At 36.8% G+C, this 72089-nt stretch overlaps 1 protein-coding gene across 3 annotated transcripts; it reads right to left on the reverse strand.

The window, feature by feature from the left end:
- Positions 1–5566: 5566 nt before the first annotated feature.
- MS3_00002986 (uncharacterized protein) lies at positions 5567–55746 on the reverse strand (the record flags this gene model as incomplete). Of its 3 annotated transcripts, XM_012943432.3 has the most annotated exons (16): positions 55702–55746; positions 46936–47199; positions 39198–39244; positions 37430–37639; positions 35589–36012; positions 31698–31813; positions 29455–29565; positions 26876–26977; positions 25535–25640; positions 16711–16915; positions 12791–12874; positions 11389–11482; positions 10557–10710; positions 10010–10103; positions 8955–9059; positions 6852–7242 (listed from the first exon to the last, which is right to left on the reverse strand). In XM_012943432.3, the coding sequence occupies exons 2-16, from the start codon at positions 46973–46975 to the stop codon at positions 6852–6854; spliced, it is 2283 nt and encodes a 760-aa protein (XP_012798886.3). In that variant the 5' UTR covers positions 46976–47199; positions 55702–55746. The 3 variants fall into 3 exon arrangements, with proteins under 3 accessions (XP_051070682.1, XP_012798886.3, XP_051070683.1); XM_051210666.1 differs by adding an exon at positions 55526–55661 and having other exon boundaries at positions 5567–7242; positions 10557–16915; positions 35589–36072; XM_051210667.1 differs by lacking the exons at positions 6852–7242; positions 8955–9059; positions 10010–10103; ... (4 more) ...; positions 46936–47199; positions 55702–55746 and having other exon boundaries at positions 21436–29565; positions 39198–40438.
- Between the last annotated feature and the right edge of the window lie 16343 nt (positions 55747–72089).

Genomic DNA, 72089 nt, shown 5'->3' on the forward strand with positions numbered 1-72089 from the left:
TCCAAGCCCGACAGCAAAGGCTAGATACAGGAGAGATTCTGTTGTACCTCATTTATGAAGAGGAAAATGCTCCACAAACTCAGGGAGCTGCTCTGATGCTGTCCTAAGAAGTACGTAATGCAGTTATAGGATGGGAATCTTACGGATCCATGGTCATCAAAGTATCCTTCAAAACGAAGATGAAGGGAATAACGGTAAATGTTATGCACTCACCAATGATAGAATAACGACGATAAAGATCAGTTTTACGAGAGGCTGTAATCAATTATGGTGAAGTGCCCAAGAAAGGATCTCAACATCCTGATGGGAGAACTAAACGTCAAAGTCGGAATGGACTACACCGGATTTGGAGATATCATGGGACGACATTATCTGACTGGGAGAGAGAAACGAAAATGGTGAGAGATTCGCGAATCTATGTCTATTCAACAAATTGGCTATAGGTGGCACAATATTCTACACAAAGCTACATGTATCTCACCGGACCCGATAGATCATATTTGTATCATTAAGAAATTCAAAAGGATAATAGAAGAAGTGAGAACCAGGAGAGAAGCTGACATAGCCTCAGATCACCACCTGCTTGTTGCCAAGATGAAACTGAAGCTAAAGAAACATTGGGCAGCTGGGGAAGCGGCAGTACAAAGGTTCAATATAGCCTTCCTACGATATACTAACAAACTCAACCAATTCAAGATATTTCTCAACAACAGATTCTAAGTCTTACAGGATCTACTAAACGAAGAAACTACGATGGAGGACCACTGGGAAGGGACTAAACAATCATTAACGTCAACGTACCAGGAGGTGCTGGGCCGCAAGAAGCATCATCATATGGAATAGATTTCTATAGAAACCCTGAACAAGATTCAAGAAAGGAAGAACAAGACAGCAATTAATAACAGACGATCGAGAGCAGAGAAAATCTGGACACAAACTGAATACACGGAAGGAAACAAGCAAGTGAAGAAGAGCATTAGAGCTGACAGGCAGAAATACGTGGAAGAGCTAGCAACGTCAGCGGAAAAATCTGCAAGAGAAGGAAATATGAGACAACTGTGTGACGCAATGAAGAAACTAGCAGGGAAATGTAGTAAACCAGAGAGACCGGTCAATGAAAAACAAGGCAAGAAAATAATCGAGACTCAAGAACAGAGGAACAGATGGCTAGAATAATTCGAGAAACTCTTGAATAGACCAGCTCTATTGAATCCATTTGATATCGAGGCATTATCTACAGACCTTCTTATAGATGTCACTCCACCAACGACCGAAGAAACCAGGATGGTCATCAGACAAATCAAGAGCGGGAAAGCAGGAGAACCTGACAATCAACCAGATACAGAAGCGGCTGCAAACATGCTGCACGTTCTATTCAGGAAGATTTGCGAGAAAGAACAAGTGCTGTTGGACTGGAAAGAAGGACATCTCATCAAGATACTAAAGAATGGAGATTTGAACAAATGTGAGAACTATAGAGGCATAACACTGCTGTCAGTACCAGGAAACGTTCTCAACAGAGTGTTACTGAACCAGATGACAGACCTAGTAGACGCTCAACTTCAATATCAGCAGGCTGGATTCCGTAAGGATCGGTCGTGCACAGACCAAATCACGACACTAAGGATAATCGTTGAACAATCAGTTGGGTGGAACTCATCACTATACATCAACTTCACTGATATGCGAAAGCATTTGACAATGTGGAAACTTCTTTGACACTATGGAGTATCTAAGATGATCGTCAAGATCATCCGGAATTCATACGACGTGCTACACTGCAAAGTGGTTCGTGGAGGACTGTTGACAGATGCATTCCATGTAAGGACCGGAGTCAGACAAGGCTGCCTACTCAACCATTTCCCCTATCTTCTGGTGGTCGACTGGATCATGAATACCTAGACACCTGAGGGAAAGAATAAAATACAATGGACATCTCGGAATCAATTAGAAGATTTGGACTTCGCAGATGATCTGGCCCGTCTATCCCATACACACGAACAAATGCAAATGAAGACAACTGGAGTAGCAGCAGCATCTGCATCATTGGGTCTTAACATACACAAAAAAGAGCAAAATCCTCAAATATAACATGGAGAACACCAACCCAATCACACTTGATGGAGAAGCTGTAGAAGATGGGGAATCTTTCACGTACCTGGGAAGCATCATCGATGCACAAAGGATCGGATGCAGACGTAAAGGCAAATATTGGCAATGAAAGTACCGCATTCCTACAATTGAAAAACATATGGAGCTCAAAACAATTGTCAACCAATATCAAAATCAGGATCTTTAATACGAGCGTCCAGACAATCCTGTTGTACGGAGTTGGAACTTGGAGAACCACTACAACCATCAATAAGAATGTACAAGTATTTATAAATAGTTGTCTACGTAAGATACTCAATATCCGCTGGCCGGACACCATTAGGAACAAGGTACTGTGGTAGAGAACAAACCAGCTTCCAGCTGAAATCAGGGAAAGGCGTTGGAAGTGAATAGGACATATATTACGGAAACCATCAAACTGCATCACGAGGCATGCGCTAACTTTGAATCCTAAAGGGAAACGGAAAAGAGGAAGACCGAAGAACATACTGCGTCGGAAATTGGAAGCAGACATGAAAAGGATTGCCCAGGACAGGGTTGGATGGAGAATGCTGGTGGGCAGCCTATACTATTCCACAAGGAGTAACAGACGTAAGTAAATACTGTTGGCTGGAATAAAACTATCCACTAGAATATTAAATAAGGTGGATAACGTTGTTTTGATTGGAGCTATGAGAGTAGAGTTTATTCTTTAGTAAATCCACCAATGCACTTGGTATCAAATCCTTAATAGAGATGAACCTACCCTTTTAACTTTACTGTTAGACAAAACTGAATGGGATTTTATATTTTACATTCGTTGTATATAACTGGACAAGGATAAAAGGCAAATAAAAAGGAACAAATTTTGGCTGGAAATGAAAAATTAGTATTTGGCTTAAAATGTTCCATTTTTACGAAAAGTTGCACAAAATTTGAAGTCGATTTCTTACCGGTTACTAAAGATCAGACTGGATACAAACGAGATAATTATCCTTTCTAAAAGGTAAAATCTCTAGTCTTTCCAGTATTATCCATCCAACTGATGTATGAACCTATCCAGTGATAAAGTTGTCAAATAGCCCAGTTTATTGAACTAAGATTAATTTGTATTGTCCAACCTCACTTATTTTCCAAGTGAACACTTAACAGATCCTTCCAATCCATATTATTTTATAATATATTTCTCAGTTATAGTGAACTGGAGAAGTAAAACTTGTCAAACTTCTGCGTACAAATAAAATGTATCGTTGAGCTTGTCTAAAAGAATATTGTGTGGTTAAACGTTAAAAAATTGTTAAGAAAATAACTCGCAAGAATTACGATACTACATTAAACAAAGTCTAATTGCCAATGGTAATCGATAATCTTGAAATATCGGAAATTAATTCAAGTTACGAATGTGAACTATTGCATGCCAACCCAGTGGTTAGAAGTTATGCTTTCCTGACTTTAGGTCCAATCCTTGGAGAGGTAATGAATGACACTACCTAACAGTTTTATATAAACTTGAACAATTGTTCTACGCTTAGTGGTTTTCAGTGACTGTATAACCAAATTCATAAAAATTTAAATTCAAATCATAATGACGAGCACCTTTATATGCCATTTCTTGATCTTATTTAGTTGTGATTTCCTCAGTGGTATGGAATAAATCCCTACCGTTTTTCCACTCTACGACAATTAACTGTTGAATGTCATAAGTTTTACAGTGGTCTTGAGCGCTGTTAAAGGTATGAGGGCGGTTATCACTTCCCGGTTGCCCTCACCGTGGAAAAGTTCTTCTGAAGGTACCTGGATTCCTTCTTCTTGTACTATATCCTTATAAGCAATCTTTCTTTTATATATTACCACCTCTGAATTAACTACTTTTATGAATCCGGTGTTCATCTTGCTGTGCTAATGCGGTATGGCAACTTGGACCGGTGCATATATGTGCCTGGTCCTACGTTGTAGCTGACTGATAAGTTCTACAGTATATGCTTAAATCGAATAATATCTCGAAAAGTATCACAAAAGGTACTATAGTTTACAGACATGATCGAGTTGATAAAATAAGGGACGTAACATGTAGAATAAATATAAATACAAATTATTCAAAATGTGTTTTATAAATTGCTTCGATAAAAAGTTGATCACGGAGATTTCAATAATGCCAAACAGTAGTTGGTAGCAAGTGTTTTCTTAGCAGGAGTACTGGGATGTTATGCTGAATTACTAAGACGGTGGTAAAAGGTCGTTACAGGTATCTTAAAGTAGAGAAAATAAAGAAAACTGAAAACACTAGAAAACTACTGTGATAGGTCTACTGTCACATATATGCTTTATCACTTTGTGAGGTTATTGAAGACATTTTATTTAAACCAATCAACTACTGAATAGGAAAAATGAATGCAACATCGAGAGCAAAAATAGCGTAAAGTTAAAAATATTAACACAAAAGGATTTTCAGTAAGCAAACTAAGTTATGAAAGTATTCAAAAATTAAATGTCCCTGTTATTTTACTATGAATACGGTATATGTACAAAGGTGGTGCCCGGAGGGTTAGTCATTAATGCAGCGTAGAAACGAGAGCATTGGTTATGTTCCACTAGCAGATATGGCAAAATATACCGGGGTCAGGAAAGTTAAGTCATACAAATGGCAGATTTAAAATGTGAGTTCACTTTGTGACCTTGAAACACTCATCTCTCATATTCGTTATCATAACGCATTTACTAGTGACTAGCTTCAATATGTAATTTCTGAGCCTCTAATGTGAAGCCGTGACTGATGGAGTTTCGGCTGCATCGAGTGTGGGGAAAGTAACAACTGATGATAAAACAAGATAGTGTGTAATATCGCAGACTGGTAGGAGCTAAACATGTACACCATTGGGTTAGTGGTTTAGAGGTTAGGTATTCGTGCGGGAGAGCGAAGATCCTGGATTTAGTACCAGGTGGCAAGGTCTTGGATACAACTGCTCAAGAGTCCTGTACTAGGACGAAGCAACTGTCCAGTACTACCAAGTTTCCAATGGTTAGCCAAGTTAGGTGGATCCGTGATCTCAAAAGAATTCAAGTTTTCACAACCGGAAAATTGGTTACGAGAAATTTTAGAAATTGTGTCATCCAGGATAGTCTACTTGTTTTAAGCGAGTATGTTTATGGATTTGTTTGTCAACTGTATGGAATTTTATAGTTGAATGAACTTTCTCGACGATTTGGTACTGCATTTTATCGGTGATTTTATTAATAACAAACCGTAGACACTACCTAATTATTCAGTGTAAGAGTTCTACAAGATTGGCTCATTTCTATTAATGTAGTGATTTTGAATGTAAAATAAGTATTTGTCTTCAACTTGGTATATAGAATATACGGAATTATAATGGTCATCAATGTACATAAAACCATACTTCTAATCTTTTTGTTAGGTCCCGATAAACATAATGAATGGTAATTTTGGGAGCACTTTATGGACCAATACTAAACGTATATTTTTATCGTCTAACTGTTAAGTAACTAAACTATTCATATTGCAGAGGCTAAGACTAGTGTTCTGGACTTAACTGGCTGAGCTAGGCGGAAAGCAGGACCAATCAGGACTCTAGGCTGCTTGCACATGTTTTACGCGTCCTTGGTCCGATCGATAATTCGCCGATTCTGATTGGCGGCTTTGGGCTATAACACTTTCCATGTAAACACAATCCCAATGATATGCTTAATAAACATCCCTTGGTCATAAAAATTATATTCCATTTGACTACTATGTTAAAATCAGTCAATTCGAAAAATCTACGTATATTTTACTTCACATATATGTAGAAATCATTTTTTCGGTTTAAAAAAAACAGACTGAAAGTTTCCTTTCAATGAACAACCATCCATTGAAAATTTAATATCAATCATATTTGGAAAATTTAAGAAATGAAGCATAAATAGTCTAAAACATGAAGAACGCTGAGCACATACAAGTTAAAGAAGGTCAACAAACGAATGAATAAATAAGTATGCATTTATGAATATAACAGAGCACCATTTGTTAGTGTAATACACAAGGACAAATTGTTTTGTTCCTTGTTTAAGAAGAAACAAACTGACATAAAAAAGCATGCAAGGTAAAAAACGTAAGCAATAATACTAACAAGACAATACAATAACAACTTTAATAGGAATAAAATAATATAAGAATAGTATATTACTGACTGCACTGTGAATTAGTTTTTCTGCTTCTTCTTCAGTCACTGAGATTTATGTGTAATATGTAATAGGAAAGACAAAGACAAAGAGATTCATGTCTTCTCATGATTATTAAAGACAGTACAAGTTTCTTCTTACGTAAGATACAACAGTAATGAATAGGATGAATTAAAGTAATGTGGTATAAGACAAGGAGGAAAGAATAAATGAAATACATACATACACAAATAAAACATGATTACAGACAACTACATAATTATTTGGATAGACAGGTAGACATACGTCTTGGGAAGCGTCTTAAACACTCAACGCTTAGCAAAAGTAAATAGGTATTCCGTAAACAGAGACAAAGAGTACGAAAGAGAACATTAGAATCATGAAGTCAAATTGCAACAACACAACATATATATACACTAAATAGGATAAGAGTATAAAAAGTGCAGAGTGAAATAACTAATTTTTCAATACTAATTGCTAATAAGCAATGAAAATGAAAAATATAATGGGGGTTCCACGAAAATTATGCGATAATGTATGTTAGTAGTAGTAGAGACAAACTAATGATTTCCACTTAAATTCTATACAAATACAGAATACATATGATTAAAGAAAATTATTAATATTACAAAAATCAAAATACATAAACATACTGTACGTATAACAGATAAATTACACTTAGCCTTTCGAAATGGTAAAAAATTACGATGGCGAAATAATGATGTAATTAAAATGCCGATGAAAATACCAATGAACAAATCTTTATCACTCCATAAATTAAAAGGTCTATAATCATTATTTTTATTTTGATAAATGTCATGATTATTATTATTATTTGGTTCCATTCGCTTCATGATATTTTTAATATTTTTATATTCATCTAATATAATTTCATCGATATTCCATGTTGTCATTTGTTTAGTACTATCACAATATCCTGGACCAAGAAGAACACCAGCTGGTATACCACGACTGAGAAGAGAGAAGAAAGAGAATAGTAATCATTCAAATCGTTCCTAATTATCATAAACAATTAAATTAATATTATTATTACTCACGATGTTATAATGTTATATTTAAACAAAAAAGGTTCTCAGTTTGAATTTTATTTTTATTACATGATGTCATACATTTAACAATTATTGTATTTCGAGTTAAATAATAACCAACTATAATTGTTGCAATTGTTTATTACAGCCTATTTGAAATGTGTAACAGTTCCGCTTAAACGAACTACTATATATATATATATATATATATATATATATATATATATATATATATATATATATATATATATATAGGGTAACATGTAATCTGGACGGTGTTCCAATTAAAATACCAACTATTCTACGCTTCATTAGCAATTATATAGTAATTCTGATGGAATAGTAAATTTTAAAATCAAAAAAGCGGTAACTAAGGTTGATGATTACAGATCCATAGGCGAGTTATATAATAAAGACAGTACCTGTTTGTAAAAAATTATAGAGGGAGATTGATTTATTCTGTGTAAACAGTGGCGTAAAAAACATATTTTTACACACCGAACGTTTGCGTAAAATAGGTGCCCCGAGGGTGGGAGGTTTTCCTATCCCTCTCGAAATGCTGTCACATGACCACGTGTACATAGCCACTGCCTGGGTAGTCCTAATCTCTGCCTTCTCGTGGTGGGAGTGTTGTTTACGAAGTTAAAAGAACGAAAAGCGAATGTCCGGCGCAGTGAGGCTATAATTTATGAACGGCTTTTGAGCGACGCTGAAGTGACCTTGAGGGTGTCCACCTAGTAACAAGGACCAAACGAGAGTTATGAAACATTGTGGGGGATTAGAATTATGATTTCCAGTTGATGGTTAAGGTTAGGAATTAGATTTAGGGTTTTCATCACGAACTGACATCAGCTATAATGCCAAGTGGATAAGTGAATTTCGCGCAAAAATCCGAGACCTGTTATCTTATACCTGATTGGTTCGTCCATAAATTATAGAGGAGATGTAAAACCTTGATTCCAAACCAATGGTGCATATGGCCTCCACTATCCTGTAGGAACAAATGGTATATGAACTAATCGTTGGTCACCGGCTACCATGGGACTGCATCTCCTGGCGTTGCTCCACTGCCTTGTAGATCAGGCCTTCAGGTCAAAGGCTCGGGGTGTGGCAACCTAAGAAAACCACCTGCTTCGATTTGGGCACCTAGGCAGTAACACAGGCCTCACACAAATCAATGATAGCTACTACTGGCCTCATTATTATTGTGTGGCGCGTATGTATGTAAAATAGTTAAACGGAAATAAAATTTGATGAAGACAATCTTGACAGGAAAATGTGATTATATTTACTTTTAAATTATAGGCATCTGATTATTAATATTTCCGAATCACTAGTTAAATATGCAGTTAGACTAACCAATTTCGTTAACCTGTGGTCGATTTTTTCTTTAGTTCATTCACACAATCTATTGGTATTTATGTGACAGTCGAATGTACTTGCTGGATGAATTGTTTACAAACCAGTCAAAATAGTAATTACAGCATCTTATATTCGGGAAGCATATATTTAATGTGTCTGTTTAATCACTTGGTTAAGCATTAATTTCATAAGATTTAATCATACATAAAAAGTAAATACAAATAACATGAAAATAATAATAAGCAGATTGAGAATTGTAAAATAAAATCCTACTTGATTAAACGACATCGTTGTTCTTCAATGCGCGGACCGGCAAATTCTAAGTCATTTATTTCTTTAGCACTCCAAAGACGTTCTGCAACAGCACTTGTAACCGGCCTGTCAAGAATAAATATTCAAAACTAGCAATTATCAAAGAATCTCAACAAATTTATCAGTATCTATTGTCCAAAAAAATATCTTAATTATGCGCAAACTCAACGAAAAGCAGGAGGGTCATTTCTTTCTTTCTTTCCAAACAGTGTGGAACCAGTGGATTTTACGTTAATGGACGCTCCCTTTTTTAAAAATCTAAATTGTTTCTACATATTTGAAATATTTCTTGACAGACACATGTTATTTGGCATGCTTATATATATATCACATCAACAAGATGTTCTTGTCCTATCGAGAATTAATGGTTCCCAACTATCCTCTCATATTATCATAATGCTTGTGTCGAACGTTCTCTTAAAGCAATTTATGAAACGTATATTTTCAAACAATTTGACCTAATCTATTTATTTTTTATATATAAAGGGAATATACCCTTTGAGACATAAAATTGAAAAAAAAAAACTGGTTCAGCGAAGAGTATTATTTGCAGCTTTGAAAATGAATTCGCCGAAAAGAGAACTCTTCGCCTAACCAATTTTTATTTTTACTTTAGGCTTAACAATGATTTCTGTATTAATCAGATAATGCCTTTAGATTGACATGCATTCTGTGGTAATTTAAGAATAAAATTTACTTATGACGTATTCATGCATGTATTTTGAAGGATAGACGTGTTTCGGAAAATAAAAAATATACACTACTATAGAATTGTTACGACGAGAAAATATATATGTGGTCATTCGTTAAGGATAGATTCGATAACAAACAGCTGGAATTATCGAACAACGGATAAGTAGAAAGCTACTTATTCAATAAGTAAATAATTCATTAAATTCTAGGAATTACTAGCAAAAAAAGAAAATGGAGGTAATGAGTACGTTATAGTTAATTAAACAAAGAAAAAAAACTTTGAAAAAGTATTTCAATATGATTAACGTAATAAGTTTAGTTACCAAATTTTTGTTAGAACTGTATCATCCGATTGGTATTCACTCCACATGCAAGCTTCACCACCTAGAATTTGTTGTTCAGTTTCCAGTGGAGCTTCTTTACGAAAAAATACAACCGCCACAACAACAACAAAAATGTAAGTGGATATTCGATATTAATAATAATGATAATAGCAGCAAATCATTCCTAATTCCTTTTACATGCAGTGATAAGCGAAACCAAAAAATAAAGACTTAACACCCTGTTAAATTACAACCAGTAACCTATGGGAATTATATTTTCAATGATGTTTTTCATGATCACTATAACTAAATTATTTCGACTCCATTGCTACTTATCTAATTAATGTCATTTCGTTGTCCTGATGTAGTATGATAGCATGAGTAAACACAAATTCCTACTGGGCTTTGTGTTAGCCATAACTGATTGATTCTAACTTCGCACTCGTGAGACTTACTAGGCAATAATTTCCTATTATTGAAAACTCCATGTCAACTGGTTATATATCATCGTTTAAGGTATGCATTAATTAGAAAATGATCGACTTACCGTTGGATGGATCGCACAGATAAAAATCTGTCCAACGCTTAATATCATTAAGTAAATCCAAATACCAACAACTTGAATAGATAATATTAAAACCTTTAGATAAATGAGATAATGGATGACTTTTCCAGACTTGAACAAGCAGCGATTTTTTAAGCTGTGAAAAAATTCAGCGCACATAATAAAAAAATAATGAATACATAGGAATTCTGCAGTAAAATGGGAAAAATATTTCAGTGACTCAAGGTTATGCTTTAAATGATGGTGAAATACCGAATACATAGAACTAGTTGAAACAGCTGTCTTATTGCATTTGTAAGTTATTTGCTGTCGTGAAGCATCAAGTCGTTGTGTGAAGTACAGGAAATGGCTATCACGGTGAACATAAAGGTGCTAATTCATGATGAAGCCGTATGCAAAATAAATACGATTATTTCATTACATAATCTCTGTCCACTTAAGTAGTCCCTATTGAAATATAAACAAACCACATGGGAGTGTAAGATGATGATAATCATAAGAAATTGTGTGGAAGTCATTGTTGAAGAGTTTATGAATATATATATAGGAATTAAAATTCAACTCCATTGCACAAGCCACTGATTATTTGGAAGCAGTAGCTAAGTAAATAACACGATGGCGTTTGGGGTGAACAGCACTGATTTCAAGTCTTCATCAGAGCATCAACACTGTGATGCAGTTATAACCTCAGCTGACGAGTCCCACATTGGACAATATAAGCATCCTGAATCCCACTGCGAGCAGTCACCAATCTCTTCTTAAAAAGTGGAATTTTGAAAGTAATTTATTGAATTACAAAGTACTTTTTCCTTACATCGGTTACATGTTCTACGACATCTTCCCACAGAATTAAATTTCGTTTCGACTGAGGATTCTTCTTGCCTATTTGGGTAACTAGATTTTGTACACTATAGAAAGACAAAAATTAAGGGAATTAAATACACAAACATAAAAATCCCGATTAAATTTATGTATTCTCACATGAAAAGCATCGATAAATTGGTGAATAAACAAATATTTATTGGTGAATGAAATAATATTTTACCAACAAAAATTAAATAAATAAGAGGTTTTATGATCAGTATAGCTCATATTTAAATTTAAATTAACATGAAATGCACTAAATATGAATTAAATTCTTTCCGGAATATAGATAGATAACGACAACCAAATCTGTTAATTCCCCAATCCGTTCATAAGAAAATCAAACAAATTTAACAATGAAGATGGTTTTTAATAAATTCACCAAGTCATATTAAATTGATCTCTATTATCGTTGTCGAGATTAAACGTTGAATATTCTTGTTAGTTCCAGTACACCGAACGTAAGGTTGTAAGCTAAACAAATTATTATTTAATAAAACGGCAAATAGAGCTAAAAACTTACTCCATTAGTTTCCATCATGGCACTACCTCATTCTTTCGAAAAATATTCAAACAATTTTCTTAGTTCTTTGACATTTATGATCCTATATATTTACAATATTCGTCTTTTAATTTTAACATAGTTACTAAAATATTGACTTTTTATCGAAATATTTTGCTAATGCTCTTTCTAAATATTATGTAACCTGGTAATCATAATTGAAGTCCTGTCATTTCCTACAATCAATTACTTTGGTTATTATGATCCTCTTTCTTCCAATTACTCAATCATTTGATATTAATTTGAAATTACTGTGAAATCGGGTAACTATTATGTTACACTAGTGTTTGATTAGTATTATTTTATTGTTATATATGTATCGCTTTACCAAATGTCCAAGTGCAAATTGTCATTACAATTACTATTTACTGTAGAAATATACATATTCTGAAAAAATAAAACTTTGATCGACCTCGGGTGCTTTAATACGATAAATGTAGAAGAATATATACTGACCAATTTTGGGGAGAGTGACTACTCATTCAAGTCCACGAAACAAAAAATTATCATTTTAATAAAAATACATAAAATTATGCACACCGAATGAAGAGCACAATGTTACATCGGGAAGTAATCCCATGGATAAAAACCAAATAATCGAGATATTTCGAAATAGGATACACAAAAACTCAAGAGATTTCTCCAGTTTATTTTACGAAAACTAGAGAACACAAAGACAGATGGAAATCACGGTAAATATCATCTAAAAACTGATAATCCGCCACCTTACTATGTTTTTAAATAACTTAAGAAAAAAGCGTTATCATTGGAAATAATGTCAGCAAATTACCATCTCCAAAAGTAGTTAATCCAAAATATTGAATTGGATTGATCATGATTTTCAACGCCCTGTAGAATTTCAGGATCACGCTCCCTTTTAAGAAAGATATAAATATGTATAGCAAAAAATCTATGAAATTGAGAAACCAAATTAATGTGATCTAAAACACTTATATATGAACGAAGAATATTCGTTTCAACGGATTCTCTTCAGATTCTAATGTTGTATATTCAAATCATTAGTCTAAAAAGTGACCAGGTTTAAGACAAATACATTGTTTAAAATTATAACACGTGGATTTAAGACTGTTTGTTGTAGAATAAAATAAAACTATTAATGTTGAAATGACTACCAAGCAGCGTTAAAAAGTTAAGTGAGTTCGCTAGGAAATAATAGAGTAGAGTGAGGAGTAACCAAATTATTCATGTGTTCAGAAGATTAGTGGTGGTGTTGAAATAATAATAATAATACAGAGATGTGTGGATAAAAATACTAAGACAATAATATGTGAAAATTATATTTGAAATTTAACTAATTCCGACGAATCCAGAGTCGAATCAATCTATAAGATCCACACATATATATAAATGGGAAAGCTAGTGATACATCACGAGACATTCAAGCAACTAACATTTAAGGTAGACTGAGGGATGTCCGCGTACGCTGTCACATGTGACCAAGCATAAATATTCATACAGACATGATAGTAATAATAATAAGATAAACGAATTGTTACCACTCAAATAACACTATCTGACAAATAAGATAACTGAAGGGCTTGACAAAAGCAACCGTAAACAAACTTAATTGTAGAAGAAGTGCTATATATATGATCTTTAAAAATCAAAATCCGCCGCAGAATCATTTAGTTGTAAAACTGGTTTTTGTTGTTGTGCAAAGTAATTGTTTTCTGCTGAGTTCTTGTATCATTTGTTCCTATGTAATTATATATTATACTTATATTGCTGAGTGGACACGTCCATTCTGTCAGGGTGTAAGTCAAATTACCTCAGTCGATCGCAAATGCCAATATTTCGATACTGATAAAATATTTCGCAAGATCTCCATGTCTCTATCTAGGAAGATTGAGTGCATAATAGAATCGTAGAATGAATAATGCTGAAGTAATAATTGGATACTAATTAGAAACTCTAACCAGTTGACGACGATATGAACTTTGCTGACCAAGTTAGTTCAGACATATGTGAAAAATACCTAGCCATCACCTACACAAACTTTCCCTGAAAAAGCTTGGACCAGATTTCCAGGCGAAACGTTGGATTTACTCCAAATTCTTTCGCTGACATTTTACAAATACATTCTTCCTCTTTAAACTTCAGGCAGGTTGAAATAAACCTAGGAGTGACCAAGCCAAGACCTCAAATCAGTTCATGATATCACTAACTGTCAATATTGACGTATCAGGACGAAGACTGAAGAAATGGTAGCTACTACTAAGGAGGAAAAGTTATATTTGTAAGATCTCAGGCGACTGAACTCTGAAAAAGTCCAACGTTCTCTCGAAAATCTTGGCAAAGCCTTTTTAATGAACATAATCAAACATCTAAATTATCGAGCATAAATAAGTACATGGTTTTCCGGTTAACTGTATATCAAACAGGTCACCCAATGACGTTAACAAAAGTGAAAGTGACAATTCGCTGTAATGCATATGAGACATCTGGTGTGTAAAGAAAAGTTTGTTAAGATAATAGTTGTATGTATAAGTAAGTGGATCTGAGGTAAGAGAAGAAATTCCACTGATTATGTATCGCCTCTGACCGGTGATTTTTTTCACGGGAACAGACAACTTTATAGATGATATGAGTCGAGTGACAGTATGTATTAAATGAATATAAATAAACAAAAAAATAGTATTTTTGTTACTGTGTTGAGCAAATTAATTGTTTATCATCTATTTAGGTAAACAAACTGATTAGGAAAGTTGAAAGTAATTGTTGTTGTTCAAATAACAAGTGCTAGATTATATGGAGTAAAATACAATATATTTCAACATTGTTCGGATGATCAGATAACCCATTTGGTACCATGTACTTATTTATATTCGATAATTTCGATGCTTGAAAAAAACTATGCCATGATTTCCGAGAGAAACGTTGGACTTACTCAAAGTTCAATCACTGAGATTTTACAAATATAATTTTTCCTCTTTAATGAATTACATTAGTTTGGCTCCCAACTACTGTGAAACGATTTGTTTAAATTTAGATGAAAGCTCTTATAAAGTGGATTACTATGTTCATGTATTCCATTTATCGTAAGCTTTCATTTAACCGATCGATTATTATTACGCAGTTTTTTATTTACAACTTATTCGCAGTCAATTATTTACATCTTGTCTTTTTCACATCCATTTTTGGTTTGTTGATGTACAATAGTGACTTTTTCAGCTTATAATGAGATGTAGTCCAAGATATGTGTATACAATCCACTTGTGTATGAAATATAATATACAGTAGAAGATGACTACTAACTTCTCTTCGGACTCAAGGTAAGGAACAGAGAAAAGCTTGCTGATAGCGAACCAGTAGGAGCTTGGCTTGAGTCAGTTGAAGTTTAACTGTTCCGATCAAGTCTAGGTTACCAGACTTTAAAGGTAATAGTAGACGGGGGATAGAAAGAACTTTATTCAGAATCCTGATTGGTGACCTTAGTACGTGATATCGATTAGAGTATCAAGTCTTTACATTGGGTTGTGTTGGCATATCCAGACTACTTAGTCAGAGCGCAGACGGTTATTACGAAGAATGATTGGATACGATAATTAACATGCCTCAGAATCGGTACAAATGCATTTACTCTTTGCCTTTCTATGAATCTTAGCTTTAAAATTATCCCATACCTTTCTAACCTACAAATTCCTTCTTCATCCTCATATCATATTGTCTACCGCTATGCTTCTCGACCACCACTGATGTAGCTACTACTCTGGGACTGGTCTAGATAATCTCGTCTTGCTGTGTTGATATGGTGTGGCAATTTGAACCGATCCACATATGTGACAGGTCCTACATTGCGTATCCCTAACTGACTGATTTCAGTGTTGAGTAACAAAAAAAGAAAACTTAAAAATGTATGTGTGAGAAATGAGAAAGGCAGAGGATTCTTAATATTTTTTGCTAAATACTTCAGTATATACTAACAACAGTAAAAAGTAAAAGACTAGTATTTAAATAACCAGCCATGTGAAGATATTAGAGTATTTATTTTTAAAAAACAACATAACATTGCCTAATACTTAATGAACGATTATTATAAACACCTTAGTCCTACAAAATGCTAACCACAATTAGAAGAGTAAATTAGTAATATCTCTGATTGTGATCCCAACCCGTAATGTTTGCAGATAAACTTGACTATTTCGATATAACGATATCTCATCGATTGGATTTAACAATTTGTATGTGTACATGAGAATGATGGCAACTTAGCTAATCATCCAAATTAACTTTTGTTTCAAGGTTTTATCAATATAACAGCAAGTTCAATTGAATAAATACACATTGAAAGTAACACATAGTGTGGAAAGTTAAACACGAAAATATAAAAATAGCAATCAGTACTTTTCTTCGAAGATTACAGTTACCCCATAAACTGCTCTGTTTCTTGATTTTCACAAACGCTCTGTCCTAGAAATAGTAATCTTGAGGAAATAGCTAGGACTTTGAAGCGGGTTTGAATCCTTATAGGGTTTATCAATTCCCTCAAGATTATAGGTACATCTTGTCAACGAGTACCAAGTAGCAAAAATATAGGGGTCCAGGGTTTCCTTTCGATTACCTCCAACTATCTAACAATTGATTACTTATAGATAAAAAGCTGTTCTATAGAAGGTATAAGTTTTTCTGACAGAAACGTTGTTTTAGAAGAAAATAATCGAAAAAACTAAAGAGTATTTAACAACTAACCAACATATTGTTTCTACTTCATCACCGCCCAGATGAATATAATCATCTAAAAATAATTGAAAAACTTCGTTAAATAAATTTTCTAAAAGCTCGTATGTTTTATTTGAAGCTGGATTAAGTGGGCCGTAATATGCAAGATTTTTATATTCATATTGACATTGTGACATAATTTCTGGATGAGAAAGTGACAAACTTCGAGTATGACCTACGGGAGTTTACAGAAGCAAAACAAGAAAACAAAACTATTAACTAATAAATTCTGATGAGTGAAAAGTCATATAAATTAACTTCATTTATAACAAATAACATCTAATATGACATTCAAACAGTTGTACTGACCGAATTATGTACGTTATACTGAAAGAGATAGAAGTTAGTTGATTCACAAAAGTTTAACACATTAAGTTAATGATATTTTCAAAAATCATCGGATTAAATATATTTAATTTGAACACCAAATATTAGAACAAATCTAGCTGGAGATATTCTCGTAAAGTGATGCGCCAATATCACAAATAAGGAAAACGAACACACAAATTATAAATCCGAGGCTTTCAGTTTTCCCGCTGTTGATACTGTTATAGCTTAGTGAAGATTAAATTACGGGTAACTTCTAAGAATTATTAATGCACTAATATTATATATATATATATATATATATATATATATATATATATATATATATATATATATATATATATATTCTTATTGTGCGTCACAAGACAAGCCCTCACATGGAATCCTGAAGGCCAAAGGAAAAGAGGAAGTCCAAAGAACACATTACGCCGGGAATGGAGATAGACATGAGAAAAATGAACAAGGATTGGATGGAACTAGAAAAGAAGGCCCAGGACAGAGTGGGTTGGAGAATGCTGGTCTGCGGCCTATGCTCCATTAGGAGTAACAGGCGTAAGTAAGTAAGTAAGTAAGTAAGTAAGTAAAATATTCATATTGTATAACTATTCAGTAACTAGATTATGTATATCTATATTCCTGTTATTTTAAGCTTTATTTTGATCTATTTTTGAACAATTTATTTTTAAATTATGTTCAGTTTATTGATTAGTCTCCCACGTTCATAGCCACTACTTGGCTTGATTTTATATAAATGTTATTTCCTATTTTATGGTATGATGCGGTCTGTTTGTCTGGTATATAAACCAATCATGTTGAAATAAATTGTCCGCATAGTTGAGGCTGTTATTGGCGTTATGGACCCAACTGGACGGGCTAGGCGAACATAGAACCAATAAGGACACTAGGCTGCTCATACCGATAGAACGTCATTTATTTAGCACAGTACTAAGATTTTATGGGTCGTAATTCGATTAGTGAATAAATCACGTCATAACTAACCGGGCCTAAAGTCACAACAGATACAAAAAGCAGGAATTGATAAATTTTTATAAGCATTTGTGCAGATCATGAGCAGATTGTCTGCATATGACCTAGATTGTTTGACCCCGATCGAAGCTGCTACCTTGACGCGGTGGTCGGGCTTGCCTATCGTGATGACCCAACCGAGCTATATTGGCTGGAACATATGTTCCTGCAGGTTCTACCATGCCAGGCAGGTCGATTGGTGAACGGTAAGACTAAAAGCAGCAACTCAAGGTCTGAGGGCGAAGTCGTACTGCTGACTGTAGAGGGGTGTGACAGCAGTAAGGTGTTTCCCTCGGACATCCAGCATCTGCAGCGATGCTGCCTTCCCACAAGGAGGGGTGGGGTTAGAAAAGGTCGACCCTAAAAATGTCACACCTCACCTTACCTCACGGATCTCCGTCTCCGGCAGTAAGGCCCTTTGAAGAACGGAGCTAACACGTCAAAAACCTTCCACAAAAAGGCCGTGCGCGACCGGCCTCAAGCAGTTGTCCCTTGGGCTCTGCGGTCACGCTCCCAGGTCGTCAAGACCAACACTAATCCAACTTCCTTTTCAGGTTCCTCAAGAAATACCCTTCCACGGTGTGGGCAGCCGGGAAGTGATATCAGCCCTCATACCCGTGACAGCACAAGAGACCAAGGTGGTCACATTCAAATCTTCCTACACCTCCTAATACCTCTCTTATCTCCCCGACTAACCCTCCCCACGTCTCTTTATCACCTCGCACCGCTAGGGCAAACGATTCGAGTACGTGGAACGCCATTCCTGGTCTCCTGAAACCACGCTCTAAACTACACGTAGGAGCTTTTAACGTGCGAACACTTTGCCAAATAGGACAGCAGGCTTCCTTAGCTAAAACTTTAGAATCTCGCGCCATCGATGTGTGCTGCGTCTCCGAAACGCACATACAGGATCCAAGTAGCGTCATTCATTTGACCTCACCATACCAAAATAAAGAACCGACTCGATTTACGCTTCGTGTATCTGGAAGCCCTGATTCTGCTTCCCGTGGCCTCGCCGGCGTAGGTATAGCATTGAGTCCTAGGGCAGAACTAGCTCTCTTAGAGTGGATCCCAGTAGACAGTCGTTTGTGCGCTGTCCGACTGAACGGAACAGTAAGAATCCGGAAAGATAGGGACACTCGTCGTTGCCTCTTCGTCGTCTCTGCCTATTCTCCCACTGACTGCAGCTCAGATGATGTAAAAGATGAGTTTTACAGAAAGCTTTCGGACCTTCTCCGAAAAGCTAAGCGCTCGGATGTAGTAATAGTGGCCGGTGACTTTAATGCTCAAGTAGGTAAACTAAGCGATAGGGAAAGACACCTAGGTGGATCTTATGGTGTCGTGGCTCAAAGAACAGATAATGGCGACCGTCTGTTGCAGCTATGCTCAGATAACCGCCTGTTCCTTGCAAATACTAACTTTAAACATAAGGAAAAACATCTTTTAACATGGAGACCCCCTAATTCGTCCCAACGTTGGACCCAAATAGATCACATCGCTATCAGCCACCCATGGAGGGGCTCGATAGAAGACTGTCGTTCATTCTGGAGCACGTGCTTAGATTCAGATCATGCTCTAGTGCAAGCGCGAAGGTTAGGGAGCAACACTGGATCTCAGCAGCATCTATCTCACTGATAGATGCTCGGAAACTCATTCCACCTGGCTCTGAACATAATGAAGAGCGGAGTCAGCTTAAGCACAAGCTGACAAGAAGTCTACGCAATGATCGCGAACAGTGGTGGGTAGCGAAATCAAGAGAGATGGAAAAGGCAGCGGCAATAGGTAATAGCAGACAATTGTTCAGACTCGTTAAGGAAACTGGAATTAGGAACCCGACCGTTAGCGAAACAATCTCAGAGAAAGATGGACATATTATTCATTCTCAATCCAGGAGATTGGATCGATGGGCAGAACACTTTAGGGATCAGTTCAACTGGCCTTCAGCCACACTTCGGTTTCCCACGATCTCTAGTCAACCTGAATGGCAAGTTAATGTAGGTCCTCCGTCCCTTTACGAAGTTGAAAAAGCCATAGGAAATCTGAAACGAGGGAGAGCAGCAGGCCCTGACAGGTTTACTCCTGAGATTCTTAAGGATGGTGGTCCAGTATTAGCAATGAGATTAACCGAGGTCTTAGGTAGAATTTGGGAACTGGACGTAATCCCATCTGACTGGTCTCAATCACTGATTGTGCCAGTCTATAAGAAAGGACAAAAGTCCTCTTGTGACAATCACAGAGGAATCAGTTTGACTAATATAGTGTCTAAAATATTAGCTTCAATAATACTTCGACGCCTAACTAAAGCTCGTGAGGAGCAGACTAGAGAAAATCAGGCTGGTTTTCGACCTGGACGTGGTTGTATAGACCAGATATTCACACTACGTCAGGTTCTAGAACACAGACACACATTCAGACGCCCCACAATCGTAGTATTTCTCGACCTTAAGGCGGCATTCGACTCTGTTGATCGTGAGGTTCTATGGCAGTGTTTGTCACTGAAAGGAGTACCAAAGAAGTACATTAACCTTATAAAGGCTCTCTACTCGAACACAACTGGTAGAGTGAGAGCTTATGGCGAACTGTCATCAGAATTGATTACCTCAAGTGGTGTTCGTCAGGGCTGTCCACTCTCCCCATTCTTGTTCAACTTTGTGGTCGACGTACTTTTAGAGATAACACTCTCCTCATCTAAATTTCCAGGGGTTGAACTTCTACCGGGAGGTTCACTTGTTGACTTAGAATATGCTGATGACATAGTTTTATTTGGTGAAGACGCTGGCAAAATGCAGAGTCTTCTGACCACTCTAAGCAACAATGCAAGCATGTTCGGGATGCGATTCTCTCCCTCGAAATGCAAAATGTTGCTTCAGGATTGGGTTACATCGACACCCGAACTAGTGATAGGGAGTGAAGTAGTTGAGTGTGTCGACCGCTTCACTTATCTTGGAAGTCTCATCAGCCCTTGTGGTCTGGTGTGTGACGAAATCTCAGCACGGATACAGAAGGCTCGACTAGCTTTTGCCAACTTGCGTCATTTATGGCGTAGGCGAGATATCCGTCTATCAACCAAAGGACGTGTTTACTGCGCAGCAGTTCGTTCCGTCCTACTTTATGGCAGTGAAACATGGCCGGTAAGAGTAGAAGATATTCGTAGGTTACTATTATTTGATCATAGGTGTCTTCGAAACATTGCTCGTATATCCTGGGACCATCGAGTAAGTAACACAGTTGTTAGGAAACGGGTACTAGGTAAGGATGGCAAATCAGTTGATGAAGTAGTGAAACTTCATCAGTTGAGATGGCTGGGTCATGTGTTACGTATGCCCAACGACCGACTGCCTCGACGTGCGATGTTCAGTGGTATAGGAGTAGGTTGGAAGAAAGCTAGGGGCGGCCAAACCAAAACATGGCACAAGTCCATGAAGTCACTGACAAGTGGACTGAGTCATGTTGGTAGGTGTAGACTACCTGGTTGGGGACCGCGAGATGATAGCAACCGATGGTTAGAGACCCTGAATGACATGGCTCAAAATCGTTTGCAATGGCGCAGGTGCATCCACTCTCTGTGTTCTCCCAAATTCTAATCTTCTGAATTCTTCATGTCCCTTTTTTTCCTCTTTCCAAATTTATTTCACTGGATTATACTCTTTAAATAACATCTCCAAACCCTAATCTTCCCGATTACTGCTTATACTCTTATTACCTCTACCACTATGGGATTTGAATCGACAACTGTATCTCTGTGCTAATGTGGTATGGCAACTCGAACTGATGTACGTACGTACGAAGTTCTACGTTGTTACTGACTGACTGAGATTGTTTGACGCAATGCATAAACTCGTAGCAATAATACAAATAATTTTTATCATGAGATGATACAAGATGTAGTGCGAAATTTTCAAGTCGACCTAATTTGCCATTAATACTCAATAATGAATAAACACAAGCCAAGTAATGATGAAAACTAAGATACTCGGACCACACATGGCGTCATAATTGCAAACTACCTGACAAATTTAAACTAATTACATTTTAAATTTTGATGAAGCGATGACATTGGGTTAACTTTAATCACTGATATTGGTGAATTAATACCTCGCATTCAACATCATACAATATAGTAGTCAGGACCTTTTACTGTAATACTGAAAAATTCATCTTAAAGCCAGTTACTAGCGGAAACACACTTATTACTTACCTATGTGATTTTGCAGACAATTAATTGATTAGAATTGCAAACAAGGGAGGAGGTAATAAAGATTTATTCAAAAATCAATGGTTTACTCATTTGATAATCAAATAACTCATTAAAAAACTACAAAACGTAAATCGATTAACTCTGCATACACTGAATTAATCAAATTCTTTTATTAGTATATTCAAAGTGAAAATGTGTATTTGTTTGTCCATGTGATTAAAAAGTATTTAGGAAACCAGCGCTCTGCTTATCTACTTCAATTCTTAATGTTACCATGATCGCATAGTACAGAACAACAAATTTGACGCACTTTCTCATTGGAAATAACAGTTCTCTTGAGTGATTTCATCTTTTTTTCAAACAGAAGTGTCAGATGTAACTCCACCTGCACACTTCTACGGTTACGACCGAGCCAAACCCTTGACAGAGGAGAATGTTTGCGGATGAAGTTACCAGCTCCATCCCGTAGAAAATAATTCTAACTACCTAGACTCCATTTGACACTTGAGAGGTTTTCATTTAGAATACATATGAGATCACATGATGAAAGCCAAGATTCTTTTGGCAATCTCGGTCCCGATGTCCGTTCTAACAATCACAGTACAAATTAAGACAAGCAGGTTGAATGTTTGCATAATGTAAGAGACTGACAGGACCAGGGAGATCGGGAAATAAGAAGATACAACCTGGCGATGCTCAGAATAATTGAAACACGTACGTAAGCTGGACAGAAAAGATTAACTAAGCGAGAGGCTCTATTCTAATCGGGTCATAAAGAAAATGCATCGCACAAACAAAGAGTTGCATTGATGATTTTCAAAAAAGCATAAAACCCACTTATGGGATAGGAATTTCATATATTCAACACCAACAAACCATCCTTCAAAACGAAGAACGCAGGGATTGAATGTCATATAACAGCTAAGGTGATGAAAATTAGTTTATGAGAAGCTTAAGTCGATCGTAAAAAAGTAACCACGAAGCCACCTGACGATCGTCATAAGAGATATAAACGGGGATGTCAGTATGGATAGCGACGGGTATGAAGATGTCATAAAACGATATGGAATAGGAGAAAGCAACCAGAGTGGTGAGGGACTTGCAAATCCATGTACTTTCAACGACATGGTTATAGGTGGCACCAATTCCGCACAAACGCATACATAAAGCTTCCTTGCTTTCACTGTACCGCACAACAGAGGACCAGATCCATTACATCTCAATCAACAGCAAGATCATAATGTCCATCAAACACATAAGAGTACAGAGGGGAGCTGATCTGAGGAGTTTCACATCCCAATCTGATAATCGTCCAGCTAGAACTGAGGTTGAAGCACCATTGGACAGTTGAACAAGTTGCATTCGAGATGCTAACAAACTCGTGAATCTCAGGATAGATCTCAGCGACAATTTCAGACCTTACAACATCTAATGGAAGAAAAGGAAAACAATATGGAGAACAACTGGAAAGCGATTAAAGAAGCAATAACTTCAACATGTCAGGAGGTGCTGGGCCATAAAAGCACCAGAATAAGGAGTGGAGCTCAATAGACAGTTGGGCAGAGTTCAATTCGAAGAATTATATAACCAATATACAGGAATTAAAATTCAACTCCACTGCACAAGCCACTGGTTATTTGGACGCAGTAGTTAAGTGAATAACACGATGGCGTTTTGAGCAAACAGTACTGGTATTGATTTCGATTCTTCATAAGATCACCAACACTGCGACGCAGGTAAAACCCTAGATGGTGAGTCCGTTATATGAACAAATACATAAATTGGATTACATTGTTTGCCACTACCTGCCCATTTTATGTAAAATGTAAACATTAAGTTTTGGGGAGTATTTACAAATCTATTAAATCAAGCTAAATTATATTAAACTAGCTCTTTTATCCCACACACAGCAACAAATTCATGTGAAGATAGGCAGTGTAGCACTAACCTCTGCAGCACTAGGCTTCAACACACACATGGGTAAAGGTAAGATCCTGTAATGCAAAACAGAGAGCACCAGCACAAACACTTGATGGGACAGCTTTAGAAGAGATGTAAATTTCTACGTAGGTGGCTAGCAGAATTGATAAGTAAGGATCTGATGTAGATGTAAAGGCAAGGATTGACAAAGCAGTGGTAACATTCCTACAACTGAAGAGTATATGGAACTCTAAACAACTGTCAGCCAACACCAAAGCTAGAATCTTCAATACTAACATCAAGACAGTTCTATTGTATGAAGCTGAAACTTGGAGAACTACTACAACCATCATCAAAAAGTACAAGTAGTTATAAACAGCTGTATATGCAAGAAACTCAATGTCCGTTGTCCGGATGCCATCAGGAACAACCTACAGTGACAGCGAATGTTTAGAAGTCTTTTTATCATGGAAAAAGGTAAAGTCCTGAAGGTCGTCTAAATACTGATTTACTAATCTATATTAAGAACTAAATATAAAAGAACCACAATTAAATGATGATAACAACAGCAGCGAATCGCTTGTAATTTTATAATACGAATATAAAGTGAATGTAATCAATCAAGGAATCTTTAACTCCATTACTTGATGAGTAGCAGGCTCTTTAAGGACAAGCTAAAGTTATTGCTACATTGTGTAAGGGTTTAATTTGCTGACTGAATGTTGAAACCCCACATACAATTCATCAAAAACTTTGGATAGTGATGTAGTGAAATTAACCGACAGGTAATTGACCTTCACAATTTAACACACAAATCTGTACGTCATGGTTGAATTTAACAACCAATAAAATATTTATAAACTCGAACTTGACGGGAAAAGTAACATGATACTCGTTTTTGTTTTAAATGACGTTGCCTTCAAAGTAGGTGTCCATAGAGTTGATAAAATGCATCATAATACAAAAAAGGCTGAAAAATGAAAACCAGATACACTGAAAAATAATCAGCCGTGTTTCGAAAAACTCAAAATATTAAGGCTAGAAAATGAAGTTCCGTTGCTTGATATTGAAAATATGTGTACTTATCTATGTGTTTAAAATTGAAAAAGTGCGAACATTACTGTATAACAACATCTTAGAACACCAGAAGCTAAAATTTAAGGTAAGTAAAACAAGAACATGTAAATTTAGCGCATCTGGGTGGTGGTAACAATAAGGAAGTTTTGAAAACCATGTTATTTCAAGTAAGTGTATGGAGACTTAGTATATAAGTTAATAATAAAATGCGTGGTATAACATATGTATCTAAAAAAATAACAATACCTGGTATATCGAATTCGGGAATAACACGAATGCCTCGAAATCGGGCAAACTCCACAATTTCTTTGATATCATTCGATGTATAAACTAAATCTTCTCGATAAGCACCCTGGAAATACCCAAAACAGATATACAAACACGTGTACATGGCAATAAATTATGAGGACAATAAAAAAAGTTACATGAATAAGGAAAAAACTGAAGCTAAAGCGCAATTATTTAAAATTAACAAACGGTAAATATAAACTTCACTAACCGATTTTTTTAATTTAAAGATAATATTTTAGCCTAAAGAAATTACATGTATGCTGCTGTGAAAAAAGGAGCTACGGTGAATGACCAATGGACAACAGTCAAACAAATCATGAGATGTAATACTAATTAACGCTAACAGACACGTACTTTTTAACAATACCAAAAAAACGAGGATCCAAGCAATTGAAATTTTGAAAACTGGCCATGGTAAGACTGAGAAAACCAATGATTTGTGAGATGATAATACACGCAGCAGTTCATTCGACATAAGAACAGTAGGGTGAGGAGCAAACTTCGCCCACTAGGTTTAAAACCTTATCAGTGATATTTTAGAAATCAATTGTGGATAAATACTGATAGCCACATATTCTCCTCAAAAGCGAATCGTTGCTCAGTCACAAAGCAAGATTAAAAGGGGAGAAGAATGATCGTAAGGAGAGACTGGAACGATGTTTTTCAAGAATAAAGTTATATACTATATAAGAATTGCGTTATATTACGAAATAATTGAAGTTGAAAATGTAGATGGTTGGATGTCGATTTCGTGGTCCAAGGTATTTCGCCCTCTGTGAGACACGAAGGTCCAGAATTTTTGTCCCGCATGAGACCGGTCAGTGAACATCACGAAGTAGTCTCGTAATAGATGAAACATCTATCTAGTTCTACCTAATTTTCAATGACACATTATCCGATAGTTTAACGAACGAAGACTTGTGCAAGGGTTAATCAATTATATTATACAAAATTACACACTGCATTTGTAAAATGAGTAAACAATACGATAAATACACTATTCGCATATCTTTGAGTTATCTCTTACAAACCCCATAGTTCTTCCATTTCTGTTGTCACATTGACTGCTCTGTTTTTCTTTTCTTTGCATTTTCCTTTTCTGCCGGTAAGAATTCTACTTAAAATTCCTGCTACTACTGTCCATATAAATGGCACACACCACAATTGCACCCAATAATGAAAATTACCCAACAGTTATAAAAGACCCATTTTACTTATTTGATAATTAATTATACATATAAAAGCATATACATTTCTCTAGTTGCAAAAAACTTATCATTCACAAACAAAACATACTTTAGCCGAAAGTTCAGGATATACATCACTTTGATATGGAAATGACTGATCATCCACAATATGCCAATGTAAAACATTTAATTTATTATAACTCATAGCCTCCTAAAGAAGATAGAAAATATATCCACAATCAAAATATTAACGAAATGTATACAAAATATAAATATGTAATTGAATAAGTTATCAGGCTGGTATCTTAACACTGATTACAAACATAACACAATGAGAGAGAAAAATAGACTAAGTAGAAAGGGTTACTTTTACACCATGAATGTTGTTTTGGATTAATCATTTGATTAGACATATAGTCAACTTTTTAGAGTCACAAGCATCTTTTGGATAGATTTCGGTTAGGTTGATTCATGTGAACTCCTATGGTTTTTACTTCCTTTAGAAGGCGAAATATTAAAGCATAAATCAAACTAATTAGAATTCGATAGGTAGATTTAAAAAATATTTTCCCACCAATTTGGTATTCAGTATCGATTAGACGTAAAAAATGAAGTTTCTTAATGCAATTGTCTGTCATTTCTCTAAACATAAAACTGATGTTTTAAGATGGAGGACATGTTATATTTTATTGGGATTACAAAAGGAATGGGATAAAATACATTAAAAACCGGTAAAAAAAATTACGTTAGTAAATATCAATTTACAATTATATGATGACACTTCATTAAAATTAAACCTACAGTTCAATTTTGGTCGCCACTGTTGACCAAATTCAAAACAGCTCAACCACGAGAGATGCAAAAAAAATATTACTTACGCCTGTTACCCTTTGTGGAAGAGCACAGGTCGCCCACAGGCATTCTCCATCCAACTCTGTCCTTCGCTCTCCTTTCCAACCGTTTCCAATTCCTATTTATTCTCTTGATATTTGCCTCCGATTCCCGACGCAATGTGTTCTTTGATCTGTCCTTTTTCCTTTTGCCTTCAAGATTCCACACCTAAGGGCTTGCCTCGTGACACAGATTGATGACTTCCGTAATGTATATACTATCAACATCCAGTGTCTTTTCCAAAGTTCCTCTTCAGCTGAAAGTTGGTTTGTTCTCTCCCACAGTACGCTGTTGCTGATGGCATCCGGACAACGGACATTGAGTTTCTTGCATATACAGCTGTTTATAACTACTTGTACTTTTTGATGATGGTTGTAGTAGTTCTCCAAGTTTCAGCTTCATACAATAGAACTGTCTTGATGTTAGTATTGAAGATTCTAGCTTTGGTGTTGGCTGACAGTTGTTTAGAGTTCCATATACTCTTCAGTTGTAGGAATGTTACCACTGCTTTGTCAATCCTTGCCTTTACATCTGCATAAGATCCTCCTAATGCAGATGTAAATTTATACTTGAAGGTAAATGTTCTATAATACTATTGAAAAAAATACTTTTTGATCTTTGGGCAAAGTAACCGATGTCATATTTCTCGGTTATCAGTAATTCACAATATCATACCAGTAGAATGGTGCATCTTTCGCTTAACCAATATATTATTAACATATTGTACATTTGAAACGAACATATATTTATATTAAAAGATTAATACATATTATGGAGTAAATGGATAGTTGTAAAAAGTCAAAGTTAATAGTATATTAAACAAAAAGTGACTAGGGAAATACATAATTTATTTCAGTGTAACAAGTCAATCAAAAATAAGCAAACTTTACATGAACATTTTGAATAGATAAGATACTGATACTGTCAAGTTGTATTTTGTTTTAGTCAGAAGAAACAATAAATAAAAATACAGTTGATGTCAAGCATTTATTTCAGTGACATTATAACTAGAAATGTGAACATCTGAATCTTTCAGAAATCAATCGATTTAAGCAGACAATAAAATTTTCAACGTTTTGAAATGCAAAGTATAAACTCTTACTTACGTTCATTTAACCTTTGCAATCCCGCTCATTTAAAAATTTTCATGAACCTTAGTGAATAGAATACTTTTAATGTGAAGATTAGAGATATCGATACCGTATAAACTGAAGCGGTAATATCGGTTTTGAACACACGAACTAGTGATTGAGAATTAGACACATAAACTTCTAAAATACAGATCTAGTAAACTAACTCATTCGATTTGGAAGGCACGTAGCATTTGATAAATTGCAAAAAAATTCATTAAATTCTACAGTTGATGTAATTCTTTAACATTGGAGTTTGTGAAGATTATCAAATTCTATAATTAAACATCCAGTGAAAACCAATAAGCACTGTTTCATGCTATTGTGGAAACCCTCATCAGTGTGCACTCACGGCCTCCCGTACACCAATGTTCAGACCTTTAAACCTCCCGATGAGCGCTCGCTCAACCTTAACACCACTGTGGTAGCAAAAAATTTTGTACATGCCTCAATCAAATTAATTCCAAATACTGCACGAATATATTTGGTACACAATAAAATTCCTGTTTAAGAAAGAATTTTGTCTTTTTTCAATCCCTGATATATGACAGATTAAGTTACTGCTACACGGAATTTAGGTTCCCAATAGTTGTAATAGATATTATATTATTTAGTAAGCTATGTTTACAGCAGATGATGCTGAATAGAAGTATAAAAACAAGCTTACCAAGTTCAGTAAAATAACAGATTTGCTTATAAAATGCCTAGAAGTGTCAATCATTAATCCACGATGTTTGAAACGAGGGTAATCGACAATGTACGTTCGATTAACAAAAACCTGTAGGAAGGGAAATAGTAATGAAAGGAAATTAGAAAAAAATTTCACAACTTGAAGGTAAAAGCAGGATGACCGTAAATGAATACTGACTAAAGATCGAATAGCACTGCAAACTAGAGACTGCAACGATTCACATATTGACCGTTCGTCAGATTTCAGAACACATACGGCATCACAATTAAGATCTTCAGTTATCATAGTGAGCATGTTGCTTTCAAACAACTAAGTAGGAATCGAGCGGTAAACCTACCCACAATCAATAAAGTGATGTTTTGAGACTATTATTTAGTGTTATCGATAGTTTCTGTCTCACTCCCAATTTAGTTGAAACTAAACGTTCGATGTTTCATATCAGAAATTTTAGAAATGTGTTATTTATTCCTACTGTAATTTACCCCTGTTACCAGTGCAGAAACTAAGTATAAACAGTAATACACTTTTTCTCAATGAATTGCTTCATTTTACATCTAAAATTCACAGTGAGCAAAGCCTGAATCTAGGTTATGAAAATTTGATCGTTCAGTAGTTACTGTTGTTTAATTTCTTCATAGACATACTGACGGAAATAACATTCTCGTTAACTAAATTTTCAGGAATTGATCTTCCAGGAGGTCAACTAATCGACTTGGAATACGCAGATGACATAGTCATGTTTAGTGAAGACGCTGATAGAATGCAGTCTTTAAGCAGCACTGAGCAACAATACCAGGATGTTTGGAATGCGTTTCTCCTCCTCTAAATGCAAGTTGTTCCTTGTGTCAACACCTAAACTAAGGATAGGGAGTGAAGTAGTCGAACGCGTTGACAACTTCACTTATCTTGGAAGTCTGATCAGCCCTAGTGGGTTAATGTCTGACAAAATCTCTACACGAATTCAAAAAGCTCGTTTGGCTTTTACCAACTTACGTCACCTATGGCGAAGGCGAGATATCCATCTTTCAATTAAAGGACCAGTGTATTGTGTAGTAATTCGTTCTATTCTACTTTACGGCTGCGAAACGTGATCATTAAGAGTAGAAGATACTCGTAAGCTACTAGTATTTGATCACGGATGCCTTAGAAATATTTCTGGCGTCTGCTGAGATCACCGGGTAAGTAATAGCAAGGTTAGACCCAGGGTATAAGGGAATAATGGTAAATCAGTTGGTGAGGTTGTGCATTTTCATCGACTGAGATGGTTGGACCACGTGCTACGTATGCCTGAACACCGATTACCACGATGCGCAATGCTGACTAGTGTATGGGATGGTTGGAAGAAAGTTAGTGGCGGTCGAATCAAAACGTGGCATCAGTGCTTGAAGTCACTAACTTCTAGTCTGAGCCATGTTGGTAGATGCAGACTACTTGGTTGGGGTCCGCGTGACTATCGTAACCAATGGTTGGAGACTCTGGGTGACATGATCCAGAATCGATCACAATGGCGTAGGTGTATACACTCTCTGTCTTCCCTTAAACTAAGAGATTAAAATTGCTTCATATCTTTCTTTCTACGAACTAATTCTCTCTTCCTGTACTATGTCCTTATATGCAATCTTACTTTTATATATTACCACCATTGAATTAACTACTTCTATGTATTCGGTGTTCATCTTGTTGTGCTAATGAGGTATGACAACTTGGACCGATGCATATATGTGCCTGGTCCTACGTTGTAGCTGATTGACTGATTGAACCCCAGCTCTAAATTATACAGATCTGAATAAACTACCTAAGAATTATAAACGTTTTAAAAATGTATAGAAAGGACTTTAAAATACATACCTATTCTTTAACTATTTGATAATTTAATCAATACACTTTTAAAAACAATTTTGGTCAAAATCCCCAGCCAATAATAATGCACAGAATAGATTTGTGTACACACACTCTATGTTTGTAAACGGTGAAACTATAGTCGCAACTATCGGCAGTAAACAAATAATAGAATTTCATTGAGGCCATGTATAACATTGTTAAATTAATCATTTAAGCTTACCCTTTTTTACTATCATTTCATAAGTCCATACTATTTACGTATAGCAGATTTCCAATTTGTTTAGACGAATCGAAACAATATAAACTCGTCATTTAAAAATTAGTAAATAATGAAAGCAAAATGAATAAAATGAAGTGAAATCAACCACTATACTTACATGAGATTGATCTTTCGTAGTCCACAATAATTGACTAAGTGTTTCTAAACCTCTTAAAGCCCCCCATGTTTCATTAGAAATAATAAAAATGCCATTTTCTGTAACACCCAGGATATCTGAAATTATAAGAAAAGATAAGAGCATGACTCATAGATATTTAATAGAAACACCAGCTTCATCTCATATTTTTATTAATGAATGATAGCTTTGATGTTTGAAAATAACGGCGATAGCACTTTGCTAATTCATATCACCGAACTGACCTTAAATGTTACATAATTGCCTGTTTTCACAATTCATTTGTGAATATTTACACTAACTCCCGACGTCCATTATTCCTGCTATATATATATATATATATATATATATATATATATATATATATATATATGTCAGTGTTGTATGTCGGTCACCCGATATATTGAGTTCTTATTAGATCCTGTTTGCATTAGACGGGATTTCAGCAGTTCGTAATTAGAAATTACCGTAAACCGATAGCAAAAGTGGACAGTTTTTGATGGCAGTAAAAGGTTATTGTCCTCACTCTATGAATTCCAGATGTTGATCACAATTGATTAGCTAGAGAGCATTGTTGATCGACCTCACATACTTACGCCTGTTACTCCTAATGGAGCATAGGACGCCGACCAGCATTCTCCAACCCACTCTGTTCTGGGCCTTCCTTTCTAATTCCATCCAATTCTTGTTCATTTTTCTCATGTCTATTACCATTTCCCGGCGTAATGTGTTCTTTGGTCTTCCTCTTTTCCTTTGACCTTCAGGATTCCATGTGGGGGCTTGTCTTGTGACGCAGTTGGGTGCTTTCCTCAGTGTGTGTCCTATCCACTTTCAGCGCTTCTTCCTAATTTCTTCCTCTGCTGGGATCTGGTTTGTTCTCTCCCACAGTTGGTTGTTGCTAATAGTGTCCGGCTAACCGATCCGAAGGATTTTGCGTAGACAATTGTTAATAAACACCTGTATCTTCTGGATGATGACGTTCGTAGTTCTCCAGGTTTCCGCCCCATACAGTAGAACTGTCTTGACATTTGTATTGAAAATCCTGACTTTGGTGTTGGTTGACAGTTGCTTTGAGTTCCAGATGTTCTTCAGTTGTAAATATGCTGCTCTTGCTTTACCGATCCGCACTTTCACATCTGCATTAGACCCACCATGTTAATCAATGACGCAAATATGTAAAGGTTTTTACATCTTCCAAATCTTCTCCGTCAGTTGTGATTGGATTGGTGCATTCCGTGTTGTATCGGAGAATCTTGCTTTTCCCTTTGTGTATATTGAGACTTACTGCTGCTGAGGTTGCTGCTACACTGGTCGTTTTATCCTGCATTTGTTGTTGCGATTGCGATAGGAGGGCCAGATCATCTGCGAAGTCTAGACCGTCCAGCTGCATCCTAGATGTCCATTGTATCCCGCGTTTCCCTTCAGATGTTGACGTCTTCATGATCCAGTCGATCACCAGGAGAAAGAGAAAGGGTGAGAGTAAGCAACCTTGCCTGACACCGGTCTTCACCTCGAACGAGTCTGTCAATTGTCCTCCATGCACAATTTTGCAGCTTAATTCATCATAGGAATTCCGTATGATATTGACTATCTTCTGAGGCACGCCGTAGTATCGAAGAAGCTGCCATAGTGTTGTTCTGTCCACGCTATCAAATGCTTTTTCGTAGTCAATGAAGTTGATGTAGAGTGATGAATTCCATTCAATTGATTGTTCCACAATGATTCGTAGAGTTGCGATTTGGTCTGTACACGACCGATCCTTACGGAATCCCGCCTGTTGGTCTCGAAGTTGGGCGTCTACGGAGTCCTTCATTCTGTTTAACAATACCCTGTTGAAGACTTTTTCCCGGTATTGAGAGAAGAGTGATGCCCCTGTAGTTATCACACTTGCTGAGATTGCTTTTCTTTGGTATTTTGATCAGAAGTCCTTCTTTCCAGTCTGTTGGTACTTGTTCCTCATCCCAAATCTTGCTGAAGAGAATGTGGAGTATCCTTGCAGTTGCCGCTACGTCTGCTTTCAGTGCCTCTGCTGGAATGTTGTCTTGTCCTGCTGCTTTGCCACCCTTGATATGTCTGATGGCCATGCTGATTTCTTCAATTGTTGGTGGGCCAACATTGATTGGGAGGTCCGTGGGTGTTGCTTTAATGTTGGTTGGGTTCTGTGGGGCTGGTCGATGCAAGAGTTCTTTGAAGTGTTCTTCACACCTGTTTCGTTGTTCTTCAATGTTAGTGATTACCTTGCCTTCCTTGGTTTTCACTGGTCGCTCCGGTTTACGGCGATTTCCAGAGAGTTTCTTTGTCGTGTCATACAGTTGTCTCATGTTTCCTTCTCTTGCAGCCTTTTCCGTCGTCGTTGCTAAATCTTCCACATATTTACGTTTGTCGGTTCTGATGCTCCTCTTTACTTGCTTTTTTACTTCTGTGTATTCAGCTTGTGCCTTGGCTTTTTCTGCTCTCGTTCGGCTGGTATTGATTGCTGCCTTCTTGTTCCTCCTTTCTTGAATCTTATCCAGTGTATCAACAGTGGTCCACTCCTTGTGATGGTGCTTCTTGTGGCCCAGAACCTCATGACATGTTGAAGTGATTGCTTCTTTGATTCCCTTCCAGTTGCTCTCCATAGTAGTTCCTTCTCCATTGAGTAGATTATGAAAGGCCTGGAACTTATTGCTGAGGATTATCTTGAATTCGTTGAGTTTGTCAGTATCCCGAAGAAAGGCCGTATTGAACTTTTGTGATATTGTCCGCCCCGTTGTCCAGTACATCTTGAGTTTCAATTTCATCTTCGCGACCAGCAAGTGATGATCTGATGCTATATCAGCTCCTCTCTTGGTTCTCACGTCTTCCATCGTCCTCCTGAACTTTTTGTTGATGCAGATATGGTCGATTCGGTTTTGCGTGGTGTGATCCGGTGAAGTCCATGTGGTTTTGTGTGTGCGTTTGTGTGGGAATATAGTTCCGCCTATGACCAGTTTATTGAAGGCACATGGGTTTGCAAATCTCTAACCATTTTCGTTCCTTTCTCCCAGTCCGTGTCGTCCCATGATGTTTTCATATCCGGTGTTGTCCATTCCAACCTTGGCATTTAAATCTCCCATCAGAATGGTCAGGTCTTTTGTTGGGCACTTCTCGATGATTGACTGCAGCCTATTGTAGAATTGATCTTTAACGTCTTCATTGTGGTCGTTGGTAGGCGCATAGCATTGGATGACGTCTATTGAAATGCCCTCTTTCTTTGTTTTGAAGGAGGCTTTGATGATCCTGCGTCCATGAGATTCCAATCCTATAAGTGCATTTTGTGCTCGTTTGGACAGCACCAATGCAACTCTTTGTGTATGTGGGGCATTTTCTTCTTCATGGCCGGAATATAGCAGAAGCTCCCCTGAAGCTAGTCGTTGTTGTCCAACTTGCGTCCAATGTGTTTCACTGATCCCAAGCACCTTTAGATTGTAACTCCTCATTTCTGCAGCAATTTGGAAGATTCCCGGTCTCCCAAATTGTACGAGCATTCCATGTACCTAAATAAATGGTTGCTCTGGTTGTTAGAAGGGGCATCGGCCTCGTGACTTCCGAAGGAACTCGGCTTCCACTGTGAGGCGTCACAGTTCTTCTAAATGAAGACCTGACTCCCAGGGCAGAGTTTAAATGGTTTGAATAAATTTTACTGGTTAGCGTTATTTTAGCGAGTTAGTTTTCTACGGGATGAAGACGCTAACCCCATGCCCAACCCTCCTTCTTTATCCGGACTTGGGACCGGCAGTAGCCCCCGGAGGGACTCCAGGCGGAAATTTTTAATTTTCGGTAGTTTTTTTATATGAGTGATTATAATACATTAATGACAATACATTATGATATATAGATATACAGATAACTCACAGGATTCATCCATATTAACATGTGGCAATTTCGAATCGGGATTTATCACATGCAACAAGGCAGAATTTTGAATTCCTCTACGCCGTATACTGTGTTCAGATAATTTGTACTTGCGAATTAAATGAGACATTTGTTCAGATATAAAATTATGAGATATATCATTTGAAGTTTTTAAATTAGTATCATGGGAGTTATTATTAGTACTACTTGAATAATGACGATTTGCTCGGAATGATGATGAACTTTTTTTCCAACTACTGTCGCGAAAATCCTGATTTCGCTTTACAGGAGAATTTTCACAAGTCGACTGATAATTATCAGAGAAATGACTGAATAAGCTCTTTTCATTATGTTGCCAAACTTTTGGGTACACAGAAAAACCAAGCTTATTTCGTATCATATACGTATATCGATTTACAGCTGACTAGAAAGAGAAAAGAGATTGATGTACTGATGTGCATTCATCATTCAACAGTAACAAAACCTGTAGGCAATATAAAATGATAATTATTAGATAATGGGTTCATGGTACATGTCATACATGGTCATAATTTGACGTTTATATCAGTTAAAAAGGTTAATACAGTATTAAACAAATTAATTCATCCTATTTTCATTGAAATCAGACTTTATTATTTAGAGCTTACAACAAATTCACTGCAAACTCAACAATGTTTAGAGTTAAATCAATAGTAAACAACTTGTCAGTGCATGCAATGTAAAGGAGTTTCTAAATACTTAAATAACAGTTGCTCGGTTTTCTACGCGGCTTCCAACACTTGTTATGCTGACTTGAGATTATTATAAAAAGTTTAGAACTATTTGATTTCATGTTTCTTACTAATATACATTAGAGAGCGAAGATAAACAGATACCTATAAGAATCCGAAACCAATAAATAATGGTTTATTTTTATTTCTTAAAGAATTTCTCAGCAATATACATCCACAATAGGATATGAGATCGAATTGGGGACCTTTGGGCCTTGTAAGAAGCATGTCATCATTGGGCAATTGAGTTAGAACCCATTGGTTCATTTTTCAAAAATTCTATCAACTTTTTTTGTCGATTAATTTTGAAACTCTGTGTTGTTAAAAAACCAAATCACGTTAAACGCTTATACGGTGTTCGTAATATATTTGTTTACTTTTTTAATTATATGTATCATATTTCCCTAGTTATAATCGTTTTCATTGCATTTTCTTATTTGATACTTCACCACTGTTGACAAAAATCATTTCAAGCTTTCGGGGTTTCCACTGGTTGGTTTTTATTTGTTTGGCTGAGGAAAGGTACAATCTCTTGGACTAATGTCGAACCGTATAAAACCTTACGTATATCTGTCAGTTCATTCTGATTCGCCACCAAAGGTCAAACAAAATAGAAGCCGGTTGCAATCACACGGTAGCTTTCTTTTGCACTCCTCATAAAGTAAGATGATCATCCCTTAAATGAAAGTCTTTTAGCTATATTTTAAACCAAAATGTATCTCTTATTGGATACCGCTCTCATTCATTTATCTAAAAATGGTACCAAACCAAGTTCAGCTGTAATCATAGACAATGAAATCAAACAACATTTATGGAGCCAAAGTCTTTCACTGAATCATTATTTTTATTAATTCAAATTTTCGTAAACGTTTTGAGTGAAAAAGAAGACGGAAAATTCAGATAAACCGTTAATATTACAACCTGGTACCTACGATTACCATTCTTCAAACACTGAGGCCCTAAAATGATTTATGACATTAACTCTCATATCTATCAAATAAACAAACAGTACAAACAAACGATGAAGAGAATAAGATAAAATGTTTAACATATTAGAATGAAACACCCTACTTGTAGAATCTCATTTGAAATTGTATGGAATTCAAAGTGAAACTGTTGCATATCCACATTATAATAACATGAAGATGATGACCAACTCCATGGTAATGGCCATGGTGATCCAAAGGTTGGATGAGGGGAACGAACAACCGGTATTTTTATACCTGGAAATGACCTATATCTCCATGTATTTTCAAGGATAATATCATTTGGTGATGATAACTGAAATTTCAACAAAAAATGCCTATTTACAAAACGAATGAAACTGAATGACGAAGTTTTCTTTGATAAAACTTATTTGTTAGACATCAACGTAAGTTTCACATTTCTAAAATCATATTATATTCCAAACAAATTCGAAATCAGACTGCTCTTCTTGACATCTATTCAGTATTTATCAATATCAAAGACTTTCAATGCATGAAATATTTTGGAGCTGAACGAACGTTTCCAAATGTGGCCAACAAATTGATCGTCCCAAACAGATCGATATTAGCGAATTCGCAGCAGCTTGTGTTGCAACTAAATATCAAATCCAGCTATTAATCCACTGAAAGGTATAGATGAGCGATGGCTACAATTGCATGATCCCATGGAAATGGCGAGTGAAGTCGTTTGCGGCTTCGCGAAACGTCCCGCTTATAAGCACTGGGTTTAGAGGCACGTCGGGTTACTCCGAGTAACCACGAGTTTGACGATAAACGTAGATTATTACGTAATGAAATTATGAAAAGTTTGAGTACGGACAGACAAGCCTGGTGGTCGTAGCGTGCTAGCGAGTTGAAGGAAACAACTACATTTGGTAACTGCCGAAAGCTCTTTTAACTCATCCCAGCCATTGGCTGCAAGACGTCTGGTGTGAGTGAAACAATTTTTGAAACTGATGAGATGCCAACTAATAACATGTACCGACGTATTAAACGATGGAGAGAGTTCGTCCAGGAACAGTTCGCTGCCTCAGAGACATTAACCAGACTGTTCTATCCTCCCTGGCCAGTATCGATTGATCCACTTAACAGTGACTTGAGACATGGCTCAGAATAAAAGGCAGTGGAGGTCTTACGGTAACTTTCTTTTACTTTTTCATAAGTGACAGGAACTTCGTTAACTAAAAGGGTCCTTTATAATTGTGTAATTTTAACTGGCCTGCTCCATCCATTATTACCATTTTTCACTCTCGAATAATTTCTATTCATTTTTGTTCTTTGTGGATTATACTTATATTCCTTTCCCTAACTCTTCATAATGTCACTTTTACTGTGTGATGCATATATACTTCAGTGACTTTCTGTACGAATAGTTATGTTTAAATAAACAAATAAAATATAAAATGTAACACTTAGAAAAGAATATTAGTATCTAAGATATTACTAAAGTAAATAAAGGCACATTAATAGTAATCTTAATAACAATAGTCAAGATGATCTTATTCCTTATCAAATAAATATAATTAGAATGATCGGGAGATTTATGAAACTCGTAAAAAAATTGTAGATAGAATATGTTTACCATCAAGTAAGTTTTTCCAGAATTACTGGGACCTTCTTCATTTATTAAAATCACTGGATAGATGTGCATTTAGTACGTTTCAAAAGATTTTCCATTCTACAGTACTCAAAATACAACATATCAAATAATTTCTGATACAAGAGTTAACGTGAGCAATAAGATGAACTAAAAACTATTGGTTTTGGTTAATAAAAGGTGAAATCAACTACACAAATATCTCAAAAACTATGTAATTATTATTTCTTTTAATAACACAAATCATTAGAATTACCTCTAAATGTGTAGACGACTGTTGATCTGGAAGTGCTTTAGTGACATCTAAAGAGAAAATGATAAAGAAATAAAGCAATAAAGATATACTATATTCAATGAAGTATTTATTCACATACTTAAGAACTCAATTATTTATTCTGGGTAATTTACTGCTGATATGTTAGTTACTTGACCAGAATAAAGTGAAGCATTATTTTAACATGAAATTCACGGATCAAGTTAATTCCTTGATTCACTAAACCACCATACCATGTTTACTATTACTCCGTAACTGCAAAATAAATGTCTTTTATTACATTAAATTTCTTTTCAATAAGTTCGACGTGAAAATATATGAATTTTTATAACTAAAATACGCACAGACCAATACAAAAATATCAAAAACAATTGGAATCTAACTGATATCAATCATTCAAAATTCATAACAGTACAATAAATAATTTGCGAGACCTTAAGAAAATGCTCTCCATAGCAGTGCTACATGTATGCATTAAACAGTCACTAGGTCTCTCACACATCACTCTTAAAATTCCCCCTCCCCCGGCGTAGAGTACCTCCTTTAGGTTTCATATAAACCAAATCAAAAGCTGAATGTTACAAATATTTCCGCAGGCCTTTAACTTATTCTTGTCCCATTTTTAAGAAAATGCAATCCCAAATCGAACAACATTGGGGATATAGTACTATTATTACTTCGACTACTACTGTGGTGAATGATACCTATGTCTGTCGACATAAGTAGTATGTAACACCGATAAGAAGTTGAATACCTGTCAAAAAAGGTTGGGGATATTGCGCTGAAAAAAACAAAAAGAAAAACATAAAGGAATTGAGGAATGGAAGAATCATGAAGGATGTAAAGGGCAAATGGTAGAAGATTTGCCAAAGTATTTAATGCATGGTTTTCACATTTTATGAAAGAACTGTAATTTTGCATCAAACAATAAACTGGTTGTCCCCAACCCAGTTCGCGTTTACTATACTAATACTACTAGTAGTAGTAGTAATAATAATAATAATAATAATAGTAATAATAATAATACTGTGTTAACCTGTCTGACTTTATAAAATCAGAAGCTTTCTACTAGAATAGTGAAAAGCTCATCTAGAATCTAGGTACTAGTGAGCTCACAGATGAAATACATGTTCTCGATACTTTTTTTTCTCGTTCACGATGAAATCTGTTCACAAACAACATAAAAACTTCAAGCCACACCTAAGTAAAAAGTTGATTTGATTTAGCCTTATAACAAAAGGAAAACAGAGAAAACTACAATAATATACACTCTAACCTACAAATTTAATTTCTTTTCTCTAAAAAGAAGATTGATTAGTTCAATAGTCAGATTAATAGGTAATCCGCTTGTTTCAAAATATATATGAATTTTAAATCACCAAACATTAGTGGCTATACATGAAGATAGAATAAAGCTTGATAAACAATACAATGAATATCAAGGAGAGAAGTGGAAACCATAACTAAGTGTAAAATCTGTTATTTGAAGTAATTTACTAGAAAAACTTAAATTTTCGAAAGATCTGAATAAAGTAGGTCAAGTATTTCTTCATAGGAGAAATTATAGTTAGATTTATTAACCTCTTTATATATACATTTCTTTCTGAACTGTCAGTCCAACCACTTACTGACGAGTGATATATACACATATTTCAAAAAAGTTTATAAAATACATGAAGCATGGTGAATAAAAGTTTATAGATGAAATAAAATATACCTATCTTGATGATAATTCAAGATGATTATGATAAACTCTCAACTCTGATCTAGTGGATTAAGTGACATGCTAGGTGCTTATTTTAAAGATCGTAAGATCAATTTTAAAATGTCCTGTACACATAACAGCTGAGTTTAAACCTGGATACATGATAAATCATTAGTGCATCCATCAATGTAAAACATATCGGACTTCGAAGCCATACAAATGGAACAACGATAGCTTTATGTCTAAGTTAACGATACTGACTAAAGTCTATCAATCACAATATAATTTTCCCCATTAATCTGTGTGACATAGGATTAAAAGTAGGTTGTACTTAACAAAATAAGACATTAAGGTTGGATTTAACGCTTGCTAGCACTTTACAGCAAGAAACGACTACCACTAGCAAAATTAAACAGCTCATGTCTGAGCACTTAGTCTGTAAAAAGAGATTAATGTCAATCAGTAGATGACGAAATAGAATTACGCTTCATTAACTAAGCTGAGACCAACAGCCAAATGAACCAAGTTGTAATCTGTCACTGCAATTCATGATTGCAAATATCTTCGGCTACGGAGTTCAACAATACTTGTTCGAATTTCAGTTAGACATATTTCCTTTACTGATTATTGTTAACACGTACGAAGTACAACTATCTAATAAATAATCCAAAGTTTTTGTTTATTTCTGAGATAAAACGCAAAATCTCATATAACTCACAAATCATTCAAATACAGAAAATAATTCATTTAATAATCTCATATTTTTTTTTATTACAGTTTTAATGACCAGACAATGGAAGCGACTCAAAAAGTAAACAAATTAAATTATCTTAATTCGAAATAAAAAATTAGGAAAAAGAACAAATTATGCTAAGAAAGCAAAACACAAATTTGACACTACCTTAGATTACTTAATTCCACTGATTGTTGTATTATAGGATAGTCTACGGGAGAGAAAATACGGTCATTTTGTGTAACGTGAATAAAACGAGAAATTAAACACATATATAGACTAGATGGATAGTGGCTAGCAGTGGAATCCAAGACGCGCGTTTCGTCCTGTTTGGGACTCGTCAGCTGGATGTACCTGCATCTCAGAGTTGATGTTCACTCTGGGACTCGAACTCAGTACCGTTCGCTCCAAACGCCATCGCGTTATCCACTTAGCTACTGAGTCCTGATAGCCACTTGCTTGTGTAATGGGTTGAAGTTTAATTCACTTGATATTGTTTTACTTGAATCTTCCCATTGATGTTTTAGGACTGAAATTGATCAGTCTCTTAAAACATCAATGGGAAGATTCAAGTAAAACAATATCAAGTGAACATATATAGACTGTTTATTAAAAAAAAATTATTTCGGATCAACATTCTACTGAACGGTGTAGCAGATTATAAACTCAGGTATAGAATAATAAATCATAACACGTAATTTAGTATTTATAACATATTTAGAAAAAACACCTGTTTTAGCATTCATGCCAAATCATCCAAGTCATCTTGAAAACATGTCCCTAATTGTAACGCAAGGTGATGAAAATTGAAATATCTGAGAGAGTATAGTTACTGTTTCAATATCTGCATTTATGCATATCATCAACAAACACAAAACCCACATCCAAGTATGTATTTTGGTGGCCCGAGATCTGACTCCAGTTAGATCGCAAGTATGATTGTTATCGAAATATACATCCTGGTTATCCTCGTATATAATGATCAACTGAATTCGCGTTAGTGAAAAACGGATTTAAAATAAGTCAAATACGAGGACGGATTTTTGAATACATATATTTTTATACTCATTGATTTGAACAGACAATCAGAGGAATGAAGCGAAGAAAAGAGAGCGTGAAGTGAAATGACGTGTAGTGGAGATGGTGTGTGAACCAACTCCAATTAATCAAGCGTTAATCAATATTTATAGTTACACAAAAATAAACTACAGATATGCGATGAGTAGGATATGATGTACACATACATACGCTCATATGAAAATTTTGGGTTGATAAGTGAATGATTAACAAGGTCAAAATGTGACTCAAGAAGAATGGATAAATTGGCCTGTCAGAGCTAGAATAAGTCATATGGGCTTAACATAGTGACCGACACTACAATCTCTCTGATACCATCAAGCTTTACATTACTTTTAGACAAGTTGGATTCAAACAAATCATTATACAAACAAATGACCAAGCACAAACAATTTTTATGCAAAATTGTCAACTGATAGAATATATGCGCATTTTCAGACAACAGATGAGTACAATTGAGGCGTTTCGTTAAATACAGATTATGAAAAAGACCTGACATGAACAGCTACTTAATGTTCCTCATAAAAAATTTATTTTATTTACAGAGATCCTATAAACGTTCATTTTAATTTAGTTTAAATGGTAAATTTCCTAAATTTAAAATTTTGTTTTAACATGACTTGTCATTTGGTGTTTGTTATAAACTATGAACGCCCAAATAAATTTTCACAAAGACAACAAACGAAACGTTATGAAAAAGAAAAATCAAAACTAATTAATAAGTTAAATGTTCAAATACTATTAGACAAATTAGGCGCATTCTTAAATTAGACGCAAATGTTCTTGAATGAATGAATTCGGACTAATATATTTAACGAAAACATAAATTAAATATATACCTAAATTATATTAGTATTATTGTCGAACACTTAGTGGTAAGTTCCCCGATTATTAAATTGGTTTGTGTCATTCAAGTAGTAAGAATATATTCTGATGTTAAATCTTATTTGTGGTGTTCAGTACATAAATTTAGTCTTTCTACGTTGAATATACCTGAAACAGTAATTATAGACTGAAGAACGTAGATTCTACAGATTAAGATAGTTCGATGTGTTACGATGAAAATAACTGTAGTAACCGAAATGAATGTATATTTTACCTTTCTTCAAGTTGTTAAGCTATAAAACCACCTAGTTTGTCTGTTGCAGGCATGCGGAAATAATATAGGCAGTGTTATACATAGAAAAATCAAACAAGGGGAATATTCTCCATAGATTTCATATAATTTGAATTAATTTATCCTTTCAGTAATGAGGCACGGGTTTGTTTACTAAGATTTGAAACACTTTCACTAACAAAGAGAATGAAAAACTACAGTTAAGTATCACAAATTTTGAACCTACATTTGGACAATCAAAAGGCAGGTGGATAAATCACTGAGTTATATCATTATGGTCTAACAAATATGCCTACCGACTACGTTGACTGAGATATCTTACAATACATTTTGTCATTGAAAGATAGACGTAAATCAACTTTCTGAAGGCTCTTTACTTAATTATCAATGGTCGAGTTAACGTTTATGGAAATTGTTAACGGAATTGACGAAATCAAGACTACCTACTTTCCTCCATTTTCCGTTACTTTTGTCGTAGACAGTTTTATAGAGATGATACTTCACTAAACTGTTTAGGGATGAATCTCCTACCATAAGATTTCCTACTTGATCTAGAGTGCGTAAATGACAGACATATCCAACGATGGGAACGAAAAAGTGCTCTCTTTTGGACACCCAAAGTATAATTGTAGGGATATTTGAAATGAGTTTTTGTTATTATTTCTCTTATTATGACTCAGCTACTCTTATTGCTTAGTAGTCTTAGATACCGCTTCACTCAACAAGTCCCCAAATCAGAACATGATTAGACAGTAACGTAATTATATTCCAAATAAACAAGATTTAATGAAAGTAGGAATCACAATAAGAACGCTAGTATATTTATAACTTTTACACAGGAAGATTCTAGAGTCTTTGCCAAGTATCCGCTAGCGCTGATCAGTTAAGAAAATAACCAATCAGTATGTCCTGATATAACTCTGCATGGAATATGCTTTCATTCAATCTATATCCCGCTAAGTTTCTTTCCCTATAAATGAAAATATTACTTCCGCACTGGTCTGTGTCAACAAATACTCTGGCCATAGGCAGAAAAGTAGTCGAAAACGTCGAGCACTTCACTTATTTTGGAAGTCTTGTCAAACCTTTTGAGCGGGTGTCTGACAAAAGCTCGGCACTTATTTGAAAAAGCTTGCCTATCTTTGTGCCACCTGTGGAGTGAGGGAGAAGCTGGACTGTCAAATATAGTGAGCGCCAACACCATCTGTACAGCTCAGTTGCATTCAATTTCTCTTCCCTGAAATTTTGAGTTCAGTATCGTTCCTAACCTTTCATTCCTCAATCCTAAATTTTATCCTTTGGAATAGTATTTTTTATGTTTAGATTTTTATTGTTTTCAATACTTCTCATTCTATGCTTCACATCTCGTTGAATCTCTCCCAATTTGCTGATGTAATGTGCGACCTCATACCGATGCACACTCTAACCAGGTTCTATGATGATGATGATGATTAAATGACAGTATAGCGGTTATTGGAAGACTTTCTGTGAATCTACATATCGTATTGACGTATGCCATATGAAATTCTTTTTCAAACAACTGGTATGGTGTTATACTTAGAGAAGTTACCTCAGTCGTACGTTCGTACATCAGTTCGAGTTGCCATACCACATTAGCACAGAGATGTAATTGCCGATTCAAATCCCATAGTGGTAGAGGCAGTAAAAGTATAAGCAGTGATCGGAAAGATTAGGGCTTGAAGATGTTATGCAAGGAGTATAATCCAGTGAAATAAATTTGGAAAGAGAGAAGTTACCTATTAAAGATGAACTAAGGACTGTGTAAAACACTAATATTTACACGCAAAAAAGCTTATTTGTAAGGCAGTTGGATGGTATTAAAATAAGTAAATACTAACACAAACCAATTAAAAATTGTTTGACTGAAATAAAAAACTTTTTAGTTTAGTTTAGGAAACTAATATTTACATTCATTTGATGTTGCATTAGTACAAATAGCTAAGTTTAATACATATAAAGTTTTATCTATTTGTTAAAAAATGCCTGATATAAATGATGAATAGTATCATGATATATTGTCATTTATAATGTTTAAAAACAATAAGAAACCAGTTTGAATTTAAAGACCAAGCTGGTCTTTTGATGGCTTTAGAATCCAAGAAAGATATTCCATCTCATTTGACAAACGTCAACTAAATTCCGAGGTTGATAACTTATAAGAGCACCCAGAATGTACACTATCATAGTGAAAAAAAACAGCTTAAACGCCATCTTGTGTCAACATTCGGCATCATGATTAACTGTAATTTGTAGTTAGACGATAGCAGTACACAACTGAGACCCAATAATCAGGTCAAGTAATTCACTTAGAAAAACACTATGGTACAACCACAAAATACCAGTAACTGATTTGTTGAGTAATTTTAAGTAAATTATGCAAAACATACCTCCTTACAGTCAGTTATTCCGATGACCGCTTTTTTTGAAACAAAAGCTTTTTTATAGTATGTTTTGAGGATAATTTTCACCATGAACAAGAATTATTTGAAGGATTACTAAAAGGAACAACTGTCCAGTAGTCCCATATCTCTAACGTATTTCAAAATGACGTCAGCTCATGATGAAAATCTTCACAAATAAAAGATATCTTTTACTAATAGATACTTAAGTAACTACGAAATCTCACAATGTATATTTGTGATTTATGAATTAAGGTTGTAGTTGTGAAGGATTTACTGGGGACAATTCTTTTTAAAATGATCTGACTTATTTACAGCTTTCGCAGAATGCAATCTTAATTTATTTAATCATTGCTCAGTCTGACTATTTTTGTTGGATTAATAAACCCAGTAATGCATCGAACAACAATGTTTTCGGAAAATCTGACTTTTATTTGAGAGCGAGTTTAAAATATGAATCAGACTGTTTTCGAATCAAGATTTGATCATTTTGAAAACTTTCACAATTATTTTGATAAGCTGAATTGCACGGTAGTGTAATCACAATATAGACGGGAATTATAATACTTGCCAAAATTATTTTAAGGAAAACAATTCAAATGTAAGCCAGACTACAATAATGATGGATTTATTAACTGTGATTTTCAAAGTAAGAATAAAAGTCTTACCATTTATCCGATAATAATCAGTATCATTTGTGTCTGTCATGTTTGTACAAACAACTGAGGCCAGAACTTGTGCGAAAATGATAAAATTAAGACATAAGAATGGTCTTCGCAATAAAAATGTGTCTGGTGTTCTACACATGAAATCAGCATTAATTGCTACAAACATATTTGAATGTCCCATGAACCCTGGATTCGAAAATAACAGAATAGCTAAGTATCGAAGAAATTTGTCTTGTGATTGCTTGTTAGGCAAATTGATGAAACCTACAAAAAAAGAGAGCTTAAATGCTTTTATGTAGACAACAAAGATATAGTTCTATGCGTAATAAAACACCATTGAAAAATCAAAGCAAATTAGTTCGAAAAGCAAACAGAATTTATGTTTTCCAGTTTTTATCAGGGTGGGGATTTATGGAAATTGTAGTAGTTTTAATAGTCGAATTAATTAGTCGATCTAAGCTAGACCACAATTGAAAACCTCGAAGCTCTGGATATCTGTTCCGTCCTAGTATAAGACTCCTCAGCAGTGCGCATTCATGATCTCACATGCTGGACTCCAACCCAGGACCCTCAGTCTTACGCGTGAGAAGCCGTTACTAGTGTGGTCCAATCCGTATCGGGTAGAGACAGATATCTACCTAAGACAGTTGATAAAGGGCTGATCAGGACCATGGATGCCCCCTGAATGCCCTGGTACGGCCGAGAGTGGGGAGAGTCCGCTCTCCCTCTCGAAATACTCTCACACGGCCACGCGTATACAGCCTCTGCCAGGGAAGTCCTACTCATTGCCTTCTCGTGGCGGGGGTGTTGTTTACGAAAATGAGAGGACGAAAAGCGAATGTCCGGCGCTTTAACCGGATTCCAAATCAATGGTGCACATGGGCTCCAGTATCCTACAGGAACAAATGGCGTATGAACCAATCGTTGGTCACCGGCTACCATGGGACTGCATCTCCTTACGATGCTCCACTGCCTTGTGGGTTAGACCTTTAGGTCAAATGCTCGGGGTGTGGCCCCCTAAGATAACCACCTGCTTCGGTTTGGGCACCCGGGCAGTATCACAGCCCACACACAAATTGATGAACTCTTTATGCCTACGGAAATTACCTTTCTCGCTTTGAAAAACAAACAATTGATTCAGATTATTATCATTACAATTATTGTCATTATTAATACTATTATTATTATTACTACTATTATTGTCATTATTATTATTATTATTATTATTATTATTATTATTATTATTATCATTATTATTTTCCACATTATTCACCCTCTTTTATACTTATACAGCGGCTCGTCTTTGGCGGAAATTCGACTGTATCTAAACGTTCTCGAGTCACTGTCCGGTTGAAAATTGTATGTTACCACTGAATATAAGTACTGAAGCAGTTTTTCTGAAACCACGTGCACCATTCAAACTGGCTGCCTTCAACGTTCGCACATTTATTCAGGTTGATCAACAGATAGGGCTGGCTATGTCTTTGGAAAGTCTTAATATCGATGTTTGTTGTCTATCCGAGACCCGTATTCAAGACTCTGGTGAAGTACTACAAATTCGCTCTCCACCTGTCGCTTCAAAAAGCTTGTCTCACGTGCGCTTATCCGGGGACCCTGTGGCATCTTCGTCTGGTCTTGCTGGCGTTGGTGTCGCACTAAGCGCTAGAGCTGAGGCAGCACTAGTCGATTGGATCCCCATTAACAGTCGGTAATATGCTGTTAGAGCAGAGAGTTCCATCAAAGTGAGAAGAAATCGGAGTGAGAAACGATGTCTTTTCGTCATCCCCGCCTATGCCCCGACAGATTGCAGCCCGGATGCAATCAAGGATGAGTTTTACCACCAGTTATCTGTTCTTCTCCAGAAAGTGTGTTCGACAGATATTATAGTACTAGCCAGAGACTTGAATGCTCAGGTCGGGCATCTAGGCACAAAAGAGAGTCGTTTAGGTGGCCGATGGGGACTTGTTGGTCGCAGGACAGATAACGGGGACCGTCTACTGCAACTGTGCACAGACCACAACCTGTTTCTGGCTAGCACTAACTTTCGGCACAGTCATCGCCGATGTGCCAGCTGGCGTCCTCCCTCTGAATATTAAGCCTGGACTCAGATTGATCACATCGCGATCAGCTACCGCTAGTGTGGTTGTGTACAAGACTGCCGCTCCTTTTGGAGTACCTATCTGGACTCTGAACATGCCTTGGTCTGCGCCAATCTTGCCTTACTTTTCAGTGGCCAACGAAGTGACCACCAGCAAAAGATTGATGTTAGCAAGCTGGTTGCAACTTCTGTTGCAAGTAAGTATCGAACCGAGCTAGCCTCTAGGCTAGCTACCACTCCACCGAAAAGTATAGATGAGCATTGGTTGCAATTGCATGACGCCATGAAAATGGCGGGAACAGTCAGTTGTGGGTTTGTGAAACGTCCCTCTTTTAAGCACTGGGTTTCTCCAGGTTCCTTACAACTCATTGAAGCCCGTCGGTCTACTCCGGGTGACCGTGAGTTTGACCATAAACGAAGGATGTTACGTACTGAAATTGGGCAAAGCTTGCGTAAGGACCGAGAAACCTGGTGGTCGTAGCGTGCTAATGAGCTGGAAGCAGCAGCTGCATCTGGTAACTACCGGAAGCTCTTCCAGCTCATCCGAGCCACTGGCAGCAAGAAGTCTGGTGTGAGTGAAACAATCTGCGAGGATGACGGAACGCCAATCACTAACATCCATCGACGTCTTGGACGATGGGCAGAATTTTTCGAAGGGCAGTTCAACTGGCCTGCTGCTCCGGCAACATCGGTCAGACTGTCCTACTCTCCATGGCCGGTGACGACTGATCCACCATATGAGGAGGAAGTCCGCAAGGAACTCCAACTCTTGAAGCGTTACAAATCACCTGGCCCAGATGACTTACCTCCGGCTCTTTTTAAAGATGGTGGTGACTTTTTGACTAAGGAATTGACGACGTTGTTTACAAAGGTTTGGGAACTAGAGAGTATACCAACGTCATGTAATGAGTCGATAGTTGTCCCTATCTTTACAAAGGGTTCACGTCGTTCCTGTAACATCTATCGGGGGATAAGTCTACTTCCGACTGCGTCCAAGCTATTGGCTTCCGTCATACTTCGTAGGTTGTTCAAAACCCGAGAAAAATTGACTCACGAGGAGCAGGCTGGGTTTTGTTCCGGTCGAGGATGTATTCATCATATCTTCACCCTACGCCAAATGTTAGAACACCGCCATACTTTTCAAAGGCCAACAATCGTAGTGTTTCTTGACATCAGGGCTGCCTTCGATTCGTTGGACAGGACTGTTCTCTGGGATTGTCTATTGAAGAAGGGTGTGCCTGAGAAGTTTATTAACATCCTGAAAGCCCTATATAAAAACACCTCAGGCAGAGTGAGGGCATACAACCACCTCTCTCCATTGTTCCATTCGAGCAGTGGGGTTAGGCAGGGTTGCCCAATCTCACCATTCCTCTTCAACTTTGCCATCGATGACATTCTGGAAACAGCTCTGATGAATGTAAGTAATGGTGGTGTGGATCTGTTGCCTGGAGAAAGACTTCTCGACCTTGAGTATGCGGACGATATTGTCTTACTGTGCGATAATGCCCAAGCCATGCAGAGATGATAATTCAATTGGTGTCACCATCTTGAAACACCGACTTCGGTGGCTTGGACATGTTCTCCGAATGTCGTCCCAGAGAATTCCACGTCGTGCATTATTTGCCGACTCTGGGACTGGTTGGAAAAAGCGGAGAGGTGGTCAGTGCATGACATGGTGTCGTGGTATGAAAGAAAGCTGCAAAGGACTGGCTTCTGTTGGTCCTTCACGACTCCCTGGTTGGGGTCTGAGAGATGGTGCTACACAGTGGCTAGAGACGTTATCAGATATGGCTCAGAATAGAAGCCAGTGGCGATCCTGCTGTAACCTTCTTTTACTTTCTTCATAAAAAGTGGTTGTGTCTCCTTTACCTGAAAGATTTATTCTGATTGTACCTTTTCGTTCCGTCGTTACTACCACACTACCTTACTCCAATCTCTTCGTCATTGTTCTCTTTTTCTTTTGCGCTCCTTAGTTTTTTTTTTCTACTTCTCTTCGAATTCTCATTGTTTTGTGTGGCACATATATATTGGCGCTCTCTTGTACCAATATTCATGTGTTCAAATAAATAAATAAATAAGATCATGGATCGACTGAAGTTAGATATTAACACCATTGGGATGCCGGATCAGTGGTCTAGATGTTAAGCGCTTGCGTGCGAGACTGAAGGTCCTGGGTTCGAGTCCCGCATGAGGAATCGTAGATGCACACTGCTGAGTAGTCTCATACCAGTATGAAACAGGCATCCAGTGTTTTTGGTTTTATCAATATGAACAAAAAGATACAAAAGTAATAAAATGAAGAACACTATCAGACAGGCAAAAAATGTACCAAAAATAACCTAATTTAAAGACAATGAATATATTTGTACCAGTGTAATTTGCAATGTAGCCTCCCCATTAGTGTCAGTCATTTTAAAACCTTACTAACGGGCTTAATATTTTTGACCAAACATTTATGCGTTACTTAGACACTAAATACTGAATGATTTTGCCCATGTAAATGATACTTGAAAACATTGATGGTAGAATCTCGAAGGCGTTAATAGTCAACTATCATTTACAACGTCGCATTATCAGGTAGCAACTTTTTCATATAACCCAGTAACCCAGTACATACTTGTGTACATGATGTTGAGACACGTTAATGTTGGTAAGCGATTACCCAAATTAAGGGAGGTAGAGGAGGATTTAAACTACTGGCTCAATAGTTAATAGTCAAGTGTTTTAGTTGCCAAACCACCATACTAGAACAGTGTTTCTTTAAAGAACATTCGGCAACTGGCAAGCATATGAATACTCTGTCGGCAATACAGATGGTCCCGACTGTTGAATGTAAATTGAGTCATATATATGACGAGATTTTGTCGTGGCAATGTCATTCGGACGAGTGAAATAGTCAAGTGCTCGAATCGTGAATTTTTTCGGCGTTTCCTCTTAACGAGAGAAAATAGTAACTAAAGTCTGGAAAATTAAGTGATCCGGACGTTAGCTCGCTACAACTTAACACAAATTCAGACAATAACAACCACATATTCATTGACTGGTTTGTTTGTTTTTAATACTAAGCCCTTTACACTCAGTATTTATGTAACGATCAAATGCTTTGAAATTTTAGGCGATTCTTATATTACGAAGAATTTTGATACAATCCTACAGCACGACAGAGTAAACTAATGAGACATACATGGAACTCTTGACTGTTAAAAAGAACACACATCACCTTTACTAGTGTCACAGCGTTTGAGTACTAACCGTCAATGATCAACACATTATGGACAAAACAAATGACCAGTTACGAAGATCGGTCATTGCATTCAGCTTTGATAAACAGCAATGTTATATATTAATATGAAACAGTTCATATAAAAATATTCACAATTAAAATACTTGCAAAGTTCGGATGATTTCAAAGCCAATAACTTGAAAATTGCTGATGATGCTGGTAAAAACGGGATTCAATTAAACCCCCTCTTAAGTTGTTAATTGAATTAATTCATGTTTGGCTAATTAAACCAAAATGAATTTCACAATAACATCCGTTTCTACTGCAGAAAAGTGAATTTTTCTTCCTCACAGATAAAATCATTATCAATACGTAGGCACAGTCGAATAAAGTATTACTTATAACATAATATAATATAAAACTCATCACAAACATCACATGAGTTTATAGAGTACAACACAAACAGTCTAATTAGATTGTCGATAACGTGCAAGTACAGTAGAAAGTCTCGATCAACGTCGAGGAAAATATTCACGGTGTTCTTAGTTCAGTAAGTCAATCTAGTAAAATGTATATCACATGTTTGTCATTTCGCACTCACTTGCATGCAAACTGAAAACCCAGCGATCATGATTGAATTGTGAAAACTAGAGCTGACTTTCACTAACCAGAAAATGTCACTACACTTTGGACCCTAGAGATATAATTCCACTGTCTAGACGTTTTAAGAATTATTTATTTTCAGAATCGGTTTGTGGAGATTTTAGAAATTTTCAGATTGGAATCATGAGTCAGTTGAAGCTAGACCACCATGGAAAACCTGGAAGCACTGGACGGCCGTTTCGTCCTAGTATGGGACTCCTCAGCAGTGCGCATCCACGACTGACTTCAAGAGATACCCCTGGAGTTCTAGTGAGAAGCCGTCACCAGTGGAGTTCAACCAGGTCTGTTGTGAGATATCAGCTCACTGAAGACAATGGTGTACGGTGGCGCAACTTCGTGGATTGGTTGAAGTTAGACATTAACACCGTTGGATGCCGGCTCAGTGGTCCAATGGTTAAGTGCTCGCGCGCGAAACCAGTAGGTCCTGGGTTCGAATCCCGCGGGGTGTGGGATCGTGGATGCGCGCTGCTGAGGAGTCTCATACTAGGACGAAGCGGCCGTCCAGTGCTTCCAGGTTTTCCATGGTGGTCTAGCTTCAACTGACTCATGATTTCAATCTGTGAAAATTATTTATTTATTTATTTGAACACATAAATGTTGGTACAAAGGGGCACCGAATACATATACGCCATGTCAGGAGATGCAGTCCCATGGTAGCCGGTGACCAACAATAGGTTCATACGCCATTTGTTCCTACAGGATAGTGGAGCCCATGTGCATCATTGGTTTGGAATCAGAGTTTTCCACTCACCCTAGGTAAACCCTCTGCGTCCGCCAACCCAGTTAGAGCTAGATATTCGCTTTTGTCCTCTGAAGTTCGTAAACAACACCCCTGCCACGAGAAGTGAGTAGAACTTCCCTGGCAGTAGCTGTATACACGTGGTCATGTGAGGGCATTCCGAGGGGGAGAGCGAACTCTTCCCACCCTCGGCCGTACCAGGGCATGGCCAAACTAAAAGGTAGGAAACGCCGGACTTGAGTAACATTTTGTCAACATTTTGACAAGATATTTATGATTAAAATTGATTCCCAAGTAATAAAGCATATTGTGGCGGTTAATAACTACATAAAACAGAAACTCAGCTCACTACTACTTAGGGTTATATGTTAAATCCCACTATTCCGATTATATATATAAAATTTTATTCTCTGCTATAGACAGAAAAGATTTTATAACCAAAACAAAGTTTTCATGGTTTTACAAACATAAAATCAGTGAAGTAGCGTTTGGACTAATAGATAATCCTCACACATGCACTTTCATAGAATTATCAACCAGATTTAGACTGATAATAATCAGCAAATATATCAAAATTCGTTAATGTAGGAATGATTTAGACTTTATTCACACGTGCGTTATGCAAGAGCAATAATTTTTCAACTTAAGAATCGACTTTCTTTTTGTACGCCTATAGCATCAGAAGCATACCTAGTCAACTTAAACTTTATTTTGATTTGGGTTCAGATTTTTCAAAATTATTTTTTGTGGTTCGCTGTATTCTTAATTGGGTCCTCGCACCTGCTATGATCGTGTACTTTTGTAGTTTTTTCTGGCAATCTGCTAGATTTTGCTCTATTTTTTACATAGCGTAAGTGTTTTACAGTGGTCACTATATTCATTGATGTGGACAAACCAATCGTTTATTTCCTGAAATGTGATGGATGTAACAAGTGATTTCATAAGATACGCATCCGTTTAACTTTAACTCCATATGAGACATGTTTGAAGAATGGAATGCTGAGCAATGGTGGGTAAACTATCGGTAATGACTTTAAAGTCACTTCATCCGAAGATCCGAATAGAACTGTTATCGATCGTCACAGTATGAAAGTCTCAAGTGAAGAGGAACGAAAATTGATGAGGAAGCAAAGGATTAAAAAAGACTGGCACGGACAGCTCACCAACCAAGAAATCTCCAGACAGCTTTCATTTTGAGTCACAGAATACCCTGTCAAAGCTCTAAAGCAAGATTACAAATACATATAACCATGAAGAAAATAGTCGAATTTCCCTGAAGATTATGGATTATTTGACTGAATCACATGACTTTGACCCTAAAACTCGGTACGCACACGATTTAAGTTGGAATATTTATTTGTGCCATTTTGCCGAATAACTTACAAGTTCAGACAAAAAAGCTGATAATAGGCAAGAGGTTGGGTAAAATGTCGACTCCCGATCATGTAGACTCCCTAAGGTCATATTAAAGTCTTGGGCACCTAAGAATCGTACGTTAAAGAGTAGTCGAGAGGAGGATAACACTGATATTCAAATAAAATCTGATATATCAATAGAGGATAGGACCAGAAGGCTGCTCTAGTTGAGCTAGTAACTAATTGAAAATAACGATAAAAACATTCTTCTGGTGGGTTTTAGAGCACCTGGGTTTAAAAGAGGATGCCACCAAGACTTGCATTAATAAATTGTCCTCTTCAGGAAAGTATTTCACAAAACTATATACCAAAATTCGATAGCTTCTTAATATACTAAGGAATGCTTTTGGGCCTGATAAACCTTCTCTTCCTTCCCTATTCGTTTAAGACAACGGAAACGACATAGCTGAAGAATTCACAAGCAATAAGCGGACAAAATACAGTTGACATACAGGTTTTCTCGTCTTCATCAAATCTTGGAGCATACTACCAGGAGAAACGGTGTCCATACTTTCAAATGACTCACTCAACAAAAGTTAGATATTCACAGGAGCTCGCTTAAAATGCCTAATATAGATCAAAGACATCCTATCATCAACACAAATCTGAATTGAAATACGAAACGTACTGTGAAGCAATAAGGACCCCAAGGTCACGACTATTTGAAATTGCACGACTAAGAAATGAGCGTCCGTTTTCAATTAGACAATGTTAAAACACTCAGCAAATTCTACAAAAATAAGAACTTAGCAAAGTAGTAAAGGTTCGTTATTATAATACTGAATGGAGGCACTTTTTCAGTATCAGGATTCTTAGTACAATAACCTTAAGGAGATTTAGTCTAGTATCCAATGATTTTGTAGTGACTCACATTTACCACGAGAACACGACTGGTTTAATAAAAACGCTTATTATTATAACCAAGTGTACCAGTGACTGTTTTAATGTGCTTTTGTTTGACTGTGCTAATGACAGCTATTTTGTGCTTCCATTCTTATACTTACACTTCGATTGTAACTTCGCGCGAATTCGGTTACGTTCTGTAACCAAGGTTGTATCCTGGCACGATCTCGGTATCCTTTCGATGCCACGAGATCGCCAGCAAATAAATCTCGACTTGGTCCATTAATTGCCTTCTGATATTTGGCTTCTCGGGGATTTTTATGGATCTATTTGGTTACGTCCAACCTTCGCCTTCTGATTTATTTGGCACGTGTTTCTTGGTAGCGGTGTTCATAGTTAACCTCAACTCGACACCACGCTACAATTGGTAATCCCAATCCGACCACAATTGGTGACCCGTATTTTGGAACACGCCTCAGCTTCTGGTCAAATCTTCCAAAGAAGCCAATTCGGTGAGTCTATGATTTATCTATCCACGTCTGTCGCATATTTTCATATTTAATATATAATATACTCGACATGACGGATAACGATAAGAATAGTATTAATATAATGGACTCCCATTTATGTTTACCGAACTCTTGTTACTTTTTATTCGCGTAACGATGAATTCCACGCTTTATTCGAGAAATTTTCCCCTATTAACTATTCTCCTCGCTGACCCGGCTGTTTGGTACGGAATGCATTCGCATACGCATTAACGTCTACCTCCCAGCATCAAATGGTTAAGTTGAACGGTTTCATTGCCAACTTAAAAGTGCTCTACGGGCACACGAGAACGACAACTGGTACGAAGCCTTATCGCTCGTCCCCTTAGGTATTCGAACGAGCTTGAAGGCAGATATACAATGTTCCGCCGCTGAACTGGTATACGGCACGACATTGCGTCTGCCCGGAGAATTCTTCACACCACGGAGCAGACCTGATTTCGGTAAATCAGACTACGTCCATCGACTGTCTGCATTTATGCGAACGCTGTCTCCAGTGTCAACTCGAATACAACATCTACAGGTCGCTCTCTCTCGAGAGTTATCTACCTGTCCACATGTTTTTGTACGAGTAGATTCGGTACGCAAACCTTGGCAACAACCTTACGAAGGCCCTTTTCACGTGATCGCTCGTCACGAAAGGACCTTCAAGGTTGATCGATATGGACGCGTCGAGATCGTCAGCGTTGATCGTCTCAAACCAGCACACGTCGATGACAGTGCCCTATCTGGTAACCTGAGATTCAATGCTAGACCTATTAAACCTAGCGGGATCCTTAAATCTTCTTCAGGTCCCACGCTAGATACATCTGAGACCTCATTCTCACGTCCCGGTCAACAGCACGCGTCATCTGCACCGTCTACGGACGAGACGATAGTCTTACGTCCAGATCAGCAGACCACGCCGCCTCTGACCTCGGATGAGATTGCAGGCTCACGCGATACGAACGAGACTGCCGTCTCACGTTCCGGTCGCCGAGTACGGTTGCCCGTACGCTTCCACGACTAGTCGCACAGTCAACAACCGATACGGTGTAGTGTTATTCCTATGCTACATGCATGCTACACTCTCCTCTTTTTTGATTTTCTTTTTGTTTCCTGAGCCCACGCCTTCGACCACCTCCGTTTGGTTCCGTCGACTTCAGTCAACTTTGGCGAAAACTGGACTGGCCACCCATGCTCTTTTCAACGCACTCAGTCGATATTTTGGTTTCGAATGCTTGGCATACGCTTGGTCTCGAACATGGTCGTTAAGGTCGCTTCTGGTCTTTTGGCTCAACGTGGTTTCGTCCTTCGTCTGCAGCGTTTCTGGTCCGCATTCCCTACGAACGCAATCTTCAGATTCTGGATACAAACCACTCTCATGTAGCATGCCAACTCAAGCAACAAATACAGCACATCGCTCCTGGTACTGTTCTCCGAAAACGACCTTCGTTGGCAACTTGACGATCAACGATCGCTTTCCTGTTCGCCAATCTTTCCGTCCTACAATCGCTTGTCAGCCGATCAGTCCCACGATTCAAACCGCTATTTATCGAAAGTGTAAACCCTTTCTAGCGGGGGGCTCCTGTAGTGACTCACATTTACCACGAGAACACGACTGGTTTAATAAAAACGCTTATTATTATAACCAAGTGTACCAGTGACTGTTTTAATGTGCTTTTGTTTGACTGTGCTAATGACAGCTATTTTGTGCTTCCATTCTTATACTTACACTTCGATTGTAACTTCGCGCGAATTCGGTTACGTTCTGTAACCAAGGTTGTATCCTGGCACGATCTCGGTATCCTTTCGATGCCACGAGATCGCCAGCAAATAAATCTCGACTTGGTCCATTAATTGCCTTCTGATATTTGGCTTCTCGGGGATTTTTATGGATCTATTTGGTTACGTCCAACCTTCGCCTTCTGATTTATTTGGCACGTGTTTCTTGGTAGCGGTGTTCATAGTTAACCTCAACTCGACACCACGCTACAATTTTGACCAGCTAATGTACATAAATTGGTTTTCCTATACCTTCTTCTTAGGGTTACATTACAGTCCCAAATTTTTGGTGTATTCAATGGTGAACAATTCAGTCCCTTGGTGACATCATACCTGGCGGATATGATAGTTATTTTGAGGCTTAAAATTCTTGATTATGAACGTGTGTAGTTTGCATGGTGGGTTTTCTCACACTATCGACTGTAAGCTTTTCTGGCCGTTGTGCAAAGGCTGCGAACTTAGATCCAGAGAGGTGAGAAAAAGATGCTGCTCAGAATGGTCAAGTAAACTGATGATGCAACGATCAAGAATAATCGAATTTTAAGAATGGCATAAAACGGAATTAACTGGGATGAAGAGCTAATGACTATTATAATACTAGGAATACTAATCGTAGTAATGGCAGTTCATGGGATCTGCATTAGGCACAGCCGTTCCGCTTAATTCATCATTTTTAGCTTTCTCCTCGAAGCTCCCCATTGAGAGGGCTGTGGTGACGATTCCAGACAACCCCTATCCGTAGGAATATTTACTTGTTTGGTTATTTGCCCTTTGATATGGGATTTTTCGAGTCACCTCATGAAGCTCAGTGTTGGGGTTCAGAAAGAATGCTTTCGTTGGGTTGACGGTGTCTTAAAATATCGTTATGCTATGATCAAATCACTCAGAGATAACAATTTTAAGCAAGGATACCTAACCTCATGAGATCTGTCTTTCAATCCTATTACCCATTTTGTCTCCCGTTTCTGTATTTTCCATAAGAGATCTATACTTCTTATGAAAACATACTGTCATAAGCTCCTTTGGTGTATGAGTTTGCATGTAACCCTGCACCTGTTTATCAAAATTATTTCATGTATACACTTTAAAGAACAATACGTTCTTATCTTTAGCTTTAAATGCAATGTTTCTATTTCCATGGATTGTGTTTATTGTATTCCATTTGTTACTGCCTCTGAGTAAATTTGTTAGTTCTCATTTCATTTGTAACCTGATTTTTGGCGAGTCCACTTACTTGTTCCTAAGAACTGAAAAAAGTTGACTACTATGTCAATTCTTTGTTGTTGGCGCCTGAACTGATTAAACTAAACGACTGTATAACGGTTTTCTTCTCTGATCGCCGATATTGGTTTTTATTTAAAAAGTAATCTTTTGCATTTCTTAAAGTTTAATCGCTTGATGTGCTTTAAAGTTCTTTTCGGGACGACTTGTTGCTAAATAATTCTGTTGGCTGTATAACTTGGTGATCTAATTAATTTAGTTTTGTATAATCCAAACATATAATCTGTATGATCAAAATGTTACCAAACTATCGTCTTTGGAATCAATTCATGAGGAAGGAATAGCGTCTAACAATCGTGATATGTTATGCCGATGTCTTGCTTTATCGGTTTAGACGTAATTGGAAACTTCATCAAGGTGTATGGATCAAACCTTAACCTTTTAAGGCACCTGGAAATTCGCCGCAATAGAACGAGTCAGTATAGATGTGACAGTGACGTGACTTCTATGCAAGGTTTGATAGATTTGTTAATCATATCATGACGAATCTGTAACTATGGAATAGGCCTATTATTCTAATAGCACATATGAGCGTTTAATACAGACGTAAACCATAATCGTACATTACTGAAAGCGACTAAAGAAGCGTAGCACACTCATGTTAGCTATTTGGAAGTATAGTGCAATTTTTCATGGCTGAGTTAAATTTATACTTTTCATAGTATATCAACCATCAATATTGCTATTGTCACTCTAACTGAAATAATTTCACTTAAAGTGTCTTTATAAGTAGTTATTTTATTACGAAATCAATTTTGGATCTGTACGTTTTACGAGTAAATTTGATTTTTTGTTCGTTGCACTTTTGGATCTAACAGTATGTGGTTTCACTTTTATTCTGATTATTAGGTTTTGTCCCCACATGTCTTTTGTGTCTAATTTATTTGAACATTATTAGCTGATGACTGGACAGTGCAAAAACGCAGTCTGCACGAATCTAACGCCTGTGGCTTTTAAACAGATTAGTAAAAACGAGTGTGTGTGGTTGAGTCAGCGATGCTGCTGGAACTCCGTTAGTTTGATATCCAAAGCCATTAAAATGGTCCAGGCTGCTACCAGACATATTAGTAAGCGTAATAAAGATGGATCAAATAATACTCACTTTGTTGGTACAAAAATCTATTGAAAGTCCTCCTAAATAAGCTCAGAGTCGATTGACCTACATGAACCAAAGACTGAAGGGGCGACTTGAAATAGGTCTGTTAAAACTACGAAACCAGTAGAGAACGTTTCCTCTGTCCTTCGCCCTTCAAATAAAGACAGTTAGCAAACACATTGCAAAGCTAATCGTAAGGTTAGGTCAGTTCTCAGCAGGAGAGACAGCAAAAGTCATAACCTAGCCACTCGAGTTGACAACAATTCTTTGAGGTTTCACAGTGTATGTAATGTGACTGTGATTATAACTCCAGGGAAGAATGGTGAATGGATAAAAATTAAGTGTACGGAACGATCGGTCATAAAAAGAAGCACCAGTTTCTCTAACTATAGTTGGGAAGCCAAAGTCCGATTATAGCCCCAGGTCTGAGCCCAAAACTCTCTTTAAGGATGATATTGAGTTGACAAAAAATATTTAATTGGCTAATACATCAAAATATCTCTGGGGTCACATTGCAGAACGTTTATAGACTAAGTAGCCAAACAGACTCGGAACAAAACTAAACTAGGCCGCTGAAATGGTATTTAAGTCTTCTAATGAAAGGGACTTAGCACTACGAAATTGACATAAACAAAAGGGATCAGGAGTTACTACCTTACCATAAGAAAAAGCGGTAAGCTGAGGAGGAGCTAAAACCAAGATTAAGTGTCGGTGAAAATGACTTCAGAATCGTTATTAATAACGTTCCATGAAAGTTGCGTGTGAACAGGTTAGTTTGTGCTTGGTTGGTCTACATCAGTCAAACTGTGAAGTGAATGGGGTATTTCCAGATGGTTTCAACACCTAAAGTGATTGACGATTAATCCCAAGACACTTTAATTTACCTACCGTATGTTGGAGAAATCGGAGGACTGAATCGTCAGAAAATTCTTTCAAACAGAAGCTAGTTAACTCATTTGTTACATGAGACCTAGTGTAGTGTGTGAAGAAAGAAGATAGGTACGATCCGGATTCTAAATCTAGCTTACTAGATCTAATACTGACACATTATTAGGATGACATCAAAAGCCTCGATTATATGTCACCTTTATTTAAGAGTGAACAAAAAGTTCCAGTCTTATTTCCATATTGTTGTCAACGGCAACTTGTTAGCCCGAGGCAAACCAAACGTCATGAAATGTAATGAACGAGAAATTAAACACTCAACATTCTTACAAAATTGGACAACAGAACTAGAATCTCACACTGAGACGTCTTTGGCCGTATTCAGTGATACATCTTCTGGCTGAAGCCAAGGCGAGTTCCATTATTTGATCAGACGTTCTACTGTGTTGATGGTATTTGGTAGCATTTATGTATTTTCATTCAGACAAGCCGAACATAATGTTTCGCATAAACATCACACTCAAATCCTTTTTGGTTACAAGACAGATTTAATAGCTTCAGATGACAACATACTACCATGACAAACCATATTGTTTTCGGGAGGAGCACATTATGTTCAATATTTATTTGACAATTATTAGTACTGGTTACCGTTTCTACACATAAATATTACCAAATCTGTTTTAGTCCCGTCATGTCCCTAATTTTAGTTCCACAAGTTATTTCTTAACTTTGCTGTTTTTATTGTTACATTCCACATCGACGTACTGGTCAACTTAGCTTACACCTACATAATATTTTATTTCTATCGTGTCATCTGAATTTTCCTATTATTTTAACCTCTAGTGCTATTTTTCAACAAACTCACCACAGTCCTTATGGCTGTGTGCATTTATATTCATGAGATCGACTATCACATTGATTGCCCAACAAGACGTTTAACATAATTAAGACCATGGGCGACAATAAAGTCACAGCGCTGAAATATTACTGAACTGCACTAATGTAATAACTTAAATATAACACAATTGTTTGCAATAAAAGTGCTCAAGATAGAAATTCTACAGTGCACCTTTTAAATTCGCACTACGTAACGATTCAGAGAACTACCAGGTAATTTGGATTCATTAATGCTACGAAAACCATTTTAGGTTTCTGACACTTTCAAATCAGTAAATGCCTACCTACTCTGAACCATTAACAATACTAAGCATATAAAACAACACCACCGATTTTTTTCAATAGCTTATATTCACTCGATATTATAACAGATCACTCAGAATGGAATCTAGGTATCGTCATAAAGCATTGTCAGGACTTGACAACCAAGCAATAATGTGATTGTTGTCGGTTTTTGATTTGAAAATATGCTTATGTTCAAGCCAGGCTAGTCACCTGTTCTTGATCTGAGTTGTGTTAAAGTCCTGAGGAATAGACACTGGAGAGGTGTCTGGTGTAGATACTCGTCCAAGGTAAATTGCCGTCGCTTTCATGTAGACGGGGAAAACAGAGCTTTGTCAAATTCAGCAACTTGTAATCCCTCCGTTTCAAATAACCCGATCTTACCTAATGCCATGCTTGATACCTGCAACTGATTAGTATGTATCATCACATGGTAAGTACGAGCATGTATAATTAGCTTATTTCACTTTAGAACATTGAGTCTAAAGCATGTTTCCTACGAATGCACGCACACTCAACGAATTAACATCAACCGTCAGTCAAAAATTAACATAACCATCAACATTTTCACTCACTAAAAGGTTTTTTGGTAACAGTTCATATGTAATGGTAGGCTTATTAAATCTTATCACGGTTAAGCAAACGTGAGATTTAGAACATATCTCATAACTAAATTAGCCGTAATAGACTTAACATGCTGACTGGAAAACTGGTAAGAATTCTTCTTCATCGCGATTACACTTCCATCCCCTCAGTCGCCCCACCAATGAAGATACAATAGTAAATCAACCCATACAGACAACATACCGGTATAAACGTTAGCTAACTTTCCAATTTAAACAATAGATAATGCTAATATCAACATTACTACAACACTGAATGCTCTTTTCTATATGATTACTATCAATCTGGGTGCCAAATACTTTCGTTGTTCATACTTTAGGCTGTAAATCACCGGTTAGGGTAAAGACGTTAGAAACAATCCTTGATTTTACCTAATGTTCTAGCGTTCAAGTGTAGCTATTTAGACAGTAAAGCGAGATAAATACTTTACAGTTCTTTCAATGGTTATAACTGCAGTCAAAATAAGCCGCTTGCACATGGGCTAGAACGTAGCGAAAGGCAAGCCCCCTCCATAAAGTGTAAATCCAGATACACTACATGCTACAGAAGAAATTTCACTTATATTTCAAAAACCATCGGTTAAATGTTCTTCTGAAATCCAGGTTGGACACGAGAAATCGTAGGCTATAAGAGATGCCTCTGGGTCCGAAAAATACCCGATAACCAACAGGTATGATGGTTGATAAAATGTCCGAGATAGTAGGTTATAGTCTGGATGAAGCTTGTAAACACAATATGCAACAGTGCTCTTGGCTATCGCGCAAAATACGTCTCCACGCGACTGCTAGGATAGGCGTGTCCAGGCCGCCTCATCCGTTAGGCCTCTTGAACATTCAATCTCCTCGTCTTCTGACTGTGAAGTTCAAAAACCAAGAGGACCTTGCGACGACTTAGGTTGACTGGTGAAGAGTTGACCGCATACATTTAAGTAAATGTCAGAACATTGGAGATCAAGTATCCATTCACCTCCTTATTTTGTATAGGGATTATACTTCCTATTATTTTATATTGAATGTTGACAAGCTTTGCATGTGTGAAAAGGTAACCTCGCGCTCCACTCCATCTTCCAGGGTTTCAAAATAAAGACCTATTCATTACTAATCTGGTTACTTCCGTCGGTAGAACGAGCGGTGCTCATCGGCACGAAAACCTAACTCAGGCCTTTTAGGCCAGGCTGAGATAAAAAACGACCACCTCAGTATGATCAAACGCTGTGTGGGTTGACCTAGATTGGTACGACAACAGCAGAAAAGCCTGGTAAAACACCTTGACGTTATTTGACATCGACCAACAGGTGAGAGCCCTGATAAGGGAACATGTTACACAAGCAACAAATTTAAAGATGCCAGTTCGCTGTAGGACTCGTCAGCCCTACCTTAAACAATAGTTTATTAAAGAACTATCGGGCGGAAGCTGCTATTGAAGAGCACCGAGTGAAGTGGCAACCTATCAAATGTCACCATGGCAACGTAATAAGACTAAGGTCTAAACTAAGAGAAATCAGAAACATTTGGATGTGATGATCATAGCCCTAACAGAAACACGGCTATCACTCGACATCTCTGATGATGAAATGCACTTGAAAGGCATGACACGTTCCCGATCAATAGGATACACAAAACAGGGAGAAGAGTACCAATATATATTTACGGTGACTTCAAAGCCGTAAACCGCACAATACTGAATGAAAGTGACAGAATCATGCTGTTTTTGACTTATTGCGAACGACACAAAATACCTGATCGAAGGGAAATACCGGCTTCCCTACAAATAATAATGCCTGAAAGCATGAGACGATCCAGTTGTTAGTAAAACTACCACACCTTAATTATGGCTAAATACTGCTAGCTGAAGACTGCGACACTATCCCAGTCTTAGAGAGTAGGATACAGCCCAAACAGTGATTCTGTTAGCAGAATGCCACAACCATTAGAAGTTCAGGGATAGTTGAACATGTGGTCGGCAACACGATATAGGGTAAGCCGGGAAACCATTAAACTTAAATTATTCACTGACAGATGATCATCTTGCCGAGGATGTCAATGTCCGCGCACCAGGGGGAAGTGGCGACCATGGTACAGTTATACGTTAACGCGAGATGCTTAAGAGAGACAAGGGCGCCCCTATTTTAACTATGTCAAGACGAACTACAGAACCATGAAGTAGCACCTTAACCATCCCATGGCCAAGGGAGTAATGAAGGCTAACAGTGAATAACCACTGAGAAATAGTGAGATATAATTCAGCAAACAATCCATCAAAATGTAACTCAGACAAACTGCACGCCTAGAAGAATAAGGTCCTGGGTTTTGTGATGTACAGGAGGCTTACAAGCCTAAAAAAGAGCCCAGCACATGTAGAAAATATCCCTGAAGGATTCTGACCGGTCACCCTTACTTGATACTAAGAAACCAATGCAACCTCAAGGTACATTTCCAGTACACGGTAGCAGCCAAAATGCAATTTTACCCTAAATATCTCTACAGATCCGCGACTGGAACGAAGCCTATATACCAGGGGATCTGTGCTCTCACAGGGCAAAATGGCTAAGATCTTACTAAATTCAAGATGACATTTTCTCCAACCAGTTTAACTAGGTACCTGAAAGTGCAGAAAATCCTCAACTCTAGTCCCAGTTGACGGTCTGGATAACAAACTAATATATATTTCTGCATGTGCAGGTACACGCCATTTTTACAGGCATGATCTATAAATTACAACATTTGTTGGCGCACAGCATCCTTCCCAACTTATTAAGTTTATAGTTGTTATAAAGTAGACTCGTAGAGCGCTTGTTGTAAACCATGACCTTGAGGAGACACGTACGTCAAGTTTGTTCCAGACGTCAGAAGTTTCATACCTGTCCCCTCAGAGCAAGATTCTGAGGAAAAAAAGAAACGGAAAAGCAGTAAAGCACTTGGATATGAACGCCAAACTTTACTTATCATTGTGTGGTAGAACAGACAGAGGTATAATAAATTAGATTAAATTCATATTATCTCTCGTTAGGGTGAAATGAAGTCACAGGCTCCATATAAGAGAATGTAGTAATAAAGAACAATGAGTTGTGTCGTTTAACAAGTTGTATTAGGCTCACATGAAGGAAGGAAAGTCAAGGTTGGTACAAGGAAAGCAGTTTATTAGAAGGGAGTGTGCATATACAGGGTGAAGTGTTAAGAATACTAATGGCTATATCTTTTGTTGTCTAATATTTTCTTTCTTTTCTTTTTTAGTCCATCCGATGCCAGCCCCACAATCCTAGTGTAAAAGTTTGAGTTAGCATGTTATAGGTTGTCTTAGTAGAATAGCTAAACCAGCATATGCAGTGAGCTTGTAGAGTTATGGTCTGGTCCGTTATTAGCACACTTATCTTTGTTACTTTGATAATAGAGCTAATCACAAAACTGTGGATACATCATTATGTGGCTGCCTAATCTATGAGGTCTTACGTGGAAGTCATATCATTGTCAATACTGACTCATCCTACCGTAAGAATCAGTAATATGATGTTTACCACTTCTGAAGAAAATGTTTGTGCTAGGGATGGAAAGATACATTTAATGTGAATAGTAATGAGTTGCACATAACGAACATTCCAGCATGACCAAGCCATGCCACCCCTAACGAATGTTCCCGCATTCACGATTACCGACTACCTTCAAGTGTCACACACTGAATGTCAATGTTCTCAGTGATTATATGTTCAGCTCCGAGAATCGTGTGGTTAGAAATTAACAATACTTCACTACTCTCCCACCAAGATCAATATGACTTTGATATGATACCAAATCGAGTAGGATTGTAGCGCTCCGGAGGTTACCAAAATAATAAGAAGGATCCTCCGGATACTGGTAAGCTAAAAGATAGATCAGAAAGAAGGCGACAGTAGCTGATAAGGAAATACATGTTAAAATTCGAAAATTTTAGTTCGAGTCCGGTCCAATTTCTAACACGCACAGTGAAAATTCACGTGAATACTGTTGAAGAGTTAAACAAAGTAGGATTATAATCAAGAATGACTTATTATAGAGATATTTAAACAATCCAAGTTAAGATGCATAGCGATCACCGATGATCAAGAACTTAACATATTGACAGTACAAGTATTTTGTGTACATAAATAAAAACTCAGTATTGTAGAATTGTTGATATTGGTATAATCTTTAGTTGAAATCAGGAAGTCAGCTAACGTTTATGCCGGTAGGCATTCCGTATTATTCGATTTTCAATTGTATTTGCATCAGTAGGCTAAATAAAAGAACTAAAGTACAACTGTGGAAATGAAGAATTCCAACTAGCATTCCAGTTCGTTTGCTGAGTTTCATTCAGTTTGCTTGACTGTGGGGAGATTTTCTCTACCTCATTATTGTTTAACCGTAACAGGATTTTAAAAAAATACCAACACATGATCCGTTATCAAAAATGCTTTTAATACGTGAGAAATATTGATAACCATGCGGATTTCAGACAGACAGCTATTAGTCACTCGTTAAACATGAATGTATTCGTGAGAGGCATGCTCTGAACTCAATGCTTTAATGTGTAATAAACCAATTGTTTATAAACATGCCTACTGGTTGATGGTGGATACAAGCCAGTCGCAAGTATCAATTTTGCGATAATATGAATATCGACTTGTATGGACTTGAGTGATTATAAGATTTTGAAATCAATCAGGCTTATGTGTCACAATGCTTTCGACTAAATCAATATTTACAAGATGATAAACAGTGAGTGCTGCTTATGTGATTATCAGAGAGAGCATAAGTTGTAACCAAGGGTAGTAACACTCCCAACCCATGTCTGTGGTAATGACATGAACTTCTATCAGCATCGTGGCAAATTTGACAGGGATGTTATCAATTTGCGGGAATTTCGGTCGACTCCTTGCACTGGTGATTTGTATGAATGACTGTGTCGCTAAACTTCCAATTATACTTACAAGGTTCTAAAATGTTCACTAAATGAGCAACTGATAGAGACATATATTAAAATCACCAATGATAGATAACGATAACAACGGGGAAACAACACTATATAATGATTATTATAAGTCAGTTTGTCAACCGAGTTTTTGTGAATGGTTTCATCAATTTTGCCAACCATATTATGTAATTGTCAAGTAATTACAATGACGATATGCCGAAACCATTACGAATAACTAGCTATAATGTTGATTAGAGGTTAGATAGTGGGAAATGAGTATGATTCTGAAATATCAGAAGTTTGTTGTAATAGTGGATCCGAACTGCCTGATTATGTTACACATTGAGGTCCAGAAGTATTTGTTCGCACGGCAATAATTTTAGTAGTAGACTCCAGAGTTTTTATTGTGAATGCCTAGCTGACTAATAACTACGTGTCAGTTTTGTTATAATACCAGTGCAGTACGATAATGTACTATTGCGGTGACTTGACTAGATCAAACGTCTTTTTATGCAACTAATGTGGTAGCTTAATTAATAAACATGAATACACATAGCAATAAGTATTATGATGTGTTTGGTGGATATTGTTAAAGGTGGTTCAGATACGTGATAAATTTAAATAGAATAGAGGTGATATAGTCCAATGCATGTATAATCTAGATGAACATGTATATTTATGAAAAATATAAGTAAAAAAATTTGGTGGAAAAAGATTTAAAAGTTGAGACACGACTTATAGGACTACAGTTAGGAATATGACGGGTTATAATGTAGATGTCGCTCTAGTTAGCCTAGTAACTTCATGATTATATAGCAACGTTGATCAGAACTAGGAAGTCTCAAATTAATATTCAATCTGATATGGTCCCCCTGAGAACAACACGCTTTCTCATAGCAGTACGTTTTCCCTTGAGGTTAAATATATCTTACGCCAAGAACGGTTCTGGGAGTGTAAATAAATAATATATTTGTAATATCCCAACGAGTAGAAAATTAAATTATCTGACGTTTCATGATTTAGTGTAAGTCACTTCTTCAGAGGATAAATAACCAAATTAAAATTAATCCAAGCTTAAATTATACAACGGAACAATAAGAATAATATCCGATCAATCAAAAACAGGTCTGAACAAGTTAATGTCATGTCATTTCTGTCAAGGTGATTCATAAGTGATATGCATGTAAATTTGTGTGTATGTATGTGTGGATTGTATAAGAATAAAAAATTGTGTGACCTCTATGGTGAGAAAGGACAGAGACTAATTTGTAATATGGTAGTTTGAATTGTAAATATGATCAGACTGAATGGCTAGGATAGAGTGGTTCATATGAAAATATATTCATGTATCAAAAACGTGGTAGATTATCCTGCAAATTAGTGAAACTCGCCTGCATTTCCCTCGGAATTCAGATCATCATATGGTTTTGACGTATAAAAAGCCGATCGTGACATATCATAGATCGAAAAGGAATCAGATCGAACGCGCAGTATTGCAACTAGTTCCTGGATGTGTGTGGTGATATTGACTTTGTTGCTTGGTTGATTCATTATAAATCCACGAGTCTAGATAAATACGTAACCATCATTGTATGAGCGCTCTGAAATGAGCTTCGGATTTCAGAAACTTTGCAACTTAGATTTGTAGTGACATCGGACCATAATCTCACAATCCTCAAATGTGAACACGAGACTAATCGGAAAATAAATATTCAATATTTAACGCGGAGAAATACCTAACGATGGGAAAGGCGGGAACAATGAGTTGAATTAATCGGAGTTGATCGTATGGCATGGCTTGGCCATGCAGGTGTGGTCCCTGCTGAATGTTACCTTATATCTTTTTTTTATATTAAATATATTGTTCTATCTCTAGCCTAAGTTTGTTCTCTATCATGTATTGGTAAATGCGACGATGTAATGAGTTGGCGTGGACGATGATGTGACCTTCACGAAAGATCATACAGATTAGGCAGTTATATCATGACAAATGTACAATTATATTGTTAGGTCTATTATTAGAGCAGTACTACTATCATAGTAGACCATAATTCTACAGATTCACTGCAAGTTTTCGGAATATCGTCTTCGTTGTTCAGCAATGGAACTGGCAAATTGGAATTATGCAGTCAGTGGTCGAGAGAAAAGATAATCCATAGGTTAGAATAAAATACAATATCAAGTGAGAAAAAAATGGAGAATTAGATTCACATAACTATCCAGTCTTTGCTTAAATCGATAGCCAATGTGTATCCACATCGTTTAAGAGACATATTTGTGAGTGATGTCTTAACAAACCTATTTCACTGAAGCATGTAAATGCTACTAAAGCTTGTTATTGAATCATCATAGCTAAACATAAATATAGATAATCAGTTATTGGAAACGAATGAGCCAGTAAGCTGAGTACTAATCAACAATACAATAATATAATTCACATGAGCACTCATCAACCTACAAATATAATAATGGGTAAACATAAGTTGAAATCAGTCTATGAAGTCAAAGTGAATATGAGAGTGAATGACAAGCTGCATGCCTCTAGTCGATCTCACCAATGTTGAATTATGGCCTACTTCAATATTCTGAGCCATGGCTGGGTAAATATCAAGAAACTGAATTTCTTGTGTTCAGGAACGTCAGCGGGATGGAAAAATGTCCGCCCTGAAGTCCTGAAAAAGTGCACGGAAGACATTAGTTTGTAACAGATTAGATTGATTGGTTAAGAGTTGACGTCAAACAATTAAGTATATGTCGAAACAATAGATCTCAAAGGTTCAATCACTTCCTTATTTCGCATAGGCATTATACTTCCTACTATTCTATATTGAATGTTGCAAAGCTTTGTGTGTTTGAACAGGTAATCCAACGCTCCACTGTGATAGACAGAGGATCTAAATAAAGACCTTTTCACTACTATTCTGGTTTCTTCTATCAAAAGAACGAAGGTTACCTTTTGACCTTGTACGACTGTATCTCTTTATTAACCAGTCACAGTTTGATGTTCATTGTAAAACAATATTTGCTTGTTGACTCATTTTTCGTATTCTCTGGCTACTGTTCGGTATGTTATTCGTCTCTGTTTTTCCCTGTATTAATAGACCGTACTGTTTTTTGTACACTAACGATGTTAATTTATGTTTTAGAAACAGATAAAGTTTATCTAGCCAAATAGCTTGCTTGTTCTGACTTTGGCCAAACCAAGACTTAGTATTTGACGGTCTAGGGAATAGTTCAGAATTAAACCTGCAGGAAATCGCTCCCTACAAGTACCAAATCAACTGCTGAAAGAACGGAAACAGTTTGCTCTCTCTTCAATCTTCGAAGAGGGGGATAAAAATGATGCGACCCTCCATTAACCAGTCGCATTACTCCTAATACCGTATATGAGTTCAGCGAAATGTCATCGAGCCCTAGATAAATCATCCGGCAATTGGATCACAATGTTGAATAGTTCATCGATCGCCGTTAGGCTCGAGGATAACCAATGCACATCAATTAATCGCTTGCTATGGACTAACCCATGAAGTGGTGGTCGTAATCTCTTCATTGTACTTAATCTTACTAATACATTTTTCTGTAATACCATCCTTTATGTTATACGGTCTACAAATCAGCTATAGTATCTATACAAAGAAAGGGTAATCGACTCTAGGTGATGACAGCGAGGTGTGATTTCAAAGTTAGCTCATTCGTCACACCATTCCTGTCTAACTCGAGTAGGCCCCCAATCATTCGACAGAGATTATCCACGTTAGTAATCTACACATCGAAAGCAACTTAAGGACTGCTCAGTGAACAAACGAGGGAACACAAAGACAAAATTTATATCCTCCATGAGACCCAACACTGGTCTAAAAAAGGCAG

Source organism: Schistosoma haematobium, chromosome ZW (assembly GCF_000699445.3).
Source record: "Schistosoma haematobium chromosome ZW, whole genome shotgun sequence".
NCBI classification, from domain to species: Eukaryota; Metazoa; Platyhelminthes; class Trematoda; order Strigeidida; family Schistosomatidae; genus Schistosoma; species Schistosoma haematobium.